The 60,948-nt window shown below is 41.4% G+C and overlaps 2 protein-coding genes across 4 annotated transcripts; both read right to left on the bottom strand.

Moving 5' to 3' along the window:
- Nucleotides 1-6,075: 6,075 nt before the first annotated feature.
- SRSF4 (serine and arginine rich splicing factor 4) lies at nt 6,076-17,945 on the bottom strand. Of its 2 annotated transcripts, XM_034413686.3 has the most exons (6): nt 17,550-17,945; nt 11,919-12,061; nt 10,935-11,047; nt 9,327-9,541; nt 7,865-7,954; nt 6,076-7,509 (listed from the first exon to the last, which is right to left on the bottom strand). In XM_034413686.3, exons 1-6 carry the CDS (start codon nt 17,654-17,656, stop codon nt 6,693-6,695), a joined length of 1,485 nt encoding a protein of 494 aa, XP_034269577.2. In that variant the 5' UTR covers nt 17,657-17,945; the 3' UTR covers nt 6,076-6,692. The 2 variants fall into 2 exon arrangements, with proteins under 2 accessions (XP_034269577.2, XP_034269578.2); XM_034413687.3 differs by lacking the exons at nt 11,919-12,061; nt 17,550-17,945 and adding an exon at nt 11,404-11,645.
- Nucleotides 17,946-23,342: 5,397 nt separating this feature from the next.
- Nucleotides 23,343-53,729, bottom strand: MECR (mitochondrial trans-2-enoyl-CoA reductase). Of its 2 annotated transcripts, XM_060691530.2 has the most exons (11): nt 53,523-53,699; nt 47,157-47,329; nt 43,257-43,354; nt 42,119-42,250; nt 41,178-41,321; nt 39,577-39,679; nt 37,184-37,286; nt 31,957-32,030; nt 29,573-29,633; nt 27,974-28,046; nt 23,343-25,858 (listed from the first exon to the last, which is right to left on the bottom strand). In XM_060691530.2, the coding sequence occupies exons 3-11, from the start codon at nt 43,300-43,302 to the stop codon at nt 25,695-25,697; spliced, it is 900 nt and encodes a 299-aa protein (XP_060547513.1). In that variant the 5' UTR covers nt 43,303-43,354; nt 47,157-47,329; nt 53,523-53,699; the 3' UTR covers nt 23,343-25,694. The 2 variants fall into 2 exon arrangements, with proteins under 2 accessions (XP_060547513.1, XP_034269579.2); XM_034413688.3 differs by lacking the exon at nt 47,157-47,329 and having other exon boundaries at nt 53,523-53,729.
- Nucleotides 53,730-60,948: the final 7,219 nt, after the last annotated feature.

Below are 60,948 nucleotides of genomic sequence, written 5' to 3'. Positions count from 1 at the left end.
TCCTTTCAAATATATTCCAAACTGGTTGGATCTAGATTTGACCATATATAGAAAAGTCCCACTGAATTCACTGGAAACTACCAGCAGCTGGTTGACCTTGGCTGCTGTCAAAAAGCTAAGGACAGTTGGACTTGTTTATCATGTGGATGGAAAACAATCAGGAAATTCTTGGGCTGTAGGCTAAATTGGGGAATAAAAAAAAACATTTGGAAGAAAGCAATGTTGAATTGCTTTTGTACAATGGCCAGGAAAACCACACAAAGTCCTAAAAACTCAACTACAAGAAGACTGGGTGTGTTATCTTATACCTGAGGTCCCTAAATCCCTGGTCCATGGACTGGCACGGGGCTGTGGTGTGCCAGAAACTTCACCTTGCAAACAAGTGAAGCCCCATCAGCGGGAAGCAGGAGCATGTGAAACCATGCTACCTCCGGTCTGCTGAAAAACCTCTCTCCATGTACCTAGTCCCTGGTGCCCAAAAAATTGGGTTTTAACTGGCCTATACAGAATATCTGCTTCGATGCAGAAAAATATTATTTCTTGTCCTAATATTGCAAGTACCCTGTAGTCTGCACCATAAAAGAACCATGAAATATTTGAAGGGAAAATTATAGGTGGACCGTTGGTAGAGGATAAAGCTCTAGTGAATGACAATCTATCATGCTACTGGCATTCCATTTTATCATATATGCATTTGTTTTATTGATTAGATCCTTAAAGGTAAAGATTCCCCCGCACATATGTGCTAGTCATTTCCGGCTGTACGGGGCGGTGCTCATCTCCGTTTCTAAGCCGAAGAGCCAGCGCTGTCCGAAGACATCTCCGTGGTCATGTGGCCGGCATGACTAAATGCCAAAGGCACACGGAGCACTGTTACCTTCCCATCAAAGGTGGTCCCTATTTTTCTACTTGCATTTTTTACATGCTTTTGAACTGCTAGGTTAGCAGAAGCTGGGACAAGTAACGGGAGCTCACCCCCTTACACGGCACTAGGGATTCAAACCGCTGAACTGCCAATCTTTTGATCGACAAGCTCAGGATCTTAGCCACTGAGACACCGGGTCCCTTGATTAGATCCTTATGTTCCCAAATATTATAACTTTGCCTTATCGAATTGGGAGTTGGTATGGAAGACTTTATTTGCTCTCAGGCCTTCATTAGTGGTGAGAGAAAGAAGAAAAAAAACACCTCAAAGTGAGTGGGACATTTCTGTTCTTTCACTGGCATTCAGGAGACTCAAAATGCTCTGAAAGAAATTTTTGCATTTTGTACATGCTTCTATTTGCTTATATTATTTGCATTTGCTTATCTTGGAGATATACTGAGAAACATACCAGGTTTGTCAACAGCCTGCTGAGGTTTATTGGACTTCAACTACTTCTGAACAATTGGATTATAGAGTTCTGAATTTATGTATTGCTACTAGAGCTTTAAAGCTGAACAAGTTGGATTTCTGCACTTTTATCTTCTACTAACCAAGTGTACAAAAAAACTCCAGATCCAAATGTTGTGTTGAGTTATTGAAGATATTTTCTCAGATAAATTGCCTTGCTCCTGACTGAAAATAGTAGCACAGACAGAATCTTAACTCTATTACATCAAATTATCCTTTAATTTTTAGACTATTAAAAGCAATCTTACCCGGTGCTTTTGAATATTCAAGATGCACAAAGTAGATAGGCATGTAGTTTTTAAAATGTTGATTTCCACCACTAGGTGGAAATATGACCAAAGTATTATTTTATCTTTCTCTTCTTCATATTTTCTTAGCCACAAGGAGGGAAAAATAAATCTTTCAATACTTAACCATAGCTTCATTGCTGTCCTTTCCTGAATTATAAAAATATTTTCTCAAAGAATATTTTTTCAAAGAGAGTTTTTTGAAGCTAAGAGTGATAAGGTTTTATACTTCGCATCTATCTTCACAAAAACCATTAAATTCTTATCACAGATTGTTTATAGTCTCAATATTCGGCATATATAAACAGGCAAATGTAAATGTCTTCCATTTTTTCCCCTCTTGAACACATCGGAGAGACCAAATTTCCCTTAAATCTAAGCCTTTTTTGTTATCCCACTGAGGTCTGCTGAAAACAGATAAGAGGAAAACTCAGTATAGTGTAACTGATTCATGTTTAGTCCTGAAACTCAGTATCTCCCCCCCCCCACTCTTTTCTTAGCCCAAAATATGTCACAGGGTGGTATTGGAGAGCAAATTAGGGAGATCCCATGTAAACCACCTTTAATTCTCAGAGAAAAGATGAGATAGAAATTTAAGAAATATTTTCCCCAGACTTGTCCTTCAGATGTCATTGACTTCAACTCCTACAATCCTTACCCACCATGACCAATTGCCAATTAGTAAAGATGTAGCTTGAAGTTTTTAATATAATCTGGGTACTCACTTTTCCCCAAATCTCTTGGAAGCAGTCTTTGAAAAGAGCCCACTAGACTTGTCTTGGGAGAAATGCAGAGGTGTGGTTTTTTTTGACAGCTATACCATATATCCCAAGGTCATATGTTAAAATGTATAACTAAGGAGAGAAACATCATATGAATTCAGGCACCAAGGTAGTGCAAAATCTTGGAGAATAAATGAACCATTTGGGGGAAATCTCTCAAGTCGATAGAATAATGGAGCATGAATTTACATGGTTGGAATTAAGCTTGCTAATGGAAGCTTTTATGTAACAAAAGCATTATTTGCCTTCCGAAATAATTTCAATGCACTGCCAGAACAGAATGAAGTTACCTATGGAATTGAAGATAACAGCTGCTAGAGACTCAAGGCTGCTGCAGAGCAGTTAGGTGTTTGTATAGTTTAAATGGCTTTGCTACATGCAACAAAAAAATTACCAAAGAAAATAGATTTGGGATTTGTTTGTTCCTTTAAAAAAAAAACATCTAGGTGGACTTTTTAAACAGAAAGCAACAGCCTGAATGCTAGGAATCTTGGGACCCATTAAATAAATTTTACTATGAAATGAAAGAGATTTTTCAGATGTGTGACCTTGTTCCATGCTTTTTACCCTCTTTATACCCTATTTTATTACGGAAGTGAAGGGCACAAAGCATGGGGATAAGTAGAGAAACATCAGTTAGAACAATTAATCAGTGGAACAACTTGCCTCCAGAAGTTGTGAATGCTTCAACACTGGAAGTTTTTAAGATGATGTAGGATAACCGTTTGTCTGAAGTGGTGTAGGGTTTTCTGCCTAAGCAGGGGGTTGGACTAGAAGACCTCCAAGGTCCCTTCCAACCCTGTTATTCTATTCTATTCTATTCTGTTCTGTTCTGTTCTGTTCTGTTCTGTTCTGTTCTGTTCTGTTCTGTTCTCTTCTCTTCTCTTCTCTTCTCTTCTATTCTATCAAAGCATCCATTTTATGATGCTTCTATTAAAACTCGACTTTTTTTAAAAAAAGTTAATCTTAACAAACGTAGCCTCTCACACAGTACTGTGATGTACTTAACATTTAACATCCATTTTCATTTCACATTTTCTACCATTCATTTTATCCTTGGATGTTTGTCTACCTATGCAATCTTTCTTGCAACGATTCACAAATTCTTCCTTTGCTTTGCTGTGCTAGGTTATTTGATCTGCATTTTTGCTTCACGTATGCCAGCGTTTCCTAATCAGATTGAGGAAGGCCATTCTACAGTATGTAATATTCTTGGTTGAGCCATGAAATCCCAATGTTTCCAAAACAACATCCTGATCCAGGTAAAATACAACTGTGTCTGCACAATGTATTCTCTCCTTGGTTGGTGGGATGCAGGCAAATGTGTTTTGGATTGCAAAGTACCCTCTAAAGATTCTAGCTTGCACAGAATAATATGAACATGCTGAGGATAAAATTGGGAGGTGATTGTACTTGTGCCACACTGCCCAAAGTACAGTACACCTAAACTGATTAGTACTATATTGTTATCAGGGGATGCTATATAGTGCTAGATAGTGTGTGGCCTAGGTGTAATTAAGGCCATTGACCTAGTCCAGTATTGCCGAAACGAGAGTGCCTGTATGCGCATGCCTGCGTGCTGGAAACCAGAAGAGCAGCTGCGATTTTCCAGTTTCTGGCGCACTGTCTTCCGGTTTCTGGTGCACATGCGCAGAGAAAGACCATCTGCCCAGTGCGTATACCGGAAACTGGAAGTGTCAATGAAGCGCGCCCCCCACAGCCCGCCACCGAGAACAAACCAGTGCAGCTGCCCCTCCCGCCACTTCTGCTAAGGGAATGCAACCACTTCCTGGCCTGTGCCTCTATCCCTGGTGCCAGACATATGTTCCTCCCACTGCGGACTCAGCTCCTGCGCAAGCCCACCATCCCAGAAGAGCATCAGCAGCCGCCGCAGGGTGAGGGGCAAGGCCAGCCCCCACAGCTGCTCCCCCACTGGTGAGCCAGGCCCTTGGTGGCATCTCCATGCATGAGGAGCTCTGGCCCTACTAGTGCAGCTTGCCTCCCCAATGGCAGCATCTCCTCCTCCAGCATTCCAGCTGGAAGCAGCAGTGCAAGAACCCCTGCTGCCCCCTTGCCCCCTCCGGCCAACTGCCCTGCCCACTGCTCCAGCTGGGCGGCAAGGGGGCGGCAGCGGTTCTTGTGCTGCTGCTTCCGCCCGGGATGCTGGAGGAGCCGCTGGAAGTGCAACGGGCAACGGCTTTGCATGCCATTTCCGGCATGTGTGCCATAAGTTCGCCATCACGGATCTAGTATACATCTATTGTTCTATTAAAATCATTATGTGAAAAACCTGGTTATTGGAAGTTAATATTTAGGGGCCTATCAGATTATAGGAATGTTGAAAATGGTAAGGCTGCATGAAAGTAATGGTGTAACTAGAAAAATGTTAAAATATGGGTATAATTTACTTATGTGATGACTTTGCTATGCAATCTTAAGGTGTGAGAAACTGAGTTTGAGCCCAACAATTGCAAGAATGCCATTATTGGTTTCTTTACAAAGATAGCGAAGTGAATGCAAAAAATAAGAGGGATTCATTTCATACACAGGCTTGGCACACAGAGAAATGTTTACACTGTTGCTCTTTTGGGTGATGAAGATAATATTTTAACAATTGATAAAGCCTGCAAGTATTGATGACCACTGAACCTGTAGCCAATCCTTGGCGAAGGATGAATTCCCATCCATCCTCCCATGATGTATCAGTTGGAACTCTGTTCTTCTGAATATTCCGTTTGCAGCTTTGAACTTCTGCAGAAGTCTGTATGTAGAAGCAGTTCCTTCCCAGATGTATAAGTCACAATAACCATTTGCCCAAATAAGTGTATTCCGCTTATGGAGAAATCTAATCTTGAAGTTCATCATCATTTGATTGTCACAGGAGTAGGCAATTTCAGACTTAATTGGAACTGTTTCCCTTTTCACCATGTGCAAATGGTTCAGGAAAGTGACAGTTTTCGATTACCAATTGCTTTGCACGACGACTGTCCAGGAAGGACAATGATGAAAAAGTAACTTTTGTAGCCAAAGTTTACAAACTTTGCAGATTTGTAAAACAAAGGAAAACTGCAATAAGGTTGTAAACACAGTTGTGGTTTTACTTAACAATCACTTTGCTTAACAGAATTGTGATAGTTAAATGAGGACTACCTGTACTGAATTAAAAAAAATGAGATGCCTCTGAGAACACTCTCAGACCAGGAGTTTGTTTTCAGTGTCACAACTGGCAGCAAAAGCTATACCGAAATGAATTTAATTAGTAGTTGGAATGTCAGGATTGCAATTAGGGGAAAAATGTGTAAAAATCACTTCCATACCATGGCTAAGAAGACTAGATGGATAGATCCGTAATTGAGGATATGAGGGAAACTTTATTAGAACTACAATTATTACACAGATTGTTTCCCCACAAGTTCATATTTTTCTCTCCCTCCAAGTGGCGGAGGAATTTGGGAAAGAAAAGGACAATCATTGTTTTTTTGGTTAAATCATTAAATGTCAGAAGTCTTTGCTGCAAATTCTGCCTATAATGGGCTGCATGATTGACTTGAAACTCTTGTACATTTTTTTAAGGGGAAAAAGCAGCGTAACTTAAAAGCATTACAACAACCGGTCAAGCAAAAATAGTCTTTATTCAAATTTAATGGAAACAGGGGTCACTGTACTTTTGCAAGATGGGGAAAAATAAAAAATATAAAACAAGGATATTGTCACAATACCAGAATGTGGAGCTCTACTTTTGTTTCTTCCCTTCCTATAGTTTACTGTAGGTATCTATTTTCCTGACTGTGCTATTCACATACTCTGCAAGTCCAAAATATGAAAAAAAAAAAAAAAAAAAAAAAGTATTATGAAATTTAAGACTTTGCACTTTTCACTAAATGGCATACATCAAGGGGCATCAATTTAAGGGCAAATTGTTGAAATTACCATACCTACCTAGAAGTCATCATTCCAATCTTAGAAGCCCATCAATGCAATGCTCCTTCTCTATGGCTGTTCTGGAAATCTAGGATGATGAACCATACCTGAAGAAAACCCTTGGTCTCTAGTACCAGAATGTGCAACAGAGAGGGAGCACTGGACTTACACTTACAACACACCATTGGGGGGGGGGGTTATTAAAAATGTACAGCAGTGACATGTGTTCTACTCCAATCACTTGTGCTACAACTACCAAACATGTACAAAAGACTTCTCATAGAGCTCTAAATGTGGGTTGCAGCAAGTTTAGGATCTGGAACGAGATCGCGACCTAGATCGAGAATGTGACCTAGAAGCAGATCTCGATCTAGACTTCGACTGGGATCTCGTTTTTGAAACTGATTTGGATCTGGAGCGAGATTCTGATTTGACATTTTTAGACTTGGAATTTGATCTTGATCTTGATCTACAACTGGTGTCCATTTCCTCACCCTCGCCTTTGGCGTCTTTCGGGTCAGGTTCTGTTTTTATACGCTCTTTTTCCTTGGATTGAGACCGAGACTGAGACCGAGACCTGGACCTGGACCTGGACCTGGACCGCTCTTGATCTTCTCTCTTTTTCTTCTTGCTACTAGACTTGCTGTCATGTTTATTCCTTCTCTTGTTTCTCTCATTTCTGCTGTGACTCCTGCTCCTGCTCCTACTGGCCTCCCTGCTCCTCTTCCTACCTTTCCTTTTGTCCTTGCTCTTGCTACGGCTTCTACTCCTGCTCCTTTCTTTACTCCTGCTCCTTCCCTTGCTGACACTCTTCTCTCTCTCTTTACTCCGACTGCCCCTTACGCTTCTCCTTTCCTCTCTTTCTACCCTCTCTTTACTGCCACTCCTACTGCGGCTTTTACTCTTACTCTTTTCCTTGCTGGGACTTCTGCTTTTTGCTTGGTGGTCACCATCATTTTCAACTATATCCTGTGATTTGTCTTTACTTTTACTTCGAGATTTCTCGGCGCTTCTACTGCGGCTCCTGCTTTTATCATCTTTACTTGGACTCCTGCTTTTTTCCTTTTGGCCTCTGCTATGACTTTTGCTCCGACTGCGGCTTTTGCTTCTGGAATGAGATCTAGACCTGGTAGTCAAAAGGAAAAAAGTAGAAAGTTTTGCAGGTATTCAATGATTTGGTAGTGCCAAATCTTTATCTTATAATTCAGCAGATGTCTCAGACAGTTCAAATTTCAGACTGTAAATATGCCGACTACTTAAATAATAACACTGTTTAAATTTTCACAATTAGGATTTCAATGATATTCTAAATGCTTAATAACCCCCTGCATCCCACTGGGTAAGGCATATAATTGTTGATTATAACAATATATAAACTGTTCCTGAAGAGCAATTATTACAACACCACAACTTTTTTTAGAGTGCATGTTACTGGAGCATAAGCTTAAATTATGTCCACTATTAATTAAACGTCACTATACCTGGATCGTGATCTGCTCTTTGAATGGCTGCTTTTACTACTGCCACTACGACTCCTGCTTTTACGGGAATGTCTGCTTCGAGAGCGAGACCTGGAGGTAATACAATCGTGTCACAGTTGTTAAGTCACCATGGGCGTTCAAGAGAATCAGCTGAGCAGGGCACAGAAATCCCCTTTCAAGCTGCATAGCACAGTACAACAGAAGGCACTACCTCCCTAGAGCATTTCTGAGACAGCATAGTTCTGTCTATATATTGCAAGAAATCTAAGTTTTTTTTTGCAAATGGGGCTCCATAAAGCCTTCTCATGTCAGAGATAAGATTAGTTTCATTAAGTGATGGAGGAAAACAAAAGGCAGCTTTGACAAAGATGTAAATAGATGAAATAAAAGAGAATGCAATTGTGGTCAGAGGGCTCACTGGAATAAGAAAAGAAAGCAGGAGGAAGTAAGTTGTTTAGATAATAATTTTGATACAACAAACTACAAGACTTTTCCAATAGCTTTACATTGCAGAGAAAGATCCAATTTGTTATTTTATTTGCTTTTTTAACTTCAAGAAAAGTTGTGCATTATTTAATAGACAGTTTCCATGCTTTTAGCGAAAACCATTTTTTGTACATTCAAATATTTCTGCATGACCCGGAACCCTTCACTATAAGGGTTCCAACTTATATTCTATAGAGTTAAAAGCTGTTCAGTACTACTTAAGTGTTGACCTGAACATGTGAAGGAAACTCTTGAATAAAACTCAAGTCATTGATCAGCCTTAGCTATTATTCTCTGCAATAATTGATAATAACTTTCCAGGCTATTTTTCAAAATTTTATCTAAACATGCCAAGCAATGATTTTGTGACATTTTACAACCTAAATATATGTTCTGCCAATGAGATACTGCCATTCTTATGTTGGATCCGGCTTCTGATTCTAGCTTGCAAGATTGCACCATATTTATGTATTTGTAAATAAAAAGTAAAATGTAACAACATTTTAAATACAGTAAAAGATGGCTTCAAAACATAAGTTGTTCAGTTTCACCAGGTTCCAGCTTTCATACAGAGATCCTCAATTCATATAATTTTCCCATATAAATTCCATTATCTGCTTCTCTGTAGAACAGCTTTACAGCAATGCCTCTGGGAAAGGATCATACATCCCTTCCCTCAGACAGGTGATTTATCTGCTCCCTCAAATGAAAAGGCTATGGCTTGCCTCAATGGCAAATGGAGGCTGGAGATATAGATTCCGTATTTGTAAAGTTAACTGTCCTGGTTGCTCAACAGTATAATGCCAAGTCATAACTTGAACCACACCTCTTTTTCTTTATCACCAGCACAACTCATTATGACAATTTCAGTTCTTCTAACACTTCACTGCTTTTCCTGCAAGTGAATATCCTGTTATTTTTCATTAACTATTCTGAACTATTGCCGTAGTAAGCATGATATTATGAACAAACTTACCTTGAATGAGTACGACTTCTGGAGTAAGAACGGCGGCGCCTGGACCCAGGTCTGTCTTCCACTAGTCTTATCTTTCTACCATTTACTTCTGTCCCATCCAGTTTTTCAAGGGCTCTTTTCATGTCTGAATAAGATTTGAATTCAATCACACCTTCGTTTTTTCTCCCCTTGTGTGCGTCAGCATATGTCACTTCACCTGCCTGACGCATATAATCCTAAAAACAGATACAGGGTTTCAATATCTTTGTCCAACTCTGATACTGCTACAAATGAAAAAATGAAACACATATATACATACACCCCTGGTCATGTCCTGATATGCACATGCAGTATCTATATGTCTAAAATTAATTACTGATTTATTGATCAAGATTTTCTCATTTCTATATATCTACCTCTCAACTTCTAGGTATCGTAAATAATTGCTAATTTTACCTAAAATACCTTGCTTTTCAGGGCATCATTTTTGTAGAATTTTAAAAGGAGACGGAACAGGATAAGAAATCAATTGGGGGAGGGCAAAAATGGAGGTACTTATAAAGGCTGGAGTTTGCAAGGTGGAAACAAGACCCCAAGGACTAGACAATACCATTGGGTACACCCTTACAATAAAGGTGTAATCAACAGCCCTGCAAGAGAAATGCATTGTAAGCAATCCAAAAAAGCTCATGATTTATAACTTGAAGAGGCAGAAAAGTATACACATGCATATACACCTAGTTTTTTTTAGTGTTTCTTTGTCTGAGGGCTACTCTGCATCCGCAATAAACATATTTATCTCCTCCAGGAAAAGTACAGATAATCCTTGACTTACAAGTTTGTTTAGTGATGTTCAAAGTTACAATGGCACTGAAAAAAATGATATATGACTATTTTTCATACTTATGACTGTTGCAGCATCTGAATTGCTGCATGAAACTCAGATGCTTGACAACTGACTCATATTTATGATGGTTGCAATGTTCTGGGTCCATGTGATCATCCTTTTTGACCTTCTGACAAGCGAACTCAGGGAAGCCAAATCCACTTAACAACCGTGTCACTAACTTAACTGTAGTGATTCATTTAACAACCGTGGCAAAAATGGTTGTAAAATGAGACAACATTAACTTAACAACTGCCTCAGCAACAGAAAATTTGGGCTCCATTGTGGTTGTAAGTTAAGGACTACTTGAGAACAGTTTGAATCCCTAGAGATAAAGAACTTTTCCAGTGACCTGTATGTAGCCATGACAAGTAGGTTAGCCAATTCAAATGCCCCAAAGAAGCAGTTGCTCTTAGTTTTTCTGAATAGTTTCTAAAAGATCGAGGCCATGTGTGAGATTTGATAGAGAGACTTCTGTTCATTTGGAAGCATTTCTCTGTACTTAATAGGTAATGTAATATAGGTAATAAAAAGAGCATAGACAGTGAGCACTTCATGCTCAAGCTCACAATTGTGCTTAGTATACTGCATTAAGATTTCAAATAAAAACTGTAAAGACTTTCTTTGGGAAACAAATATCTATTTCCTTTGGTATGGATCATATAGCAAGAATTAAGACTTCAATTTATGTTTGCACTATCTATCACTAAATCAGAACTGGCAGAAGCCCAGACACCACTTACCTTCAAATCCTGCCAACTGCAACGGCTTGACAGATTTTCAACGATCAATCTGTATTCAGTACGGGTCGGAGGCCCATACTTATCTCTTCCACTTCTTCTATAACCATATCCACCTTGAGATGTGATAAGCAGATGCAGTACTTTAGCTAATATAGTGGAGTTAGGAATTAAGCCTACATCCCCCCCGCCCCCCCTCCAAACAATGTAAGAACTAGTCTAGCCAAAAATTATGTTAACAATTTCCCACCCCCACCCCAGCCTAAACTACAATCTCCTTGCTTTAAATGTTATACTAATAGAGCCAGCCAGAAATCTATGTATGTATGTCTAGAATATTACAATAAGACTGTATATTTTACATTAACTACCAATATCGAACATGCATCTACAGTTACGTTTTTTTTAAAAAATAACATTTTTTGAAAACAAAACAACCAAATCACTATAGTCAGTTACTAATGTTACTTACATTGATTTAAAGTTTTCTGAATATCTGACATGAATAATGGTTTTCAGGCACCTATTTCAGATTAATCACATCTCTCTCTAACCCTTGGGGTCCTCACCACCCAGGTCTAATGGGAAAAAGTTGCGGTCGTCACATGGCTTCCTTTTGGTCAGCCAAGGGCCACAAAGGTCAAAGAGCCACTCATGGAAAGGCAACCCAGGGTCAGCAAATGGAACAGGCAGTCATCTTAGCCTCAAAGGACTCTTAATTGAAACATTGAGGTCTTAGTTAAGTCTATGTTAAACAAATATTTACATTACAAGTAAACCATTTAAATATTTACAAAAGTAAAATAACAAAAATTAAATCTCATTTATTTAATTTAAAAAAGTTTAATACAAATTAACATCCAGATATTACTTTAATAGAAACCACAGTAGTCAAAGTTTACGTTTAAAAAAATAATTACAGTTTTAAAAAAATATTCTATTTTAATAGAAAGAAGAGTCACTGGTACAATGGTATGTAGTGCTTACTGCGTCCAGAACCATAACTGCTGTCACGACGAGGGCCTCGAGCATGCTCAACAATTACACGCTCCCCACAAAGATCTTTGCCATTTAGTTCATAAACAGCATCGTCTGCATCACGCACATCATCAAACTCAACAAAGCCATACCTGGAGAAGAGAAGAGACTACTCCAGAATCAAATATGTCACCAGCAAGTCCGCTGGCAGTAGGAACTATTTTGAAACTTAGGGAATGTAGGAGATACGTATTTCAGAAAACATCTTCCTCCAAACAAAAACTAAGCCTGTTGATGGCAACAAAGGCTTTTCCTTTGTTGCCATTAACAGGAAGAGCATGATGTAACTATTAAAAAAGGTACAAAGCATAAAGTGGGTTATGGCAGCAGGTACTAATAGCTTAAGAAATTACAGAGACAAACAGCTCTCTAGCATTAAGGCTTTTATAACTTTTTCTTTTAAAAAGACAAAAAAATCAGTTATTTAAAGCACATTATAGACAGGAAGTAGACCACACAACATAAAAACACAGTTAGGAGGCTGGTAACTTTACAGAAGCCAATTTGGCTCTTTTGAAATTTTCTGATATAGATGGACCATATGGAAATTCTGAACAGGATTTTCCTGCGTTTAGGAGACCCTGGGCAATTGGCATTGCTTAAAGGCTAGTGGTCACCAAAGAAACAAAGGATGTCCTTTGGGCTGTTGTGAACAGCTTCTGAATAGAAATTCTTACCTGACCATCTGATAAGTAAGAAATTCTTACAGGGCTGACTAGAGTGAGCTGCTGTTTTCAAATATGAGGAAAGGAAGGGAAGAACAAAAGAAGCAAACTGAGGCGATTTCAGAAAAAAACGTTATGCCTTCCACATTTTGCTAATTACTTTCTTCTATTTCCCGAAAGCAGAAGCAAAAAATTAGAGGAATTCTTAAAAAGGGCCTTATTATGAAACATAATCTCTTTTTAAATGAGTGATATATTTTCCAACTGTGTAAGTCACCCATTAAAAAAGTATTAGAATATTTAATGGAAGGAAACCTTTTGCATTAATATTTCATTACTATTTTTTAACTCTAGAACATTTTATAATATCCAAATATGCTTTTAGTCTTTAATGTTATGCCATAATGTTCCTGTTTACTAGAGACATATGCTTGAGTAGCATATGGTGAAACAGATTGTAGCATTCTCTAGAATTAGATGATTCAGATTACCAAAATCTGTAATTTTGGTTGCAAAAAGTTAAAACATTTATTCTATTGAGTTTGTAATCCTATGCATGTTTTACTGGGAGTTAGCTTCACTAACACACGTACATATAAATATAACATCCAAGTAAATATCTAGGCAGGATTCTTTTTTTATAAATTATCTTGAGATGGTTCATTTATAAAGGCTTCTAAAAAAAGCCAGATAGTATAAAATGTACATGCTATCTGAAATAATTAATGTAGTTAAAGAATTAAATATTTGGGTTGATAACAAAAAAATAAAATACTTTTCTACCAAATGGAGAAAAGTGCTTTTTCAAACTTTCAAATTATCAGAAATTATATTTCTCTAGTTGCAATCCACTCCTTGTGCTAGAGAAAGATTCTGATGGCATTCATCTCCTCAAATTTGAGTAGTTAGAAAAATTAAGCTGAAAAATTAAATTTGGCTACTTACTGAAAATAGAAGAGTGTGCTCAAATTACAACAAAATAATTTAGTGTAATATGCAAAATCTCTTGAATACCCCATGAACTTTTACTGTTAATAATTTGAAAAATTATACTTCTATTTTTAAGTAATTATTTACTTTACTATGCTGTCTAAAGTAGCAACTCCAACTTTTTGTGCAACAGGGACCAGTTCCATGGAGATTTTTCTGTGGACCGGAGGGGGAGTGATTTCGCATGCTGCCTGCATCCTGCGGATGGGGATTCACTTGTTTGCACAGCCCTGTTTCTGGCATGCTGTGTCCCGATGCCGGACCCTGGACCAGGGCTTGGGGACCCCAGGTCTAGAAGTTCAATAAACTACCGTATTTTTCGCTCCATAAGACAACACTTTTCTCCCCCAAGGACCGGCACCAATGTCTGTGCATCAGTGCCAGTCCTTTGGTGAATAGCAGCCGGGCTGCGAAAACGGGGTCCTTTTACAGTGCTGAATCCCCTCTCTTCTGTCTTTGTCATTGCCCGCCACTTCTGTCCCTTTTCTGCAGTGCAGGAGTCAATAGGCAGAGCTGACACATGAGAAGACATCTATCTGTGGTCCTCTCAGGCGCCCCCTGATTTTTTTTTCTTGTTTTCCTCCTCTAAACCCAGGTGCGTCTTATTGTCAGATGCAACTTATGGAGCAAAAAATACGATATATATATTTTCTATCAGTTTTGAAGCTGGCTTTCTGAAAATTTGCCAGTTACCTTTACTCAATTTGTTGCAATAGACAGCAAAGACCTCAGTTAATCAAAAGTAAAAGAGGAAGTTTCTTATTCTTCAAAGCATCGTGGGATATCTGAAGATGGGCAAAGAATAGAAATCACCTTCAGAAATCTATGTTCAAACTAAGGTCAACTTGAACATTGCTTGAATACCAAGAACTGATCCTGTCTGGTTCTTTTTATTAGTTTATGACATTTATAAATCTAGATGGCATCACCATTAGTTTATTATTAAGTGCAAGAACTTTTGTTTGCTAATTGTTCATACAGTATAGTAAAACATCATTTTAGCATGCTATTACCAAATGTCTGCATCAGCCTGCATTATGTCTATAATTATGTCTATAATGACAGTATGCATGACATGAATTTGAAGGAAAATACATAATTTGTATCATTTGAAAAATGATATAACAAATATAATGACAGATATAAATATTAATTCTTGCAAGTAAAGACTATTAAATAGGGGGCTTTACAATTAAAGTTTTATCTTATATACTATAAGGAATAACTAACATTTTTTCATCTTCTGATAGCTGTTACAAGTGTTTGTGCTAAAAAGAACCTGCTCAACTAAAGAAACCCATGCAAGATTTAATCATGTATAATTCACATACTGGAAAATTTATCCTAATATGGCAATGATTTCCTGGTCAATCAGCTACTATAGGGGATTATGGACGCCTGCCTACTGTTGCACCACTACTACTGTATCTATTTCACAGTGCTCCTTTACAGAAGAAATATTTCAACTATATAATTATTTTTGTAAACTTGTCATTTTTTAAAGAAATACTTTAAAATGTGTATGCATATTTACATGAGAATACCTAGAGTAAATTAAATAGTATTTCAAATAAACACCCCTAGCGCTGCTCTGTTACAATTCTGTCATGAAATAATTCTTGATGAAAGGAATGAAGCCTACTCCCTTTAAACTTAAGCCCTTTCGTGAGAGAATATGTTCTGTAAACATATCCCAAAATGCAATGGGATTGGTTTTAAACACATACATATTTCACCGTACTGTTTTACAAGCGCTAAAAATGCATTGTACATGAGATTTGTTTAAATTCAACAATAAGTAAAGACAGCATAGCATATATTTTCTAAGCAACCATTATTTTCCTGATCCAAGTCCAAAATGTCAAGCACTATATAATTATTTATTAGAATGGCCGCTGATTAGACATAGAGGATCCGTTATTAAAAAATCCCAGGTTTAACATCTAACATCTCCAGTTAAACCAAAAAAGACTTAACACTGAAATTAGATTAATGGTCCATGCAAGATGCTGTTTACCCATTGTACAAAATGCCACATCAAAATTGGTTTGCCTAGTCTTGGTTTGGCATGTTGCCTGAATTGAACCACTCTGGTTTGTAAACCATAGTTTGTGGCTTACCATATTGTTGTGGATCTGGCTGTTAGATATTCAATAAGCCATGGTCAATCATAGCACAGCACAATGCATGAACCCAGACAGTACACGGCAGCTTCCAGTACTGCTCGTTCATTAAGAAAAGGGCTTCATCCAGGACCCATTTCCAGCTTCTCGTCTTCCTTCAGGAAAGAAGACATTTCATTTTGTCCTACAGTAAGACTTTAAACACGAGATGAAAGCAAGAGAGCCAGTTTGGTGTATTGGTGAAGGTGCTGACCTACAGCCTGTGAGTTCTAGGCCTCCCTTTGGCATGAAAGTTGGCTGAGTGACTTTGGGCCAGTCACACTCTCACAGCCCAGCCCACCTCACAAGGCTTTTGTGGGGAAAACAGAAGGCAGAGTTATTATGCTTGCCTCTGCCAGTTACACATATATCTTTTTAAAAGGTGGGATAAAAAATTATAATAGCAACATCCAAGCTTTCGGCAGGTGTAACAGTGAAAGCAGAGCCAGTCTGATGCAGTGGTTAAGGCATCAGGCTAGAAACTTTGGAGATCATTTGTTTTAAGTCCAGCCTTTAGCAAGAAGCCAGCTGCATGATTATGGGCTGGGTCCCTCTGTCTCAGCCCTAGATGGCAAACTACTTCTGAAAAACCTCACCAGGAAAACTGACTGAACAAGCCCAGTCAGTCTCCAGGAGTCAAAGGCTTACTTGAAAGCACCCCCTCCCCCAAAACACAACAACCCCAAATACAGGTAGTCCTCAATTTACAGCAGTTCGTTTAGTGACCGTTCCAAAGTTTACAACGGCACTGAAAAAAGCGATTTATAGGACCCATTTTTCACACTTAGAACCTTTGCAGCATCCCCATGGTGACTCGATCAAAATTCAGAGGCTTGGCAACGGACTCATATTTATGACGGTTGTAGTGTCCCGGAAGTCATACCATCCCCCTTTTGACCAGCAAAGTCAATTTGGGAGGGGGGGGAGAGGGAGAGCCAGATTTCATTAAACAACTGTGTTACTAACTTTTAACAAACTGCCCCTTGAATCTGCCTTCACAACGATGACAAAGGAAAGTCATCCAACGGGAGGGGCCAAAAACTCACTTAACGCACGTTTCGCTTAGCACCCAGAAATGTTGGGCCTCCGCTGTGGCCGTAAGTCGAGGACTACCTGTAGCGAAGGTGCTGGAGGAGGGAAGAAATGCAGGTTCAAAGTCCATCCTCGGCCACTGAAAACTCCGAGAGAGAGGGTGACTTTGGGCCGGCCAAGCCCACTTCTCAGCCCAGAGAGTTCGGGGGAATGAAAGCTTTTTATGCTCCTGCATATAAAAAAGGCGGGCTAAGAAATCCAGGGAAGATCGATTGGATGTGGGGTAACCCCACCACAACACCCCCCATCCACCTCCCCACTTCGTAAAGAGGTTTCCAAGCCTGCCTTGACCCGGAGACGAGCGCCCAAGTCTCCCTCCCAACAGCACCGCACGGACCACAAGACGGGTCAAACACGGAACTTGGCCCAGGAGCGACTTCAAGGCCTCCCCCCCCCACCACCACACGCAACCCCCCCCAGGAGGATCTCGGAGAAAGGCAGGAGGATCGCTGTGGGGGGGGGGCGGAGGGGGGGGGAGAAAGGGAGAGAGAGAGAGGCGCGCGCGGGAAAGGACAGAGAAAGGGCGCGCATGCGCTTTAGGGAAAGGAAAAAAAAAAAGGCCGCGCTGACAGGAAGAAACCGCGGGATGAAAACCCGGGCCGTGTTTAGGCCCAGAGAGGATCTCCCGGCAAACGGGCAGGCGGAGTGAGAAGATTTAAAACCCGCCTCACCCGTTCTTGAGATCCACTTCGAGGATTTTCCCGTAGCCTTTAAAGAAGCGCTCCACGTCCCGCTCTCGGGCCTGGTAGCTAAGGCGCCCGATATAGACCCGAGGCATTTCCCTCGCCAAAGAAGAACCAGCGCGGGGATCCCGCGCCGGGGACGACCACGACGACGACGGAAGGGCGGCGTTGCACGCGCTGGGCTCCACGCGGGGGCGGCCGGGTGAGGGGGGGGGAAAGCGGCGGCGGCGGCGGCGATTTTTTTTTTTCGCCCCCCTCCCTCTCGCTGCCTCTCGCTGGCGTAGGACACGCACGCAAAGGCGTGCGCGCTGACGTAGGCACGTCACGTGACGTCGCGAGTCGCCGTAGCTTCCCAGGCAGCTTTTGCGGCGGCGCTTTCGAAGCTGGGCTGTTTTTTTCCAGCACGCGGCGGCGGCTCTTAAAGGGGACGCGCCCCTTTAACCACGGCCCAGTGTTGGATTTAATCAGAGGAGGTGTGTGTGTGTGTGTGGTTTCGAGCCTCCCGTCATGGTACTTTGTAGGTGGAATGGACTCCAACGGGCATGATAACTTATTGATCTTGTAATTTAATAATTCAAAATTGTCCCCACCACTCCTGTATCATCATTATACTGGTATTCCTCGACTTACGACCAGACTGGAGCCCAACTTTTCTGTTGCTAAGTGAAACGTTTCGCTTAGCAAATATTTCACTTAGCAAAAATGAACTTTGCTTCATTTTACGACGTTTTGTGGTTAAGTGGATCACTGCAGTTGTTAAGTTAGTAACAGAGTTGTTAAGTGAATCTGGCTTCCCCCTTGACTTTGCTTGTCAGAGTTTTCAGAGTCAGCCTATTGCCCCCAACAATTTGGGTCCTCATTTTACCCATCTCGGAAGGATGGAAAGCTGAGTCAGCCTTGAGTCTGGTGGGATTTGAACTGCCAAATTGCAGGCAGCTGGCAGTCGGCAGAAGTAGCCTGCAGTACTGCACTCTAACCACTGTCCCACTAAGGCTCTGTCCAGATCACACATATATATTAAGTTCAGATACTGAAATTGAGATGGTTGCATATGTACTTTTGAACCATCTCATCTCCCCTAGAGCAGGGATCTCCAACCTTGGCAGCTTTAAGGCTTGTAGACTTCAACTCCCAGAGTTGAAGTCCACAAGCCTTAAAGTTACTAAGGTTGGAGACCCCTGCCCTAGAGGACTCTAATCACAAATTAGCAAGGCTGATTCCAACAGGCAATAATGTGTTTCCTATTACAAGACTGAGACTACTCAACCTCTCAAACAACTAAAAAAAACCACCTCAAAGTGGCTTAATTCTCTGCCTTAGTAATGGCAGTCAGAACCCACATTCTTCCCTTTCATGGGTGTTAAACTGCTGGCCCGCAATTGGTCACATACAGGCCACGCCCACCCCAGCTCCGCGAATGGAGAAGATGTCCTGAAACGTCACCTGATGGCAATGTGACATGGCGAGTTTGACCTCCGTGCCTTACTTTTAGCGTTAGGCAAAAAATGAAAAACAGAAATAAGGTGCACTGAGCAATGCACACACGTCTGCAGGGCTGGGTATTAATCTGTATATAAATTTTAAAAAATATGCATTAAAACTTTGGGAATGTTTTCTTTCCGCTTTAATTTCCATGTGATCATTTGTCATATGTTGCTGTCCTCAGTTCTTCATGAGCATCCTGAGTACATGGTGGGAACCATTTAGTACAGAATATTTAAGATAATTTTTTTGAGAAGAATTATGGTTGTTATTCAGATTCCGCTGCCTACACCTCTCAAAAGTAGTTTTTCTCCAATTGCCCAGGGCAGTTGAGCATGCTTATTCCCATTCTAGGGTATGCTTTGGTGGTGGCACAATAGGAATTATATCATAGGCCGTTTATCTTTTGTTTTATGCTACTACAAGATACACCACGGTTAAGCAACTCATGCGGTTGTTAAGCAAATCCATCTTCCCCCGTTGACTTTGCTTGTCAGAAGCTGGCTGGGAAGGTCACAGATGGTAATCACATGACTCCGGGATGCTACAATTTTTGTAAATACATGCCAAGCACCCAAAGTTTGCTCGTGTGTCGGTGAGGATGCTGCAACGATCCAAAGGGCAAGTACTGGTTATATACCAATCTTTTCAGTGCCGCTGTATCTTTGAACAGTTGCTAAATGAATGGTTGTAAGAATGGTTGTAAGTTGAGGACCACCAACCTGCCTTCCATTGTGGATCTGTATACTGCACAAGTCAAAAAGAGGGCTGTCTTTTATCTACAGAATATCTACAGACCTCTCACATCCTGGACATAAATGGTTTCAACTTCTACCTTCAAAATGACCCTATAGAGCACTGCACACCAGAACAACTAGACACAAGGACAGTTTTTTCCTAAATGCCATCACTCTGCTTAACAACTAATTCCCACAACGCTGTCAAATAATTTACAAAGGCTGTATTATTCTTCCTTACTAGTATCGATCTCTTCCCACTAATTTGCTTGTATCTTTCAATTTATATTGTTTTTGTTTCCTAGTACAATTTGATAAGCTTATTAGTAACCTTGACTAAGTGTTGTATCTTTTTATTTTTGATGAATGTATTCTCCTTATGTACACTGAGAGCATATACACCAAAGACAAATTCCTTGTGTGTCCAATCACACTTGGCCAATAAAGAATTCTATTCTATTCTATTCTCGCGTGCCATAGGTTCGCCATCATGGGTATAGGGCAGGGATTGTCCAACGTTGGCAATTTTAAGACCTGTGGACTTCCAACTTCCAGAACTCCCCAGCCAGCATAGGGTCTCCTGCTTGAGCAGCGGGTTGGCCTAGAAGACCTCCGAGGTCCCTTTCCAACCTGATTCTTATATGTTTTAATTTTCCCTCAGTCTTCATCGATCTCTCCCTTGGTTCAGGAAAATCGAAAGTGGGAACTGTTTTTGTTGTGGCCTGCGCGGATCATGGCTGATCCCGATGACGAGGAGGCTGGTGTGGTGTCACGCCAGCAGCCTGCGCAGCTGGCGCTCGTGTCGGACAGCGAGGAGGCCGAAGAGGATGTGGTGCCAGAGGCAGAGACTCAGCCAGGGCCTTCAGAACCTCCAGAGGCTCCTTCCAGTGGAGAGAGCGAAGTGGAGGAGCCTCTCCTCAATGCTCGGGCACACAGGGCTGCCAAAAGGCAGGAGTGGCTACTCAGGAGGAGGAGGTCTCCTCAAGAGTAAGGTTTGAGGATAATTGGCCACTCCCTTAGCCTATTTAAGTCACACGCAGTTAGTAATTTCTTGCTGGAAACAACATGTAATTATTACAGAGCATTTTGGAGAGTGAGTGTCTTATTGTATCTTGTTTTCTGGGCTGGTTGCCAACCTTTGTCGGACTTTGTTCTTAATAACTTTGATAAGGACCCTTTGCATGGGAAGCCCGCATTCTTGAAAGGGGTTTGTTTGGAATTAAACAGTGTTTGCGAAGCTTGGTGTGTGTCACATTCTCTGGGAATCCGAAGCTGGGGCAGAACAGTTTTAAGGCAAATGTAAACATTGCTAAGACAAGTTGTTTAAAATGGATTTAAAATGGCTTTGGGGGAGGGCCACCTCCCCACCCCCACTTCAGCTACAGCATTGTTCTGTCCCATTAATCCCCGTTGCCACGTGGAGCCAATTCTTCCTTCTCTGCCCATCATGGCAGCAATGATAACGGGAAAACGGTACTCATTTCTCTTGCAATACAACTTCAGTGAAGACAGCCATCGCCATCTGCAGCCTGCTGGTGCTAATGGTCTGGAAACAGACCTACCATGGTGGTTGTCCTCCCAAGGGCTACGAGTTCCTCTTGCCAGATTGCTGGGGGGTGGGTGGGGGGGAAATGTTTATAGAAAACCTAATTGCTTGCTCGTAAACAATGCCATTCTGTGACGAGGGAACACACTGGCTTCCTAGCCCTAGTTGTCAGTGCTTCCCCCCCCTGATTAGGGACACGGAATCAGTTTCCCAACTCAGCCATGTTTTGTGCTCACTGGCTCATGTATGATAAACGGCAGCTGCTTCGGCTGCAAAAGCAAAGTGTGTGTGTTTGTGTGTGTGTGTGCTTGCTTTCTCTCTCCAAGTCTCTGGTTAAATGAAGACAAACTCCTGTGCTCCGAGATTGAGATTAATGGGCCAAAGGAGTTAAGAGGCCAATTAAGAGATGATGGATGAGTCTGAAAGAAGGAACGGGGAACAGCTGCAGAAAAAGATGGATGGACTCACAAATGGATAACAAATCCAGTCACCCCGGTTCATCTAGGCCAGAAACAGAACGGTAGTCATCTCCTTACCCAGCAAACATAAGAGACAGCAGCTCAGTCTTTGCCTACATTGAGATGGAAGGCAAAAAAAAAAGAGAAAAAGAAACCAGAAGCAAGCAATTGGCTTCAAATAGTCCCAATCTGTGGTGAAATGTATAATTTGTTACTACCGGTTCTGTGGGCGTGGCTTGGTGGGGGGGAGTGTAATCTGACTGAGTAGGTGTGGCCAACTTTTTTTTTTTACTTTTAAAACCATTTTTTTTTCTACAACCTCTTCAGCTGAAGAGGTCGTAGAAAAAAATGCTTTTAAAAGCCTCTGACGATCCCAGCTGAGCCGCACGATTATCAGAGGCTTTTTTTTAACTTTTAAAAACATTTTTTCGGCAGAAGAGGTTGTAGAAAAAATGCTTTAAAAAAAAAAAAAAGCCTCTGACGATCCCAGCTGAGTTGCCTGATCGTCAGAGGCTTTTTTTTCTTTTAAAAGCATTTTTTCTACAACCTCTTTGGCGGAAGAGGTCGTAGAAAAAAATGCTTTTAAAAGCCGCTGACGATCCCAGCTGAGCCGCACGATCATCAGAGGCTTTTTAAAAAAACTTTTAAAAGCATTTTTTCGGCAGAAGAGGTTGTAGAAAAAATGCTTTTAAAAATAAAAAATAAAAAAGCCTCTGATGATCACGTGGTTCAGCTGGGCTTGGGGGGTGGGCAGGGATTTTTGCTACTGGTTCTCTGAACCACCCGCTGCCCTCGCTACCGGATCGGGTGATCTGGTCCGAACCGGGAGCATTTCACCCCTGGTCCCAATCAGCCATTACATGATTTAATTTTGACTTGATGTGCTGGGTGAAAAAGCGATTGGCATGGCATGTGGGGTGAACCCAACTTCGGTAACTATGACTTATTCGATAAAGCAAGCAATCCACAGCTCAATTTACTGTGACCCAGTAAATTAAGTAATGGTGCTTTCTGTGTGCTTGTGCTTGTGTTGTGTATGAGTATGATGTTAGCAGACTGTCATGGAAATTCAATCAAGGCTGGCTTAGCCAAAAAAAAAATAAAAAAAAATACCATAGCTTAATGCAAGGTGCAAACTCACAGGGTCTAAGAAAAATAAAACCTCCCTTGAGTTGAATTCTAATACTTCAAAGACAATTCATGTAATTTTCCTGCCCCTGTCATTTAAAACCACTAGGCTCCAATTTTTAAACTTTTAAGCATTCTACTTCAGTTTAAACATTTATCCATTAAAGATTACCTTTTTAGAGGCCTGTTAGAAAAGCAGGAGCAACGTATTATAATAAACAATTCACTGGTGATAAAGTTAGAAAGTTTCTTGAACACTAATTTATGGCAAAATTATTAATTTGAGGTGTACAAAGCCCTTCCATTTGTCTGTTATCCTTTGAAATGAAGCAAGAACGTAGACTATTTTAAGAACAGATCTAATTATTTGGTTCCCGCTGCGAGGTATGCAACATTAAATGCAAACCATACTAAAGCAAACCAAAGGCACTCAAATGCCCAAAAGGCTTTATTATGCTGTGCCCAACTTATGTAGGACCAACCTATCATTTCACTATAATCGTGCCATGCATTTTTCTAAGCCCCGAACCTTCATCATTTGCATTTTATACATAAGAGCACATGATTCCCACAAACCAGTACAGCGGAAGAGATTTGGAATGGAAGAGCAATGCTGTGCAATTGAAGAGCTTCAAGGCTGTCATTTGCTGTTACTAAGGCCAAGGAAAAATCCCATGGGTGGTCAGAGCTAAAACATTTTACTGGAGATGAAAATCATTGACATTTCAATGGCCACTGGCAAGTGGTTTTGCAAGAACAGGTTTGTAATCAAATGCAATTTGCTTCCATCTCCATTACAGCCATCATGATATAAATAGCCAATTCAAAACTCTTCTTTTTCAGAGATTATATTGCAAAGAGGACTTTTGATGCTGCAGGCTACAATTGATCCATCCAGGCTCTCAAATTAACACTGCAGCTATTTAGAAACTCCCCTGGAAGCTGCTTGCTCCAAGGAAAACACCTTGGTGGGCTAATTACTCATCCACCTTTAATAAACTAGCATTAGAATGAAAAGGAGCCGCTAAAAAATCTGCTAAATGAAACTAGTTTGTCTTGTTGCATGTTACAGCACAAATCACTCTATTATTTAGTATCTGCTTCTTCTTCTAAAATGCTCCTCTGAAAATGTGTAAGAATGGCTTAGAACAACTTGAAGATGTGAGAACTTCAACTTGAAGATGTGTGGACTTGGCAACTTCAATGTGTGGAATTCTGGGAGTTGAAGTCCACACATCTGGCTTAGAAAATTCTTCTCCAACCCAACTATTTTGGACTGGGTCATATAACTCCCAGCCAGCATGGCGATCAGTTGTGTGGGCTGAGAATTGCGGAATTCGAATATGAAGTTGGGGAAAGTTACCTTAGAAGCCACAGAACTCATTTTGAAGCTGAATGCATCCACCATGATTTTCCTGCTCAATGACTTAACTTGTCAAGAGCCATTTTGCTCAGGAAAGAAGAGGATCTGGCTGCAAAGATTGTCCTGTGTTCCTGAGGAAAATACTAAAAACTTATATGTCAAATCTGACTCGGCTCCATAGTTGTCTGTAGCTGCTTTCGCTCGCAGCTTTGCCAAACTGTGACGGGAAGTGGGTGGTGAATTCCTAAGGGTGGAAGGAGGCTTTGGAATGCAAGTGAAACATCTGTGGCTGGAGAGATGTTATCTGACAAGGCCAAGTGATGAAGAATGTTTTGACCGAAGCAGACAGCTTTTCCAGAAGCAAAAGAATTGAACTCAATTGGTGAACTCTGAACTGTGGGTGGCCTGGAGGGTAAAAGGGGAATTACCTATGTGTGGGTTTTCACGGGAAAATTCCAGAACTGACTTTGCTTCTGCTGTGCCTAGATGAATTTTTCAATAAAGCTACACTCTTGGTTAATCTAAAGCAGGATTGTCAAACTCTATTTCATTGAGGGCTGCATCAGGGTTGTGTTTGACCTCGGGGCGCTGGGTGGGCGTGGCTAGGGTGCCTGGGCTGGGCATGGCCCCATTTTCGGCTGGGAGGGCTTCTTGCAACCTCCTGCCAGTGAAAATGGAGCTCAGAGGGGCCGCACATGGCCCGCCTGAGCTCCGTTTTTGCTGACGGAGGCACTGCGGGATGCTCCTTCGCTGTTTCCAGGGCGGCGCCGTGGGCCACATCTAAGCACCCCGCAGGCCGAATCTGGCCTGTGGGCCTTGAGTTTGACATCCCTAATGTAAAGAGCCAGGAGTTTCTTTTGTTGAATGTGCCCAATGGGACGATCGACACTACCTAACTCATTATAATCTGCAGATTCTGAAATAGATTTATACAAAGTCTTTAACTCCAGTGGGACCAGCCTTTGCCCCATCTCATTCCACTCTTGAGGAATTCTTATCACATTGTATAATAATAAATATTCTGAGTGTGCACACATACATCAGCATAGATGGGAGAATCTCCAGGATAAGAACAGTTTCTCCATGGGCTGAAACGTCTCTTTTTTCTTCAGTTTTCTATCCAGTCACTTAAAGTCACCCCCTGGCTTGATGGATGACAGATAAATTTAATAATAAAAAATAAAATAAAAAGAGAAAGTCTACAAGGGATTCTCAGATTGGGTAGAAACCATAATTGCTTTAGCTCCCAGGCCATCACTGATACTGGATAGTGATCTCTGGTCTATGTTAAGCCTTCATTGTTTGCTCCTCATTCTTCTGTCTGTTGAGCCAGAAGATAGATGTGAGGTTATAAATTGGTTTTGTAATTCTGGATCGTTCAAGCCTCCTGGGATTGAAATCCACTAAAAATGCTCGTCTTCACATCCGGAGGATCTGCTTAACGGATACATACGGTTCCTGAGAAACCTTCAAAGCTGCTTGGTAATCTGCCAAAGGGACTTCTCGGCAGACCGGAGCAACCAGTTGACCCTTTCGAATGAGAGTGCACAGTTCTGCTATCATTATTTCCAGCTTCTCTTTGCCTGGGTATGGAAAAGAAAGCAGAAAGCAGTCATCAATTCTTTCTTTCTGAACTGCTGCGTTTAAACTCAAGAGAACAAATAATAATCATTTGTACAATAAATTCTGGGCTCCAAGATCAGTTGGGGACTGCAGCCAAAAAATTAAAAGACGCTTGCTCTCGGGGAGGAAAGCTATGGCAAATCTAGACAATTTACTATAAAGTAGAGACATCACCCTGCCAACAAAAGTGCGTATAGTCAAGGCCATGGTTTTCCCAGTTGCAATGTATGGCTGTGAAAGTTGGACCATAAGGAAGGCTGAGCGCCAAAGAATTGAGGCCTTTGAACCCTGGTGCTGGAGAAGATTCCTGTGAGTCCCTTGGACTGCAAGGCGATCAAAATGGTCAGTTCTAGAGGAGATCAACCCTGACTGCTCTTTAGAAGGCCAGATCCTGAAGATGAGACTCAAATACTTTGGCCACCTAATGAGAAGGAAGGACTCACTGGAGAAGAGCCTAATGCTGGGAATGACTGAGGGCAAAAGAAGAAGGGGACGACAGAGAAGGAGGTGGCTGGATGGAGTCACTGAAGCAGTCGGCGTGAGCTTAAATGGACTCCAGAGGATGGTAGAGGACAGGAAGGCCTGGAGGAACATTGTCCATGGGGTCGCGATGGGTCAGACATGACTTCGCAACTAACACCACCACCACCACAATAAATTCTGCTGGATATCTCCTCTGCCTGCCCTCTGGAATGGTATTCTCACCAGAGGTTTGTCTTGGCTCAACCCTGCCATTTTTTAATCCAGGTTCTTCCTCCAGGCCCTGATAGAATAGTTCTCTTTGGTTCTCTTGCATTATTTAGTCTTATTCTTTTTTTGTTTTTTGTTAGTTTTATTTGGTCATGGCATTTTAGGGGAGATTTTTTTTACCCGACGTTTTTACTGTAAACTACCATAAGCCCAGAATCCATTGAGTTGGGCAAGTCTACACGATGGATAAAATAAATGAATAGATAATAAATAGATAAACTGCTCTCAGGCAGCCTGAAAAGAAAAATCAGCACTACCAAAAAGTTCAATACATGATAACGGTTGGAATTATCCCTTTTAGTTAGGGAAGGAAAAAAACAGACTTCAAGATTATGGGAAGTACGTAATGTGTTTTTGTAATCCACGGACTGCAAAGGCCCAACCACCCCCAATTCTAACCCAACATTATAAATTGGACAGCAAAGTGTCATCAAGGACATTTATTTTATCCAGTGTACAGAACTGACTAACTTAATTGATTAAACTCATAAGAAAATTTCTTTCACTTTTGACTGGGGATGCAAGGAGGCCATTTCACAGATGTTCTGCTTGTCATGCCCCAGCATATAACCTTTATATATTGTTGTTACTCTCTAGTCCCATCTAGTGACTGGAGTGACAAGTATGTCCCAACATATGATCTTTATATACTGCTGTTGCTCTTTAGCCCCATCTAGTGGCTGGACGGACAAATACCAATTATATTGACCCCATCCCATTACCCATCAGCCTGCACTCTCAAAACAAGTGCACACTGGAAAGCCAGACTCCTTTAGCATTTGGAGAAGGCAGAAGCACAAAGAAGAATCCATCTTAATCTGTGGCACATGGTCATCCAAGGACAAACCCACGTACCACACACACAGCATCGCTGGTGAGATTTAAATTGCTTGCATTTATTAATTGTTATGTTCAGCAGTAACTTAATACTGTCTATCTTGTATTTGGTTCTCATTGTGTGTATCCCTATTTTCCCCCGTTTCACCATATCCTGTTCTTTCAATAAAGCATTCAGATCTACACACATGGTCTGTTTTTATTGGAGGATAGATGGGTTTAGCTGCATGTTGAACTTCACACAGGCTAACATGTAGTGGGGACAGAACCCTTTTCACTAAGCTAAGGAACCATAGTTCAATTATTCCCATAGCCTTATTTTTCTAGTACATGTAGCTCTTTCAATTTTCATGTATTGAGTTTTATATTCATTGGCTGCAGGTTATTTAGTATGCATTTTAATCTATCTAATTAGAGAGATGAGAAATTTAGAGCTGAAGGCAGATTTCATCAGTTTCTAATATAAAAATAACATGCATGCCACTTACTGTGGGCATTGTCCCTCTTCCACTGGGTCATCCAAAAGCCACGTACGTTGACATTCTTAAAGATCAGTGCACTCTGCAGAGGAAATTACAATTCACACATTCCGAAATACAGTTTTGGGATTGGGGCAGAATTTAGCATCACAATATGGGTGTCAGAGTCCCAGTTAACACATCCAATGAAATCAAAACTCCAAGGCAGGCATATTCCTCAAAGTATAGATTTTTGAATAGAATAGAATAACAGAGTTGGAAGGGAACTTGGAGTCTTCTAGTCCAACCCTCTGCTTAGGCAGGAAACCCTACACCACTTCAGATAAATGGTTATCCAACATCTTCTTAAAAACTTCCAGTGTTGGAGCATTCACAACTTCTGGAGGCAAGTTGTTCCACTGATTAATTGTTCTAACTGTCAGGAAATTTCTCCTTAGTTCTAAGTTGCTTCTCTCCTTGTTTAGTTTCAAGGAGAACCCATTGCTTCTTTTCCTTCCCTCAGGTGCTTTGGAGAATAGCTTGACTCCCTCTTCTTTGTGGCAACCCCTGAGATATTGGAACACTGCTATCATGTCTCCCCTAGTCCTTCTTTCCATTAGACTAGACATACCCAGTTCCTGCAACCGTTCTTCATATGTTTTAGTCTCCAGTCCCCTAATCATCTTTGTTGCTCTTCTCTGCACTCTTTCTAGAGTCTCCACATCTTTTTTACATCGTGGTGACCAAAACTGAATTTTTATTTGATTTATTGGGCATGTCATATTGGCACATCTGGGGAAACCCACTCTACCACCCTCGGCTCCCCCCCCCAGTTAAAATCAAAGTTTTCTTTCCCCTGCCCATGCAATCCATCACATTGTCCAATCAGTCCAAGGGTCAGTTGGTCTCAGATCCCACCTCCTTGCACCTGGTGGGAAAGTCCTTGGTTCTCAGAGGAAAGAATTTTATTTTGACTACAGTCCCCCAGCTACCTCTACCTCCCCCCCACTCCTGTTCCCACAGCTCGACTCGTCTCTGCTGTGGCAGCCCTGAAGAAGCCCGGAGAAAATGGCTTCAGGGCTGACAATGGGGATATCAGAATGATTTTCTTCTTAGAGATACTGCTCTAATAACTAGAAAACCTGATGCGCAAATAGAAATACTATCCAAGTAGTCCTCGGTTTACAATGGTTCATTTAGTGACCATTCAAAGTTATGCCACTGGGAAAAAAGTGACTTATGACCATTTTTCACACCTACGACCACCGTAGCATCCCCATGGTCATGTGATCGAAATTCAGATGCTTGGCAACCGACTCATATTGATGACGGTTGCAGGGTCCTGAGGTCAGGCAATCAGTTTTTGTGACCTTCTGACAAGCAAATTCAAAGGAGAAGCCAGATTCGCTTAAAGCTGTGCTACTAACTTAACAACTGCAGTGATTTGCTTAACAACAGTAGCAAGAAAGGTGGTGAAATGGGGGCAGTACTCACTTAACAACTGTCTCACTTAGCAACAGAAATGTTGGGCTCAATTGTACTCATAAGTTGAGGACTACCTGTGTTACCTCAGGAAAGGGAACATGTGAGGGATAAATAGGTTAGCCAGAAAATTTCAGGACTACTCACCACAGGGACTGTCACAGGCTGCTTTGACATCCCACCGTAGGTAACCATGGTCCCACTATGCCTAATGGAGGAATTGGGTTAGGGTTAGGGCAATTAAGGTTAGGATAAAGGCAATTAAATTGGCAAACTACCTAGGCTTCCCCAGCAGCACGAAGCGATAAACCCCTTTTATTTAATTTACAGTGAATTCCCCTCCAGCAAAGACTTTCCTCTCCAACAGTCTTTCAAGATGGTTCACAATTACCGACCTTTATCAGGCTTGGAGAGTGGCCAGGCCGATATCTTTCAAACACCGCAATACTTGGCAAGAATGCAGGAATGAACTGCATTCAAGTTCAAGGTTTTGGTTATCACCTTTAGAGCGCTCCATGGCTTAGGACCTGGTTATTTACGGGACCGCTTGCTACCACCAAGAGCCTCCCACCGGCCGGTACGCTCTCACAGAGAGGGGCTCCTCCGGTGCTGTCGGCCAAACAATGTCGACTGGCGGCCCCCAGGGGGAGGGCCTTCTCTGTGGGGGCACCTACTATCTGGAATGAGCTCCCCCCGGAGATACAGAGGATTCCAGATCTACGCACCTTCCATCGCGCTCTCAAGACTTTTTTATTCCATCAAGCCAGCCTGACCTAAATCTTTCCCCTTTAAAATGTAAATTTTAATTTGTTTTTAAAATTATTGGGTGTTTTAAATTTGTCTCGGCCAAATTGTTTAATTCGGTTTTATTCTGTTTTTAAATTTTGTATTTATGTGTTTTATTCTGTGGCTGTTCACTGCCCTGAGTCCTTCGGGAGTAGGGCGGTATACAAATCCAATAAATGAAATGAAAAAAAATGAAATGAACTAATTGTCTCCTGCAAACACCCCTCCCCTTTCATTCCTCTTTTATTCTCTCTGGGAGGGGCCATTCATCGTCCACCTGTGGCCTTATTCCCAAGTCAACCCTTGTTCTTTAGCAGCTCCCTTCGTCTGGCAACTGTGCATGCACACACTGGGAACAGGCTCCAGGTGTTCTTCTGCCCCACTGATGTCTGACTCCGCAGGCAGCTGATAACTGGCATACAGTCCTGGCCCCCACTCTGCCTCTGACACAGAGCCCTCATCAGAGCCTTCCCCAGACTCCAGGACTGGCCCATGTTCCTCTCCAACCTCCTCACTGTCCGAATCTGCTGCCAGATCCGCTGGCGGGCCACAACACTACCTTAATTCAGACCCTATTTTTACTGTCCAGCTTCCTCAGCCTTTGGACACCTGGTTAATTTCTGCAACATTTAATTGAAAACCATGCAGTTCAGAGATTGAGAGCAAGAGGTTCACTGGATTAAAGTTTAGAAGTCATAAAATAAAATATTGAGAAAACCAAAAAAGGGCTCCCTCCCAAAATCTCACTAAAGTCTTCAACATAGCTGTCCTTCACAAAAAACTTTTCCCCAAGGTTCGGGTTCAAGACTTCTTTAAATACATTAAGGTTGGCTTCGTGTTGGATACCTCCAGGTTTTCAAGGCATTCTCAAGTGAGACCTTTAAACTATAATATCCAGATAAATTGTGATCTATAAAACCCCTGCAATTCTGGGAACTGGCTTAGAATACCAGTCTTCTTTTCCTGTCTAATAATGACATTACATTTGCTAAAAATAATAGTAACAGTAATAACACTTAAGACTTATATACAGTTTCGAAGTGCTTTACAGCCCTCTTTAAGCAGTTTAAAAAGTCAGCCTCTTGCCCCCAACAATCTGGGTCCTCATTTTACCCACCTCGAAAGGATGGAAGGCTGAGTCAACCTTGAGCCTGGTGAGATTTGAACTGCCAAACTGCTGGCAGCTGGCAGTCAGCAGAAATAGCCTGCAGTACTGCATTCTAACTACTGCACCACCAAGGCTCTAATACACAGTAAATTCATCTTACTACAGTGAAATGATGATACCAGGATCTATTCCTGACTATTCCAGAGCTGTGGAGCTGGATTTCACTGAAATTATAAAATTTAAATATTTTTCAGATGCAGCACAAAATCCTTCAACCCTGACTTGCATTTGGCAGCTTGCTAGCTGGGCAAAATATGTTTGTCATGAGGTTTTTAAGCACCTCTTAATTTCTTTCTTAAATGTCACACAAGCCAAAAGTTTCGGACAGTATTCAGTACAATTTGTCAACTTCAAAACAAGAATTCAGAGAGTACAAATCTGCCCCATTAAATAGCAAATCCCTGCACTAATTCACACTAGCAAATGTAAGAGTGTGTATATGTCTTGCTTCAAATATACTCTTTCTTAGGCAACTCGCAACCCAAATGAAAATTAAAGACAGACTGCCCATTAAGCATTTAAATCGAGTGAAACAATTACTACAGATATAATTCAAGCAAACAAAAGCTAAATTTACCTCAAGTGACGCATCAGCTCAGTAGCACTTTTCCCTCCAACACCATTCAGAGCTAATGAGGGCTTAGGAATTTCCTGGAGAACAAAATTGTACAAAACAAAAACAAAACAGAAAACAAAACTTAAAGCTTCTTGCTTTAAGTCCTCCAAATTATTCACAGAAATAAATGTTTGATTTTGCTAAGTAGTTCTTAAGATTTCTGTCTTACAATCATCTTTTCAACAGACAGTAGAATGGGAAGGCAGACATCCGATTGTAACATGCCTTTGTTTGGAAACAGCAGAACTAAGAGGAATTATACAGGTAATCCTTGATTTACAACAGTTCATTGAGTGACTGCTCAAAATTACATCATCACTGAAAAAAGTGATTTATGATTGTTTTTCACACTTAGAACCAGTGTTGAAATTCAAAAATTTTCCCTACTGGTTCTGTGGGTGTGGTAGGGGAAGGATACTGCAAAATCTCCATTCCCACCCCACTCCAGGGGAAGGATACTGCAAAATCCCCATTCCCTCCCCAATCCTAGGAGAAGGATACAGCAAAATCTCCATTCCTACCCCACTCTTAGGGGAAGGATATTGCAAAATCCCCATTCTCTCCCCTCTCCTAGGGGAAGGATATTGCAAAATCCCCATTCCCTCCCCTCTTCTAGGGGAAGCATACTGCAAAATCTCCATTCCCACCCCACTCCTAGGGGAAGGATACTGCAAAATCTCCATTCCCTCCCCACTCCTAGGGGAAGGATACTGCAAAATCTCCATTCCCTCCCTACTCCTAGGGGAAAGATATTGCAAAATCTCCATTCCCTCCCCACTCCTGGGGGAAGGATATTGCAAAATCCTCCATTCCCATCCCACTCCTAGGGGAACGATACTCCAAAATCCCCATTCCCACCCCACTCCAGGGGAAGGATATTGCAAAATCTCCATTCCCACCCCACTCTGGGGCCAGCCAGAGGTGGTATTTGCCGGTTCTCCGAACTGGTCAAAATTTCCGCTACCGGTTCTCCAGAACCTGTTAGAACCTGCTGGGTTTCACCCCTTTTTACAACCATTGCAGCATCCCCATGGTCACGATTCGGGATCAAAATACAGATGCTTGGCAATTGATTCATATTTATGACGACTGCAAGTGTCCCTGGGTCATATGAGATCCCCTTTTGCATCCTTCTTACAAGCAAAGTCAATGGGGAAGTCGGATTCACTTAACAACTGTGTTACTAACAGCTATGCAGTGATTCATTTAACAACTGTGGTAAGAAAGATCGTAAAATGAGACATTTATTTAACAACTGTCTCAGCAGCATAAAGTTTGGGCTCAGTTGTGGTCATAAGTTGAGGACTAACTATGTGAAATGCCAAAACATATGTGACTTGGCTTAATATTTGGCAAGGCAAACCAGAAATAGACTGAAAACTTGCATGGGGAAAGTTTTGTTGATTTTGCCCATTAAGCATTTTATTAGGGCCATATCACTGTGGGCCACCTGTAGGTATTGCGGATTTTTATCTGGATTCTGGAAATTATTTCTCTGCAGGGTGGCATAAACAGGGAACAGGCTGAACCAAAGAGGGAAGACAGAGGAGAGAGTAAATTATGTCCTTGCTTCTAATCCCAATCAGTTTGTCTCATTAAAGAGAACTTTAGTATGCAACATGCCTTGAAATTTTATGGCACGGGATAACGTCCATATCCATATCTATTGCCTGTCCCTTTTGCATTTCCTCCGAAATTAAATCTGTAATTCAAAATGGTAAAACTGGACAGAAAGAACATTTGTAAAAATAACCAGCGAGTAAAACAGCACCCATATGAGATCTTTCCTATTGTTTCTTTAAAACGCCCCATCTGGAGTTTTTCAGTTCAACCTTTTGCAGTAATAAAAATCTAGAGATTATAGAGATTTCTCAGTGTTGTAGATGAAAACCATGGCTAAGATGGCTTTTATGGACTATGAATGCTAACATGCTTGTGAAAAAGGCACAGAAGATGCTGTACTACCTGAAAATGCTCAGGAAGATAAATCTATCTCAGCATCTACGTCTGTCCTACTATTGCAGCACCACTGAGAGTGTCCTGACATACGGCATTCTTGCATGGTATGGGAGCAGCTCTACAGAGAATCATTAAAACTGCCCAGAATATTATTGGACTCCAGCTACCAGCTCTGGACAACATCGTTGAATCTCGCTGTTTGAGGAAGTTGCATAACATTCTCAGAGACTCTTCCCATCCTGCTTACAATCTTTTGGGACTGTTGCCTTCTGGCAGAAGATACAGAACAATTAAAACTCGGACCACACGTTTTCTGAATAGTTTTTATCCCAGAGCTATAATTGCACTCAACAATGAACTAAAGGGCCACCATCAGTGAGCTGTTGGACAGCATTATTTGGTCTGCTGTGTGGATGTTTGGGTGGTTTAGGGGTGGGGGATTTGTGGTGGGTGGGAGTGTGTTTGGGGATTGTGTGTGTTGGACCTGGTCTTTGGGTGTTAAGTGAATTTCGTTGTATGGGTATACTGTGTATACACATACAGTGACAATAAAATGTGTTTGTTTGTTTGTTTGTTTTAACAAGAAGCATTTCCCTGCGTTTTCTGATACAAAACTTGGCAGTTCTTAACGCTAAAGCATCAGAGTTGTGCAAGAGTTAAATCCATAAATTATTCATGGGAAAGGAGGCTGAATCCAACATTTCTGAGCTGTATTCGGTAGCCATTCAAAACGGTCTCTTCCTCACTGCCTTGTTATGCTTCCTCGAGGTTCTACGGACTGCCTGGGTTCACATACGTAACATACTAAGATTCAAATTACAAAGATTAGGGATAGGTAGCCCTTGACTTACGACCACAATTCAACCCAAGAGTTTCAGGAAGTTGCTAACTGAGTTGTGCCTGAAGTTATGACCTTTATTGCCACAGTTGTTAGGAAAATCATTGCAGTTGTTAAGTGAATCTGGCTTTCCCCCACTGACTTTACAGAATAGAATAGAATAGAATAGAATAGAATAGAATAGAATAGAATAGAATAGAATAGAATAGAATAGAATAGAAGAGGATAGAACAGAACAGAACAGAACAGGAATAGAATAGGATAGGATAGGATAGGATAGGATAGGATAGGATAGGATAGGATAGGATAGGATAGGATAGGATAGGATAGGATAGGATAGGATAGGATAGGACAGGACAGGACAGGACAGGACAGGAATAGAACAGAACAGAACAGAACAGAACAGAACAGAACAGAATAGAAATCTGGAAGGGAACTTGAAGGTTTTCTGGTCCAGATCCTGTTCAAGCAAGAGAACCTATACCAGTGATGGCGAACCTTTTTGGCACCGAGTACCGAAAAGGTTGCATGGAAACGTCATGTGCGTGTGTTCATCAGGACTGCGCTCCGGAAAAGACGAACTTCCGGGTTCTAGCATGCAGGCGCACCCAACGATCAGCTGGCTGGCACACATGCGCAGGCCGGTTTTCAGCACTGCCACATGCGCGAAGGGATCATGCTCCGGAAAAGCCGAACGTTTGGGTTCTGGTGCGCATGCACCCACGACAATCAGCTGGCTGGTGCGCATGCGTACACAGGTTTTCGGCACTGTCGCGTGCGTGGACAGCTGACTGTTGCACGCGCATGTGCATCAGAAACCCGGAACACAAAAAGGCAAGGCTGTGCGTGCCAGGCGACATGGCTTCGTGTGCCACTTTGGGCATGCATGCCATAGGTTGGCCATCATGGACCTATACCATTTCAGACAAGTGATTGTCTAGTCCAGTGATGGCTAATCTTTTTGCCATTGCGTGCCAAAAGCAGGGGAGAGTGGGGGGGGGTCGTGTGTGCGCGTGTCCACACCCATTATTCAATGCCCCACACACATGCACAAGGGCCCCCCCCCGACGACCCCCACTTTTGGCACGTGATGGCACGGTGGGCCCGGTAGACCCGTTTTTTGCTCTTCCCAGGCTCAAGACTTTCTAGGAGCCTGTAGAGGATGAAAATGGCCTTTCCACCCCCCCCACCCCTGGAGGCTGGAAATGGCCCTCCAGAGGCTGGAAATGGCCCGTTTGCCAACTTCCGGTGGGTCCGGAAGGCCCGAAAATCAGCTGGCGGAGCTGAGCTCGCGTGCCCTGATACGGCTCCGCATGCCACCTGTGGCACGCGTGCCATAGGTTCGTCTTCACGGGTCTAGTCTCTTCTTGAAAATCTCCAGTGATGGAGCACCCACGATTTCTGAAGGCAAGCTATTCCACTGGTTTAATTGTCCTGACTGTTAGGAAGTTTCTCCTTAATTCCAGGTTGCTTGTCAGAAGCCAGCCGGGAAGGTTACAAATCACATGACCTCTGGACAGTGCAACCGTCATAAATACATGCCAGTTGCCAAAGAGCCTGAATTTTGAACACCTGATCATGGGGATGCTGCAACAGTCGTAAGTGTGAAAAATGGTCGTAAGTCAGTTTTTTCAGTGCCGTTGTAACTTTGAACGGTCACTAAATGAACTGTTGTAAGTCGAGGACTACCTGTAGATGCAAAACAGTGGACCAAACCAAAGAGACTAAAATGGGTTTGTGCTCTCTGAGCTTGCTTGTTTTCTTGCTGATGAAAGTTCGGAGAGCAGCAAGGAGCCCTCATGTCTCAGGTGGCAAACTCTGGCCTGCAGGGTGCTTAGATCTGACCTGCAGGGCCATCCTGGAAACAGCAAAGGACTGGGCCATGGTGTCTCTGCCAGCGGAAACGGAGGCCCTCCAGAGCTCCGTTTTCGCTGGCAGAGGGTTGTCTCTGTCGCAGATGAAAACAGAGTTTGGGAGTCTGTTTTCTCTGGCAGAGTCCTCGGGTGACCGCAGGCACCCCCGACATGAGTGACATTGAGCTGGCCACACCCACCCAGGCCACATCCACTCCACCCCCCTGAGGTCAAACACAACCCTGATGTGGCTTTCAATGAAATCGAGTTTGACACCCCTTCCTCATTTCAACCCTAAGCTACAAATATTCTCCTTTATTACCGTAGTAAAATGGGTTTGTGTGTGAACGAGGTAACTAACAAAATCCAATTCATTGCAGCAATAGCAATAGCACTTAGACTTATACACCGCTTTACAGCCCTCTCTAAGCGGTTTACAGAGTCAGCATATTGCCCCCAAACAATTTGGGTCCTGCAGTCGTGTTTCCTTTAGCTATTTCACAGCTACAGCCTTTTTTGTGGTCATATATATATATACCTTAAACAACTCTTTCATTTCTGGTTTTCTTAGCGTCTCCTCTGCGATAACATAGTCTGCTCCAAGGGACTTAAGTCTGTCTACAAGATCCTGGAGATTTGGTCTGTGGAACAATAACAAAAATAGAATCAGATGAAGCTGATGATTTGATGGGGCATAAAAAGGAACGCGAACATTAAATTGATATGAGAATGCACATTATCAATATTCTCACTCTGGCCTAAGCTGAGTCAATTTTCAGCGATTAAGAAAATACTTTTCTTCGTCTTTTTGCGCTTAGATACTAAAGAAGCTAGCTTAGAATAAGTGCTGGGAGTCAGGTGATATACAAGTAACAACAAATGTCTAGTTTAATGAAAAGAAGGACTAGGGGAGACATGATAGCAGTGTTCCAATATCTCAGGGGCTGCCACAAAGAAGAGGGAGTCAAGCTATTCTTCAAAGCACATGAGGGCAGGACAAGAAGCAATGGGTGGAAACTAATCAAGGAGAGAAGCAACTTAGAACTAAGGAGAAATTTCCTGACAGTTAGAACAATTAATAAGTGGAACAACTTGCCTGCAGAAGTTGTGAATGCTCCAACACTGAAGTTTTTAAGATGTTGGATAACCATTTGTCTGAAGTGGTGTACGGTTTCCTGCCTAAGCAGGGGGTTGGACTAGAAGATCTCCAAGGTCCCTTCCAACTCTGTTATTCTACTTTAGTATTCTAACATTTGCCAAGTGGTGAAGTGGTTCAGGAGACCACTTTATCCTTCGGCGACTTATCAGCCGGTTCACTTCTACATGCATGTTCTACAAGAGGAAGACTTCTTCTGTGAAGACAACTGCTGATAAGACAGAGCCCTCATTCAGAAACAAAGAACGCTTGCCGTTAAGAGTAAATCTATCAATTGCTATGAATAAAAAATAGCATCAAGTAACTATAACAGCCTGAAGCTTTCAGATAAAGCTCTCCGCAATTGCTGTTCAATTCTGGGGTGGGGGTGGGGGATCTCAGCTGCTTTAAGAAACTGCAGAGAGGCACTGCATTTGTGCCCTCATATACTCCAAAGCAGGGGTCTCCAACCTGCAACTCCCAGAATTCCTCACTCAGCTTTGCTGAATTCTGGGAGTTGAAGTCCTCCTGGCTTACAGTTGCTAAGGTTGGAGACCTCTGCTCCAAAGCATCTTTTCAGATCAAATCCAAAGCATGTTCTCATATTAAAAGTCCTGTATTCAAATTTTAAAAATACATTGTCTCAGATATAAATTAGAAACCTTTTGTATGAGGCCCGTTTTTCTCTATCACCTGGCTACAGAGTCTCTCTAGGAGTCTGGGGAGGGCAAAAACTGCCTTCCCCACTCCCCCGGAGGCCTGTTTGCCAACTTCTGGTGGGCCCAGAAGGCCTGAAAATCAGCTGGCCGGCACACCCATGCACACCAGAGTTGAGCTCGCGTGCCCACTGATATGGCTACGCGTGCCACCTGTGGCATGTGTGCCATAGGTTCGCCAACACGGCCCTATACTATTCCAGACAAATTGCTGTCCAGTCTCTTCTTAAACGCCTCCAGTAGTGGAGCACCCACAACTACTGAAGGCAAGCCGTTCCACTGGTTAATTTTTTTTTTTTACTGTCAGAAAATTTCTCTTTAGTTCTAGATTGTTGTTTCCTTGATTATTTTTTTCCCATTGTTTCTTGTCTTGCCTTCTGGTGCTTTGGCCTTCTCTTCTTTGTGTCAGGCCCTCAAATATTGGAAGTCTGCTCTCATGTCTCCCCTAGTCCTTTTTTTCACTACATGCTCAATTCCTTCAATCGTTCTTCGTAGGTTTTAGCCTCCAGTCCTTAAATCATATTAATTACTCTTCTCTGCACTCTTTCCAGAGTCTCAACATCTTTTTTTATATCATAGCGACCAAAACTGGATGCAGTATTCCAAGTGTGGTCTTTACCCAGTGGTGGGATTCAGCCGGTTCCAGACAGTTTGGGCAAACCAGTAGTTAAATTGCTGGCTGGCTCTGCCCCTCCCTGCCCCTTCCAGGAGACCCCACGGCCTGGTTTTGCTCCCAGGGGGGTGCAGGAGGCTGAGTACTGCCTGTCACACCCACTGGCCATGCCCACCCAGCTGATCATTAGGACAGAGAACCGGTTGTTAAATTATTTGAATCCCATCACTGGTCTTACCATAGCGTACAAACTGGCAATCTTTTATTTAAAAAAAAAACACCTATGAGCATCATATAATGCCATCTAGGATTGATTTAATCTCCATCTGAATAAAAGGCGTCTAAGAGAATGCCCTGTTTGTGCAGGTTTAGCGTAAACCAAAAGGATCTGACTGGCCAAAAGCAATAGGAAAAAAGGAAAAAAAAAAAAAGAGAGAGGGAAAAACAGTTTTGTAAGGCACACTCACCTATCTCTTATTACATTTATTGTTTTGATGCCCTTGGCTGCTGCAATCTGGATTACAGCCTGTCCCACTCCACTATTGGCTGCATTTTGGATGACAGACTCCCCTACAGACAAACAGACATGTCATCTCGGGCTTCAAAGGTATTTCTTTCCTGCTCCCCTCAAGTGGAAGACACTCTCATCATTATTGTGTGTTGGAGAAAATAGCATAGCCAGTGGAAACTCAGGTCACCTGACCCAGTGGTGGGTTTCAAAATTTTTTTACTACCGGTTCTGTGGGTGTGGCTTGGTGGGCGTGACATGGCTTGGTGGGCGTGGCAGGGGAAGGATACTGCAAAATCTCCATTCTCACCCCATTCCGGGGGAAGGATACTGCAAAATCCCCATTTCCTCCCGATCAGCTGGGACTTGGGAGGCAGAGAATAGATGGGGGCGGGGCCAGTCAGAATTTTTACTACCGGTTCTCCGAACTACTCAAAATTTCCGCTACCGGTTCTCCAGAACTGATCAGAACCTGCTGAAACCCACCTCTGCACCTGACACCTTTTATTCCCAATTTAAAAAGAGGTCTTGGAAAAAGACAAGGAAAACCAATTTTTTAAAATGAAATAAATAAAATATAAACCTCAGCCCTTAAGTTCCCTTTAAAGGCCCAACTAATCATAACCACGAGAACGTTTGACGTCAGTAAAGTAATTCTGGTCAGTTGCAGCAAATATTTTGGGAAGACGATAATGTAGGTCAGGATGTGCAAAAGAAAAAGTGCCTGCATTGATTTTGATTATGTAGAATTCTTTTCATTTAGGAGTCAGATCGGGATAATTACTGAGACAGTCTTGGTCACATATGTCCATGATCTTTGGTGGCCCCAGGATGGTGGTACTAGATCTGTTCTGGCTGTCCTTTATAGTTTACCAGCTGTCAATGCCATTGACCACAACACAGGTAGTACTCAATTTATGACAATTGAACCCAAAATTTGTGCTGTTAAGTGAGAAACTTGTTAAGTGAGTTTTGCCCTATTTTACAACTTTTCTTGCCACATTTGTTAAGTGAACCCCTTGCAGCTGTTAAATTACTAATACAGTTCTTAAGTGAATCTGGCTTCCCTATTTGACTTTGCTTGTCAGAAGGTCACAAAAGGGAATCGCATGAGTCTCGGGCACTGCAACTGTCATGAATGTGAGTCAGTTGTCAAGCATCCGAATGTAAATCACGTGTCCATGAGGATGCTTCGTAGGTGTGAAAAATGGTCCTAAGTCGCTTTTTTCAGTGATGTTGTAACTTCAAACGGTCACTAAACGAAGTGTTGTAAGGCAAGGACTACCTGTATCCTTCTGGCTGTGCCCCCATTGGCTTTTAGAAAATTTGGCTTTTTCTTCAGGTGTGGGGCTAAGGATGACTGGGGGTTGATAATCATATGGAGAACTAATCCTCTATTAACATTTACTGGATTTTAATTGGGATTGTTTATCGTGTTTATTGTGTTGAGTTATTTATTGTGTAGAGTTTTTGTATGTTTTCCTGTACACTGCCCAAATTTGCAATTTTCAAGTTGAGCAATCATATAAATTCTACAAACATACATACATATATGCATACCTGGTTCTAAAGTCTCAAAATCAGACAACATCCGATAAGCTGTGCAGGGGTTAACACCCAGTGTGGCAGCACAAGTCAACGGAATATCTGGCGGGATTTTCAACAGAGTTTTCTCATCGAATACCGCTTCTGTTCGCCAAGTTCCTTTTGTAAAGGATTAAAAAAAAAAGAAGAAGACACGATTTAAGCTGTGGAACAGTTAATCACCACCTGGAAGTTCTCAGCTCTCAGAAAAGGCCTAAAGTGTTGTCAAGAAACACTCAACAGATTAAATCGTTGAAAAGATTGGGTTTGCACAACGTACGTAAGTTATAAACTCCGGTTTCCAAACAGCCACCATGTTTCACACATTGGGCTATGCTCAGGGGTGGGCTGCTAGGGGTTCGCACGGGTTCTGAAGAACCTCTAGCTAAGATTCTGTGCAGTTCGGAGAACCCCCAAATCCCACCCCGCCCAGGAGTCCCCACACGGCCTGTTTTGATGCAGGTAAGTGCAGGGCCTGTGCGGAGGCTGGGGAACGGCAAAAAACAGGCCTACTGGAAGTTCCAGAAGGCCAGAAACGGGCCCGTTTCCCACCTCCAGAGGGCCTCCGGAGCCTGGGGTGGCCGTTTTCACCCTCCCAGAGGCTCAAGGAAAGCCTCTGGAGCCTGGGGAGGGCAAAAACACCACCACCCCTGCCGCCATGGTGCAGGAGGCTGACTACACCACGCCCATCATGGCCACCCCACCCAGCAACCAGGCAGAGAACCTCTGGCTAAATAGCTAAAATTTTTGAAGCCCACCTCTGGCTATGCTACAAAATGGTTTCCTCAGCTTTGACTTGGCCTCTTGTGACAATCTGTCCACTACGATTTGTTTTCAAACATTTAAAGCTCAGCAGAGGGACTGGACAAAAGGGAAACAAGAGTTTTGCTTCAATTCCTCTCTCCCCCAAAATTCACCAAGTCCTCCATCAGCTGGAATCACCCAGTCTCCCGGTTTCAAAGTTGTCACAGAATTTCCTGTGTCCATCACTTGCCCAACTCCTTCATTCCCTCCAACTGCAGGTAAGTCAGCAACAATGCCATAGGATCCTGCAAGAAAAATAGGAGCAATTTTGATGTATGAATGAATTAAAACTTGCTTTGGCATTGTACATTATTTTCTTATTCTGTAGCAAATTCCAAATAGCATATAACGTATAAGGTCGTAAAGATTTCCAAGGTAGATTTCAACAATGTAATAATACTGAATTGGTTCCCTTATCGCTTTAAGCTATGGGTTTGCCACTTTTCTGAGCACTGGTCACACTGAAGCTGCGTTCTTAAAACGGGAAGGATTTCAAACTTGGAAGAGAATTTGGGGATTCTTAATGGAGTAAATGTTCTATAAAACCTTAGTTAATGAATTCCATTAAGTTAAGCTGTAGGTAATTTTGCTTCTTAAAACACAATTGAACTGGATGCATATCATAACACTAAGCCATAAACTATAGTTTAAAAAAATATAACGGCTCACAGATGAAAAATCTAAATCAAGCAAATCGTATTATAGCTCTTTGTAATAATATGTGAATCCGGGCATGGAGTGGCTGAAATTTTTCCCTAGGGTTACTAATTTTCTTAGCCAATTAGATCTGGTCGTTGGTTAGAAAAGATCCTGTAGGATTGATAGACAGCTGTATCCCCACAAGCAAGAAATAATCCTCGTTTCTTCTTTAATCTTTGGTGTAATAGCTATTTCCAAGTTTATGCAGATTAAGACTGCTTATTATGGATGGCATGTAATATTATTATATAGCTTTGCTATTTAGGTTGCCATCATTTAGAGACCCTCTGCATGTGGCAATTTCCAAATATAGAAACTTTATTAATGGCTCTTAGGAATGTTTCCAGAGATTGCACAGTAATATAGCCTAAGTTGAATTGATGAAGATAGCAGCAGCTGTAGGCAAGCTAACTCTGTCAATCCTGGGTTCTATCTCACTGGGAATACTATTAAATGTGGACAGTCTAGAGGCTTAATTTTCCCTTGACAGCACCACATAAAGAAAGAATAAGGGAGGCAAAAATTAAACAATGTGTGTTATGTCAAGGTTACCTTGAATCATATTGATGTCCGCTGGGTTGATGGGAGCTGCAACCATTTTCACGTGGACTCCAGAATCCCTGAGTTTGGCTAAAGCTACGTCTTTTAGGCTGCAAGGGAAAGCGGACAGAATATATTTATTATTCTTAAGCTTCTCTTTGCCAGCAAAGAGATTTTGCAACCCAATGCCATTATTTATAAGTTTTTATTCTTTCATTTGAAAATCAGTTTCATCTATAGTTACGGGTAGTCCTTGACTTATGACCAGTGGTTTCACGGCCATTTGAAGTTATGATGGTCACAGAAAGAGCATTTATGGCGGTTTTTCCCCACACCCAAGTCACATGACCATATTTTGGGCACTTGGCAACTGACTCTCATTTTCAACTCTTTGCCGAGTGGCCTGTGATCATGTGACCACCATTTGCCACCATCTGCCAGCTTCCCTAATAAGTCCATGTGGAAGTTGCAAGCGAAGGGAATGGAGGAGAGCTGAAATCCTTTGGCAGGCTGCAGGAATGGATTTCAGCTCCATTCTTTGAAGGATTCCCCCTCAGTGCACAGAAGGGAGAGGAAGTCTTCATGGGATCTTAGGAACAGAGCAGAAATTCTGATGATTTCACTCACTCCCGTAGCCCCCTCTAAGTATTTCCCCTCCATGCAAGGAGAGGAGCTGAACTCCAAGGTGGGCTACGTTGAAAGCAAAAGGGTTGCCTCTGCTGGGAGAGTTTCAGCTCCACATGGAGCTGAAATCTTTCAGCGGGCAGCTCTTTCACTCAGTAGTGGGATCCTCCCGGTTTAACAACCAGTTCAGTGATCGCGTGTGCATGGGTAGTTTGAAGAAATCTTCACTTCTGGGTTTCTTCGGAGGAGTAACAGAGCTGATTTGTGTGGTAATTGGCTCTGCCGCACGAATCAGCTGAGGAGATAAAAAATAGGAAAATAGCGCAGGTGGGGGGGGACCCATTTGATCATCAGGGCGAACCAGTTCATTCCCAGCTGATCGTCGGAGCTACCAGTTTGTCCGAACCGGTCCAAACTGGTAGAATCTCACCACTGCTTTCCCTCCATTTGCTTAATGTCCTGGGAGATCATTTAATGACTACAACTGGGAGTGCAGGGATTGCAGTTATTGAGCAAAGCAGTCACATGGGCATCTTGCTTAATGATTGCTTCACTCAAAGACCAAGATTCCAGTCCAAACTGTACTCAAAAATTGAGGATTACTTGTGCAGATTTATTATTAGTCTAAGATAAATTCTCTTGATTTTGACATAATACCACTGGCCCTTTTTCTAATGATGCCCTTCCAGTTTGTTTCCTTTAAAATCTAATTCCCGATTATTCTTTCCCCCCACAATGTCAGTTTATTAAGTGCTAGCAAAATACTACAGAAAATGTTTAATGTTAGTTTTGCTTTGTGATAAGGAAATGAAGACTCCAATCTGTAGTAACAATGTTAACATCACATCTCAGCAGAAATATCAGTTTGAACATAGAGGACTGGGAAATACTGTTTTCGTATATTTATTTCTCTTAGGTGCTATATTATTAATTTATTCTATTAAGTGCTAAATTAATTCTATTAAGTGCTACAATTATTTTTAAATTTTAAAATCGTTGTCTGTCAGTTCAGCTGCTTTTATCTTCCTGATTTATTTCGAAAGGAATATCTCCAAAGCCGGCTGATTCTATTACAAAATAAAAAAATAACTATTCTCAATAAGCCTGGAAATTCACAGGTTGCATAAAATACCTATGTGGATTTGAATCACTCGATACAAAATTCTCAGCCAGAACCAACATACAGAAAGCGATATATAGAATAAAATGAATTCCAGCTCTTTAGTCTTAGCATTATTAAACACAAGACAGGTTGGTAAAATCAATTCAAATCAGACCAGAGGATTCTCTACCCTGCTATCAGATTATAAAGCAATCTAGTTTTAGATTACTATATTTTTCCCTTCCATCACACCAGTTTATAGACATATGAGACATGCCAGTTGTTAATATCCATTCCCAGGGCCTTCTTGCAGATATCCTTATATTGCAGCTATAGTCTCCCTCTGAGGCGCTTTCCCTGCACTAATTCTCCATTCAGGAGATTTTTCTGAATCCGACCATCAGCCTTTCTCATGACATGCCCAAGCCAGCATAGACATTGACCTCCGATCGTTCAGCTTGGAGGCTAAAGACGCAGCATGGCCTTCTCCAATTCGAAGAGACACTTGTTTGGCAGGCTGAGGCAAAGAGGCAGTCCCGGATCCAGCGAAATCTGGGGGGTGGGCAGGGGCCAGAATGTATCTGCCCTCAGTGTGGAAGGGATTGCCACTCTCGAATTGGCCTTTTTAGTCACACCAGATGCTGTTTTAGGACCTCTTTCCAGAGCACGATACCACAGTCCCTTGAGATTGAAGGATGCCAATGGAATGGAGATATGCCAGATAACACAAGTCCTATTACTTCTCAGACCTGAACATAGAAAGCACGGTTTAATTTCTTCATAAAGAAAAAGTCTGATACTGCTGGAATTAAAATGGGACTGGCTGTTTCAACAGAACGGTCCCGATAACTCAAAAGCGTTCAGTTTGAGGTAGCTTTAAACTAATTGATCAGTTGTTCAGCTTCCACTATTAATGTCATAGGAATGTTTGTATAAGCTTTTTCAGTACAGCAACCCAAAACCTTTTTAAAATTCCAAGTAACATCTGTGCTGCACTCAATGAGGTTTTATGGCTTACTTCAGCCTGGAATTACTGCTCATCTGTTTGAACTTAATTAGAATAGAGTTATCCATCATCCACATGGCTGTGGAGTTACTCTCTTCCTGAACCACAGCCTTGCTCTATCATTAAAATGAGTACTATATATTTCCTTGCTTTTCAGTTCTATCCTCCCCCAAGAGCACAAATAATTTCCCCTTCAATTACAAGTAAGTTTACAGATTCAACTGGGATGGTGCTGGTCTAATTTCAAAATATATTTCAAATATTTTTTAAGCTCCTTTTTAATATAATGAGTCTTATAAAAAAACAAAAGATGCAAGAACATTAAAGAACAGGCTTGCCAATATTCAGCCCCTCACTAAGCCCCTCCTTAATTCAGGGGAGTCCATATAATACAATAAATTTGGGTGGCTATATAAATTGAATAAACAAGCAAACAAACAATAAAAGAACTGCATCGCAGCTAGAAGAAATTAGAAACAAATGGATCTTTGAAGCCTTAAGGGAAAAATAAAGCCAATTTTCCCTTGGGATCGAGCTGCACAATGAAGGGGACGTGACTGAAAAGATTAATTTTCAACACCTACCAAATGCTTAATATTATACCCACAAGTCAACTAACATGTCTCTAATACCGATTTTAAACCCTGGGAAGTTTATTTACTTCCAGTAAAAAGAAATCGAGGTGTGAAGTTTCTGAAAGATGCTCTAATTAATTCATGAGCCATGAGCCAAACTTCAAAAGAAATACAGTCATTATTAGGAGCACCATTTTGGCAATATTTGGATGCAGTTAGAACTAATCCCACGTAGATTTATGTTCCCCTATGACCCTATCTCTCCCCTCCTCCCTGGCCATGTCATAAATCACATTCTCCAATTAACCACTTTGGCTGGCTGTGAAACCCAAAGCTCTCCTACTGATTGCGGTATAAAGGCATCTGTGGAATGTAGTTTCAGTTAGGGAAATCAATCAGCTCCATCAGTTCTCCCTCCCTCCTGCTCATGGCAACTTGAAAGCTTTGCAAATTGACATCAAGGTTAATACAGGTAGGTAGGTATATGATAGGGCAAAAAGAAAACATTTACGCATGCTAGTTTTCTAGAAATAAGATGATTTAGATTTAGTATTTGCAATCTAGAGAGATACAAATACAAGAAACATCATTTAACAAAATCTTACACCGTGGTGGTGGAAATGGTTAGAATGCAGTATTGCAGGCTGACTCTGCTTACTGCCAGGAGTTCAATCCCAACCGGCTCAAGGTTGACTCAGCATTCCATCCTTCTGTTGGAAGGAAAATCCATCTGGTTCAGTTTCAAGCTGGGAGAAAGACGCTGGAAATAACATGGAGGCTGATTGGAAAGAAAGACTCTGTTTATTGATGAACAGAAGCACAGCATGCAGTTCTGGGACAGCTGACCAAATGGTTGAATGAGTGGATGGATCTTTATAAGTAACACTGAAGTTTGAACTGTTCCGGGGGGGGGGTATTGTGCAATGAAGGGGCTTGTGTCTTTTGCTAAATGATGGTGGGTTCATCCTATTAATATCCTGAAGGGTCATGTCCTGTCCTTTCTTAATCCCATCGCCCTGGAGCTGAAAATGTTTTGTTTATGAAGGATTTCTTAATGGGCCCCAAACCTCCATCTCTAAAGATTTCTGCAGGAAGCTGTTTTACTATGCAGGAAATTGGGGCTGGAGCACGTTTCTCCATTTCTCCCTTTGGGAAAATATAATATTCTGCTTCTTTTAATATTCCCCAAAATATTTCATTATTCAAGGGTTGGGGGATGGGGCTTCCCACACTTCCGAGGTTGGGAAAAGGAGAATCAAGATTGTTGGGGATAATATGCTTACTCTCTAAAAACCACAGAGAGTGCTGTAAAGCACTATGAAGTGGTATATAAGTTTAAGAGCCTTGGTACTACAGTGGTTTAAAGCACCCTGTTATTAACACAGCTGCCTGCAATTTACTGCTGGTTCGAATCTCTCCAAGGCTCAAGGTTGACTCAGCCTTCCATCCTTTCTAAAGGTAGGTTAAATGAGGACCCAGTTTGTGGGGGCAATAAGCTGACTTTGAATAAATATACAAAAGTATGAAGGCTATTGCTTAACGCACTGTAAGCCGCCCTGAGTCTCCGGAGAAGGGCGGCATATAAATCAAATTAAAAAAAAAAAAAAAGTGCTACTGCTAATGTGTGCCCTAGTATCAAACTAATAAGAGTGCATGCTGAACTTTTAATAGAGCAGGGGTCTCCAACCTTGGCAACTTTAAGACTTGTGGACTTCAACTCCTAGAATTCCTCAGCCAGCAAAGCAAAGCTGGCTGAGGAATTCTGGGAGTTGAAGTCCACAAGTCTTAAAGTTGCCAAGGTTGGAGACCCCTATAATAGAGTACATGCTTGAACTTTGAAAAAAAGGATCCATTTTGCAGTGTTTACTGGTATCTCTCTCTCTCTCTCTTTTCACCATCTTCCTAAGGCTGCATTCCATTGCTAATTGTACACCGGATTCATGTATTTCACTAACCGTAATGTGCTTTGCTATGAATAGAATAAAATAGAATAACAGAGTTGGAAGGGACCTTGGAGGTCTTCTAGTCCAACCCTCTGCCCAGCAGGAAGCCCTACACCACTTCAGACAAATGGTTATCCAACATCTTCTTAAAAATTTCCAGTGTTGGAGCATTCACAACTTCTGCAGGCAAGTTGTTCCACTTATTAATTGTTCTAACTGTCAGGAAATTTCTCCTTAGTTCTAAATTGTAATTGTAAATGAATTGTAGTTTGTTGTGATAAAACAGTTTTTGGCCTACTGAAACCCCGCTCAAACCAACACATTTCACAACTTAATCCAAGACTGCTACAAATGGAAATTTCAACCCAGTAAGGTCGATTAAATTGCAGTTTACGGGTAATTCTAGGGTGTTTGTCAGCTAACTTTTTCCAGTCCGGAACAGGTATGTGGCTAATTACAATGCTCTTAAGAGATGCGGGATGAATAGGTTTTGTGGCTAATGAAGAATTAAATCTAATAAAACCAGCACAGAGAAAAATTCCACATGAGACGCATCCCATTATGTTGCACAGGCCATCTTTTTTCAATCAATAATTTATAGCTCCCTTGAAAAACTGATGTTGCAATGGAAATGCTGACAGACCATTAATTACCACATAGCCTGCAAAGTATGACAGAAACCTAATTGTCCAGATTTGCTCAAATATATTATACCACTCAGCTGAATAACGGTCACTTGCTGCAACGAGCATGTAAATTGTGTAAGAAACCTGTTGCTTAATCTACGAGCTGCTGGCCAGGGAATTTTACAGCCAATATCATATTTGATTTCCTTTCTGGACACAAATTAAATACCACAGCAGCACTTGCCAAAGAAAGAGTGATGGAATAAGAGTATAGGATCACTTTAAGCACAACTCTCTTGAATTTAAAAAAAAAAAAATGCTCCTGAGGCAGCATTTTCCAAAATTTTTATGACAGCTAAGTGAGATGTACTAAGAACTGTCCACTTTATTTACAGCATTTCATTTTGCTGGTTCTTTCTCTCTTGGGACTGGAAGCTAAAACATACGAAGAACGACTGCAGGAATTGGATCTGCCTAATCGAATGAAAAGAAGGACTAGGGGTGACATGATAGCAATCTTCCTATATTTAAGGAGCTACCACAAAGAAGAGGGGGGGGGGTCAACCTCTCCTCCAAAGCACTTGAAGACAGAATAAGAAGCAATGGATGGAAACTAATCAAGGAGAGAACCAATCTAGAACAAAGAAATTTCCTGACAGTGAGAACAATGAATCAGTGGAACAGCATGCCTCCAGAAGTTGTGAATGCTCCGACACCGGACGTTTGGAAGAAGAGATTGGACAGCCATTTGTCTGAAATGGTATAGGGCAGTGATGGCTAACCTTTTTTTCCTCGGGTGCCGAAAGTGTGCACTAGCGCACAATAGCGCACATGCCCACTCTCATAATGCAGCTGTCCTGCGCATGTACGCCCCCCCCATCCCATTTTGGGCCTAGCAGGCCTCCCCGAAGCTTCCAGAAGTTGGAAACGGCCCATTTCCGGACTTCCAGTAGTTCCAATAGGCTCATTTTTCGCCCTCCCCAGACTCAGGAGGCTTTTCATGGAGCCTCCGGGAGGGCGAAAACGGCCTCCCCTGGCTCTCCAGGGGCCAGAAAAAGCTCGTTTCCGAACTTTCAAGCCAACTTTTGCACTCTCCTTCCTACATGGAATATATTTTAATAATTTAACAATCAGAATTTAAAATCTCATCAAAGCCAAAGAAAGTTCTGCTTTTTTAAATATATAATTTGTACACGGATTATTACTGCACACTATATTCTTGGTAGTTAAGCTATACACTTTAAGTTCTTTGTACAGGAGTCCCTACCCTAACCCAACACAAGAAGATCAAGAACCACTCAGCTCAGTATTATTGAAATTAACCAGTTTATGCCTTGGCACAATATGTGAACTAGGCATTTTGGGATTTATTTTTTAAGTAACAAAACAGGAAAATATTTTTAAAATAAATAAAAGAAACAATAGTTTGCCTATCATGTAAAAATGATAAAGGCAGAATACAAATAAATAAATAAAATCAATATTACTGTTCATATACTGAAATCACGATGTTGATTCTCACAATATTTTGTAACTTAAACAAAGGCTCAGTTTTCTCTTCACACTACATCACAAACCAGAAAGCTTCATTTCAATTCACATTATGACTCTAGTCACTGACTCATAAAATGTTTCCTAAGATTTCAGACTTTTAAAAAACGGAACTCAGAATCTACTGCAAGGCTAGCAACAGATCTCCTAGGGGTCTATTGAATTTGAAAAGAACACTGTAGATGGAGATGAATATCTCCATATCCAACATAGAAACTCTATTCACACACCAAGTCATTTTTACTTAATTGATTCAACCATACTTTGCCTGAGTTCATACACATCATCCAAACGGTTCATGGTTCTCAACTGCAGCAGGTATCCCCTCATAATTATAGGAATCACAATAAAATCTACATTGAAAGCAAATACAACACAGGACAGCTTAGGACCTGTATACTGCACGAGTCAAAAAGAGGGCCGTGAAAATATTTACAGACCCCTCACATCCTGGACATAAACTGTTTCAACTCCTACCCTCAAAACGACACTACAGAGCACTGCACACCAGAACATCTAGACACAAGGACATCGAATGCCATCACTCTGCTAAATAAATAATTCCCTCAACACTGTCAAACTATTCACTGTCTGCATTACTATTAATCTTCTCATTGTTCCCACCACCCATCTCCTCCCACTTACGACTGTATGACTGTAACTTTGTTGCTTGTATCTTTAAGATTTATATTGATTGTTTCCCTATGATCATCATTAAGTGTTGCACCTTATGATTCTTGACAAATGTATCTTTTCTTTTATGTACTTTGAGAACGTATGCACCAAGACAAATTTCTTGTGTGTCCAATCACACTTGGCCAATAAAGAATCCTATCCTATCCTATCCTATCCTATCCTATCCTATCCTATCCTATCCTATCCTATCCTATTTTTAGCAAATTGTGAAGAAATCCATGGGACTGCCTTATTGTCCTGCCATAATCCACATTTCTTGAAAGTAGTACTGGCTCCTTAGTACATTTACAGCCTGCTTTCACTACTAGTCTGGCTGATACGGACTATGGGGAAAAAGTTAGCAATACAAATAATATAGATTCTATATTATTTGTATTGCTAATCTTTTCCCCATAGTCTCTATTACAGAGATACAGTTTGATGTAATGGTGAAGGTGCTGGCCTAGAAACCAGGGCACTTGTGAATTCTAGACCTCCCTTAGTTATGGAAAGCCAGCTGGGGGGGACTTTGGGCCAGTCCCTCTCTTAGCCCAGTCCACCTCACCAGGTTGTTGATATGGAGAAAATAGTTGGAAGGAAAGAATATTAGAGGTATGTTTATTGCCACGAGATAGATAGGACAAAATAAGTAATGCATAAATGCAATCAAGGCCAGAACTGAAAAAAAACCCACCATTAAATCATTCAAAATGCAGATTGTACAAAGAACTCAAAGCAACAGTAGCTCATATACTCAGATCCTGGGGAAAAAAAGTTCAGCCAAACTGTCAATAATGAAGTTGCCAAACAGATTCATCTGCAAAAATGATCATGTGCCAACAGTAAAAAAAAAAATTGGTGGGAACGTATAGTTGAAATAACTGTGCTTGGGGGGAAAAAAAGGAAGTGTAGATAATTGACGCAATATCAGAGGATATGAAAACAGAAGTCCAAGAATTGGAGAAGTTCACAAAGTTATCAAGATCTTCTAGATTATGGCATAAGACCAGCCACGGTGGTCCCAGGGGTTTTCAGTACACTGGGTACCACCATGCCCCCCAAAAAATCCTGTGCGTGACAAAAATCCCCATCTGTCAATTGCAAAAAGGGCACCCTGGTTGGCTCCGTAAATATACCACATTGATACATTAGGACAGGGGTCTTCAAACTTGGCAGCTTTAAGACTTGTGGACTAGATAAGATTTAAATTTGATGAAGTAATAATTAAATAAAGACTTAATGAATATTATCTGAAGTAATAATAAAACGTAAGTAAGTTCTAGAAATGGAAATAAGATTTAGAAACAAACATGTTTGAATTGTATTTTTAATAGTGAATTTGGGATAAGAATTGTGAAATGTATTATGAGGTATTAATTGAATTAAGATTTAAAATGGATTAATAGATGGGTAATTGTTTTGATTTAAGTTAATATGAGTTAAGTTTTCTATAAGACGGTAATAGTTGAGATATGTGATTAAGCATTATGGCAAACATAGCATATATAAAATTCTGTTAAAGATGAACAAAAAGTTGAACAAATTTATGACCGGATCAATGCTCTGTTCCGAAAAGATGTATTGCATGTTTATTTGTGTGGGGTTTTTTTTGCTTTAATTTATATGCCACCTTCTCCGGAAACTCAGGGCGGCTTACAATGCGTTCAGCAATAGCCTTCATTCTTTTGCATATTTATACAAAGTCAGCTTATTGCCCCTACAATCTGGGTCCTCATTTCACCTACCTTAGAAAGGATGGAAGGCTGAGTCAACCTTGAGCCTTGGAGAGATTCGAACCAGCAGAAATTGCAGGCAGCTGGTCTTAATAACAGGGTGCTTTAGACCACTGTACTACCAAGGCTCTTTTAAAAAATAAAAAAAAAAATTCCAAAAAAAAAAAAAGACTTGTGGACTTCAACTCCCAAAATTCTCCATAGCATAGCTGGCTGGAGAATTCTGGGAGTTGAAGTCCACAAGTCTTAAAACTGCCAAGTTTGGAGACCTCTGTCCTAGGTTCTTGGGCAGCACGAGACACGCGGCAGCTGCGATCTCGCATTGCTGTGCATAGAATAATAATAAAAACAACCTCATCACAATGCAATTTGCGATTGATGCCTGTCTAGAACACAAACCCCACTTCGGGGCAAAAAGGGAAGCCAAAGCTTTCTCCGCTTACTGTAGGACCTGAGCCGGCTCTCCGTGCTTCTCATAGACCAGTCCTCGAGGCCCCGTTGGCGTCGCTGACCGAGCGCGGAAGCCGTAACCGAAAAGGAGCCGCAGGGCTCGAACCCGCGATCCTCCGACTACCGCCATGCCTAATAAGCAACAATCGCTAAGAGTCCCGCGGCGCGGCGGGGATGACGACACGCCACTTTATCCGGGCCGTTTAAATGTACGTCATCACAGCACTGAATTAACGCACTGGCTCCGCCCCGATCCCGCTCTTCCGCGTGGTGGCCCCGCCCCCTCGGTGTTTAACAGCGATGGAGAAGTTTTGATGGAAGTGAGATGCTATGTTGCCTGCACATATACACACACATACAATTTAATAAATAAATATAGATTTGTTATTAAAATGTATTAATTTATTATATTTATGTATTATAAATATAATAAATTAATACATTTATTAGATAGAGTATTATATTATTATTATTATTATTTATTGAATTTCTATACCGCCCTTCTCCCGAAGGGCTCAGGGCGGTGAACAGAATAAGATTTCATATACATATAATAATTTTTTTTTATAAACAGTAAATAATAAATTGAGTCAACTATATATATAAAATCAATATAATCTATCTATCTATCTATCTATCTATCTATCTATCTATCTATCTATCTATCTATCTATCTATCTATCTATCTTATCTATCAAGTGAGTATGTATATTCTGCGCTTGTATGCCCTCATCAAATTCTCTGAGTGATTTACAGTAACAGGAAAGAAATCAGTAAAATAATGCAACCGTAAATCACAACTTATAGCGCCGGGTGTGGGTATTTCCGTGCATAAGGAAAACAGCCTCTTTATACCACAGCAAGATGTTATTAAATGAAAGGGAACAAAGTTTTATGGTGTGCTCGCAGTAGCAACCTATCATAATAACTGACAAACCTAAAACGGAAATGCAAGGGTAATTGCAAATACAAGAATATAGACAGCAGCAGGCGCGTTTCAGCAGAGAAAGAAACGGACGGTCTCTTGCTATAGCGATATTTTAATTAAATTAAACCAAGTTCCGGGGGTGACTTCCAACAGCCGAACAATAAAGCGCAGCCATAAACACAAGAACGTATCAATAGCCGCAGAGAATGAAAACCGCATCCCAGAACAGCAATATTATTACAAGTTACTTAACACCGTGGTGCACCTTTTAAAAATAAACCTTTTAGCCTTAGTTAAAAGTATCCTTCCCCTGAGTAGTTGCTTGGTGTGGTTACCATATTTGGAGTAACAAATAGGCGAATTTTATCTCCAACTCAAATTGTCAAAAAAGCAATTTTATAAAGGGTTCTGGACTGTCAGTCGGAACAACTGTCCAAAATCAGAATAAAACAGAGACTGATTTTGGTATGGTGGGAGAAGCCAACAAAAGACAGATTGAGTTCAAACATGGGCTGTTCAGAAAAAGAAACCCAGATCAATGGTAAATGATTTTGTATGCCACAGACTGCATGGCAATTTTGGGAGTTCTCCATTCTAAGCTTAATAGTCTAGGTATTCTCTAATACCTTATGCAAAAGGAAAAAAATACCATCTACTTTTGGCCTGCCATACATCGTTTTATAAACAACTATTCCTCTTATTCTTATTTTGTTCTGACCTAAATAGTTCCAACAGTCTCAAATTATCTTACTTTGGACACATTATACAAAGACCCAGCTCTAGAAAAGCCTCTAATACTCGGAAAAATGGAACGAAAGAGAAGAGGGCTACTAGCAGCAAGGTGGAGTGACTCAGTTTCAGAGGCCATGGGAGCATTGTTGGAAGACCTAAAGGCTCATGTTGGAAGAAATGTCCATCTGGGTTCAGTTCCAAGTGGGGAGAAAGACACTGGAAACATGGAAGCTGTTTGGAAAGATGGCCCTCTCTTGGGCCCCGCCTTGGAGCTTCCTCTTCCTGTGTAAGAAATGTACTCTGATTGGTTGTCAGTCTCCCATGGGGCCATGCAGGGCTAACTTTGTAGGTTGTCTTGAGTCCCAGGCTTGGTTGAATCTTGCAGGGTGATGTAATGAAGGGCTTTGGGCAATTCCTATTATGGTTTAATGGCTTTGTCCTGGTTTGATGAGTGCTAATCCTATCATCCTGGAGCTGAGTCTTTTGTAGATAAGATGGCCCAGTCTTTTGTCTTGTAGACAGGTTGGCACCAGTCTTTCTGGGGCTATTGAGAAAGGTGGGGGCTGTTAAGAGTGAGGCTGCTTCCTGGCTAAAAAACATGTTTCTCCATTTCTCATCCAGGGAAATATAATATTCTGCCTTTTTAATATTTCCTAGAATATTTCATTCTTCTAGGAGAAGGGTGGGTGCTAAGTTCCTACACTCAGGTTAGGGATAGATGGTCATGGAGAAAAACTATCCAGCAGGTTTAGTGGTTGAAATTGACTTGATGGCACACAGTCAATGTAACAAAACACAAATACAGGTAGACTTACAACAGTTCATTTAATGACCATTCAAAGATACAATGGCACTGAAAAAATGACTTAAGACTTTTTTCCACACTTACAACTGTTGCAGCATCCCCATGGTCACGTGATCAAAATTCAGATACTTGGCAACTGACTCATATTTAGGACGGTTGCAGTCTCCTGGGGTCATGTGATCATCTTTTGAGGCCTTCTGACAAAGTCAATGGAAAAGCCAGATTCACTTAACAACCGTGTTATTAATTTAACACCTGCAGTGATTCACGTAACAACCGTGGCAAGAAAGGTCATAAAATGGGGCAACACTCACTTAACAAATGTCTCACTTAAGAACAGAAATGTTGGGCTCATTATTGTGGTCGTAAGTCCAGGACTACCTGTACATTTCCAAACCATCAGTTTTCAAACAGAGGCTAGTTCTGCCCCTTGGTTTTGCTTTTTTTGGGGGGGATTTTTTCCCCGACAATTTTTCCAACATCCTTGGCGACTAGAACAGTATTTTTTTTCTGAGACTGGTCAAAATGTAGATTTAAACAAAGCAGGGGAAATTATGCAAAGCATTATGGTGTCCATAAGAAGGTTTGACAGTTTTGTGTAAGAAATAACTTGCAGCTGTGTGTGCTTGTTTCTCCATTAAATTGTGTCTGGATATGTCTGTGTTTACTGGGCTATATAAGCTACTATAGGTTTCCATCCTATTCCCCATAGCTATAGATGGTGGTATTCCATTGGGTAAGCCCATTCCAGTCCACACCAGGACTCAATTTGCATTTCCAGTTAGCATTCCCTGGAATGGTTGAAACCAGGATTCCTTGGTGCTCTCTGAGCTTGGTTATTTTCTTGCAGACGATTCATTATCCAAATTAGAAAGCATCACCAGTGATGTAATGTTATCTGGTTTGGGTAATGAAACATCTGCAAGAAAACACCCAAGCTCAGAGAGCGCTAAGAACCCCTCATTCCAACTCTGAGCTACAACTATTCCTCTTTATTGTTGAAACCAACCAACAACAGATACAGTAATTGTTTTTAAGTTCTCTTACTGCTAATTGGACATCATGATTGTTCTATAGAAGAGTGTTTCTCAACCTTGGCAGCGAGCTGACTGGGGAATTCTGGGAGTTGAAGTCCATACATCTTAAAGTAGCCAAGGTTTGAGAAACCCTGTTCTATAGTCTTCATTCGCAGAAAGCCATCAAATGTACAGTAGTCAGGGTGAAACAGAGATTGGGTTTTTCTGTTTCCTGATCGTGTTATGTGAACCCCCTCCCAGACCTTGAAAAATGGATCATTTATCTATTTATTTCCATTTGTAGTTGCTCTGCTAGAAATACCCTGGGAGACATTACACATGCCTGCTATTTCATGATGTTCCATTTTTGGACTTTTCCTTATCAGGGGAAATCAACTGCCGACTTGCATCAAAAATAGCAATACATTTCAAGGTCCCAATCTGAGTTGCTTGTGCTCAAGCCCAAGCATTTCCACTCCTCTCGCCTAAATAAATATATAAATAAATAAGATGGATGAGCTCCAGATGTTCGGAAGAAGCCGAGTTATTGCTGTGGTTTAAATCTTGCACTTAGTAATTTTCTGACTTATCTGTAAAAAATGAAACATTAATGACCTCTTTTGCTTTAATGTAAGTTCATAAACACATCATTTTCATAATGCCTCTAACTCTGCTGCATGCAAATGTGCTACTTTCTTTGGACCAAATGAAGCCCATTAGCAGAACACTCAGCACCAAGAAGTTTTTTTAAAAAATGACATTCTGTTGAAATCTTGCTTTGCTCTTCTGCATATAATAGGCAGAAAATGGTGCAAAGGAATGCTGTATTTATACAAAATGGGCTCCTAGCATGCAAGCTTCATAGATCAGCAGCTGGGTTCACATTTAAGCCTACAGCGTAGCCTACTTAGTTACTTCAGTAAGCTTTACTGAATAATCCAGAATAATCCAAGTTAGGCTTGGACAACTCTGTTGATATGCCTAGCTTGGTTCATCCATATGCAAAGTCCAAACTGAAGAAGCCTGTAATGGTTGGTTCCCAGACGGATCTTCATCCAGTAGAAGAGGGATGGTGGATCAGTGACTTAATGATGATGGACATGGTCTGGTCCAGCGGTTTGAGTGCTGGCACTGTGTGGCTGGGTGAGATCCTGTAACTTGCCTCAGTTTCCCACCTACTAGTTGGAAAGTATGTTCTATGCAAGTAGATAAGTAGGTACCACTTTGATGGGGAGTTGAGTTGGTTCTTTCTTTCTTTCTTTCTTTCTTTCTTTCTTTCTTTCTTTCTTTCTTTCTTTCTTTCTTTCTTTCTTTCTTTCGTCAAGCATGTATTAGATAACAGATATAAGTATAAACATTATGAATACATGAAATGGATATGAATAAGAGGGAACATTAGGACAGGGACAGTAGACACGCTGGTACGCTTATGCATGCCCCTTAAAGAACTCTTAGGAATGGGGTGAGGTCAACAGTAGACAGTCTAAGGGTAAAGTTTTGGGGGTTTGGGGAAGAAACCACAGTCAGGTAGTGCATTCCAGGCGCTGTCAATTCTGTTACTGAAGTTATATTTTCTGCAATCAAGTTTGGCATGGTTTACCATAAGTTTGTATCTTGTGTGCTCGTGTATTGTTGTGGTTGAAGCTGAAGTATTCATTGACAGGTAGGACATCATAGCAGATAATTTTGTGTACTACGCTTAGGTTGGACTGAAGACGGTGAAGTTCTAAATTGCCTAAGCCCAAAATTTCAAGTCTGGTGGCATAAGGTATTTTGCTGTGAGCAGAGGAGTGGAGGATTCTTCTTGTGAAGTATCTCTGGACTCGTTTGATTGTATTAATGTCTGTTATGCAGTGCGGGTTCCAGACAGATGAGCTATATTCAAGAACTGGTCTAGCAAAAATTTTGTATGCTCTAGTTTGCAGTTCAATGTTACCGGAGAAGAAGCTACGCAAAATTAGTTTAACAACTTTTAATGCTTTTTTGGCAATGCTGTAGACAGTCAGATTCTTGCCATCTGAATCTGAATTGATTTGCGAGGTGGCTCTGGTGGAAGGAGGGGTTCTTGGATGCTGCTGCAGGGAGAGCCACTCATCTGGTGTGAAGCTAGCTTGCCCTTCTCTGGCGCACCATGGGAAGTGCATGAGCATGTACCACAACAGAGCTAGTAACTTGGCACCAAATTCCTAGTCTGCATTAGCACTATAGTCTCCTGGCTAATGTAACAATGCTAATAGGAATAATAATAATAATCTAGGAGACCAAGCAAGCTCCTTTGTTATCAGTGAAGGCACACCACTTTGCTAGTTCAAAAAAAGGCAGAGAGGAAACGAAGAACATGCTGCTTCAGTATCCTGTGAGATGTATAGTGGAGATGAGAATTGTTCAGCTGCAACATCTTTTGTAATCCTGATCCTTCCTCCCCCCCCCAATAAATTTTCTTAAAGAGTCCGTGTGAGAATCATGCTTGGACATAAAAAACATGAAAGGAGCTGGAGTGACAGGGTTGAATAAATGGGATGAAACCCTCTTCAGAGTCCCATCGCTATCCCAAAGGTGCTTTTTCAGGAGGCAACTGGGCTTCCTTGATTTTTCTTTTGAAGACATTTTGCTTCTCATCAAAGAAGCTTCTTCAGCTCTGACAGGATAGTGGGGAAATGGAAGGATTTATATTCCTTGCAGACAGCTGGTCATCTGCATCCTTTTAGAGCAGGGGTGTCAAACTTGTGGCCCGCGGGCCAGATGCATCACCCACTGGGCACCCCATGCCAGGTTTAGTGAAGGGGGGAAAAGTCGTGATATGTCACGTGACGCCGCCATGACAACGCAAGTTTGACACCCCTGTTTTAGAAGGTCTTTGAAGCACTTGGAGATTTATCTGTGTTCTCAGGTGGTGCTCCTGGTTCCTGTAGTCTGTAATTTTTTCCTCTGGAAATCCATTCCTACTCCCACAATTCAAAGGTTGTTCATTCCAAATTGTATAGCTAAAAGTCTGTAGAGATTCTCAGCCATCCAGGTCATGGTTTGTCCCAAAGGTCCTTTTTCCAGGAATCAACCGGACTTCCTTGTTTTTTCTTTTGAAGACCTTTTGCTTCTCATCCAAGAAGCTTCTTCAGCTGTGCTATTGTTAGCAATTTCGGTCTTCCAAGGAGATGCCTTTCCTGTACTGATCCTAGCTTATGTGCCTTTGGGGCAAGCAGCTGAAAAATGAAATGAAAAAAATGAAATAAATGTTGTAATCGTGACTCCATGGCATGAAGTATGTAACTTGCTTCAAGAAGTTGAAGCAAGTTCACAAGTTATAAACAAAATGTGCTTGAAGCAAAGGGGAGGGAATGGGTGGGAGGAAAAAACAATCCTTGTTAACCTTAAGCATTTGCACATGAAATAACCAGTGGCAGAGGAAATAAAAGTAGAAAGATATGAAGCCAACGAAGGGATTTCAAGATAATCTCCAATGGAAAAAAAAATACATAAGATCGGTCTGTTATCTAAGACATACAGCTCCTAAGCTTGCATAGAAAATAAACATCAGAGAAAACAGATATCAGAGACCATAAACCTTAATAGCATCTCACATTGGAAATGAAAGTAACCTTACACCATCTTTCCAGTTCAAACTTGTTACCTATCCCTTAGAGATAAAGGAATTATTGCCACAAACTTTTCTGCTTGCTTCTCTGAAATTTTCCAGATTCCAGGAGATTCTGATCTTTAATCAGAGGCTCAGAAACAATTGCTTTTTCCCCAGGCTCTGGTATGCTACTGCTTTAGTTTTTAAAAGATGCAAGTTTTTCCTCTAAAGAAACAGCGGGATTGATGGCTCTCCTTTTTGCTACATGCTAAGATAAGCATTCTTGTTCAGGAGAATCCTGCTTATGTGTATTGGAAAATTTCACCATTGGGTGACAAATGACATGTAGCGTAGCTGTCAGTCT

This window comes from Pantherophis guttatus, chromosome 10 (genome assembly GCF_059756535.1).
Source record: "Pantherophis guttatus breed Tessera chromosome 10, ASM5975653v1, whole genome shotgun sequence".
Classification (NCBI taxonomy): Eukaryota; Metazoa; Chordata; class Lepidosauria; order Squamata; family Colubridae; genus Pantherophis; species Pantherophis guttatus.
The sequence above is the reverse complement of the archived record's forward strand: the minus strand, read 5'-3'. Positions and strand labels throughout refer to the sequence as shown.

Coding starts and splice junctions, on each gene's coding strand:
- SRSF4 (XM_034413686.3), bottom strand. CDS start 17,656: ATGCCTCGGGTCTATATCGGGCGCCTTAGCTACCAGGCCCGAGAGCGG. Junction 11,048..11,918: donor CAGTTATGGTTCTGGACGCA/GTAAGCACTACA, acceptor TCACATCTCAAG/GTGGATATGGTTATAGAAGA. Junction 9,542..10,934: donor GCAGTTGGCAGGATTTGAAG/GTAAGTGGTGTC, acceptor ATCTGTTTTTAG/GATTATATGCGTCAGGCAGG.
- MECR (XM_034413688.3), bottom strand. CDS start 53,659: ATGGCGGTAGTCGGAGGATCGCGGGTTCGAGCCCTGCGGCTCCTTTTC. Junction 41,322..42,118: donor TCCAGCTGATGGAGGACTTG/GTGAATTTTGGG, acceptor CCTTTACAAAAG/GAACTTGGCGAACAGAAGCG. Junction 28,047..29,572: donor AGCCTGTGACAGTCCCTGTG/GTGAGTAGTCCT, acceptor TTTCCTCTGCAG/AGTGCACTGATCTTTAAGAA.